Below are 72,089 nucleotides of genomic sequence, written 5' to 3'. Positions count from 1 at the left end.
AATAGAAACAAAGGCACAATGACATATCACCATCTATCTGTTAGGAACGCTGTTATCCAAAAGATAAAATATTTTGTTTGGGTGAGCAGTTAGGGTAAAGTAAACCCTTGTATTGTTGGTGGTAAGGTGAATTAGTATGTTTGTGGGGAAAAATTAGGAAGGCTTCTCAAACAAACAAACAACAACAACCCCTTAAAATAAAAGTACAATATGATCCAGCAATCCCACTTATGGGTATACATCCAAAGAAAATGAAATCACCACAATGAAGAGCCACTTGCACTTTCATGTTCACTGCAGTAGTCACAACAGAATAGCCAAGATACAGAACCAATCAAAATGTCCATGATCTCTAAAAAGCCCTTCACAAAAAGGATTATAGTCTTTGACAAGAATGAACCTGGAGAACATCATGGCAAATGAAAAAAGCCAAATACGAGGAGAAAAATACTGCATGCTCTCACTTATATATGGAATCTAAAAAGGCTAAAATCATAAAACAGAGTACAATGACAGTTCCATGGGGTGGATAGGGAATGGGAGATATTGATCAAAACATACAAAGTGTGTTATATAGATGGGCAAGTTCTGGTCACCTAAGGGACAGCAGAGGTATCACAGTAGCATATGGTGCTTTTGAAATTTGCTAAGAGAATAGTTCTTAAAGGTCCCCTCCACACATACACACACAAAGGTAAATACATGAATATGTATACTAGTTAGCTGGATCACAATCCACATAAATGGACTGAGACAGCTTGCAGTGTGTATGGGCATCAAGCTGTGGCCCCAGAATAGAGAGGGTGTCAATGAGCCTGGCTTCTTCATTTATATATTAAAGAAAACCAAGAAAAACTCATGTTATTCTTAAAAACCTGTCCTGAATACCGTTTTTCCTGTCACTATTCCTTTAACAATGCAGTGTAGCAGCTATGACATACCATTTGCATTGCGTTAGGTATCACAAATAATCTAACATTGTATAATGTATACAGGAAGATACATGACTTTATATGCAAATTCAATGTCATTTTATAAAATGGACTTGTATAATTAAAGATTTGAAAGGAATCTTGGTACCAACAACCCATGGGTACTGAGAGCTGAGTGGATAAAATTTCAGAGAAAAACAAAACAAAACACTAGGTAAATACAGTAACTCCAAAGAAGCTGGTATCACCAAGTCTCAGAAGTAAGAGGGCAAGAGGACATGAACATGTGAGGTAGAGCAATACTGAACAAATTTTGGCCCTTTTGGTAGCTACCATGGGATATCCCAGGAGTGTATCAAAAAAACAAATTCATAGGCCACTTCCACTACCAGATCAGAGCATCTGCGCCAGAAAATCATTTAAACAATCCATGTGGTCATTGATGACTGTTTAAGTTCAAAGTCACTGGAGGCAGAAACAGCCTCCACTGAGATAAGAAACACTTGTGTATGGGTGTGCATGGGTGTGTGTGTTTCTGTGTATATGTGGTGGGAACAGGTTCTGCAGAGTATTTCTTTCGAAACAAGCAGGATTCTTCTTGGGGAGTGGAAGAGGTGTAAAGAAGGAAAGGATTTGCTATTATTGGAGAAATATGGTCAAAGGCAGCCATGTCCAGCAAATGCAGCCATTCAGGCAGTTCTCTCAATTCTCCCATTGTCAAAGCCTGGCCATGAAAGAAGAAATGAACAGAAAGGAAAAGGCACAAAATGCATGGCATTTAGAAAGCCCTGCACTATTAAAGTCTCCCACTGTGTTCTTCATACTCCTGGGATTCCTTTGAATGAGGACCATTCTGTTCTTCCCTGTGTGCCTTCACTCAGTTCTTGTTGTAGCAAAACCCAGCCCCAGACATTGCTGGGACCTGGAGTGCAACTCCTTTCTGGAGTGTAACTCAACCTGCACACCAGAAAGGCTCACGGACCAGGACAGAACATGCAAGATGAATGAAGCAACATAAGTAACATCCATGTCCTCTGTGATGAAATGTTATCAGCCATCTATCAGTCAGTCACAGAGCTTCATTCTGTCCTGTCTATGAGGAAAGAAATAATGAAGACATAAAGCCCGGGAAATGCTTCTTCCCAGGAGAAAAGAGTCCAGAAAAAAGACTCTGAATGGCAAGAGATCCTGTTTTTGCCTAAACTACCTACCTTAGCTATGATCTAATTGGCTTCTCATAAACCTGGGAGAGAAACATAGAATCTCTAAGCATCTCAAGTACCTGGAGAACCGTGTGTTCCTCAGCTTAACCCAGTACAAAGAACGTGCTGGAACAGCTAGGTCTCTTGGCTCCACAGAATGAAGTTATTCCATTCCCAGTCCTCTCTGTTCTTCAGTAATTATAGCAGCACACAATTTCCATCTGGATAGAACATAACAAGCCACCAGCACTAAACCTAGGTCATGGGTCCCCCAGCCACTCCTGCTGCCATGTCTGTGTAGCACTCCAAGACATTTCCATCAGGCAAGATGAGAACCTCATGCAACCCTATTTTTTTTTTTTTTTTGCCTAATATAGGCCTAATTACAAATATGGCAGGCTCTGAACTAACACAACATGAAACAAGCTAAAATAAACTCTTAGTCATTAAGAGAGCATCCAATGTTAAGTGATAGCAATCTATACTATTTTCTTATAAAATCTGGTACTGTGCTTAGTGTTTTGCAGTCCCTAACTTACTGGTTCCCCTGACAATGCTAACAATGCTGTGTGGTGGTCATTAGGGCACACTAACATTCCAATTGTCCTTCCAGGCTGTAGGGCCATCACTGGATGGTAGTTTCCCAATTCCTGCACCTTACCTGGGTCAGTTATGAGTGACAAGATAGTGTGTTTCTTCTAAGTAATGGTGAAGCTACAATAGACCTGAGTGAGAAATACGCCCTGTTTGTTTGAAATCATGGAGACTGCTTGTTCTTGCACATAATATTCTGATTGATCAAGGCTGGTACCAGTATCATTCTAGTGTTGTACGGAAAGAAGTGAGAGATCACTTAAAATAACCTCCTAAAATACACAGAAGTGGTGCTCTGTTTTGAATATGTCCCCTCAAAATCTGTGTGCTGTAACTTAATCACCAGTGTGGCTGGCAAAGCCTTTGGGACAGAATTAGATCCTCAGGGATTCTCCCATGCTGACAGCACTCTTAACACAGAGGATCCCCTTGCCTTCTCTCGCCCTTCTAGCCTCCACAGTGGCAATACATAACAACATAGTGCCACCGTTAAAGCAGACACTCCCAGCACTTTGACCTTGGACCTCCTAGCCTCCACCACTATGAGAAACATGTTTCTGCTATTTGTAATTAAGCCAAATTCTGCTACTTGTTATAGCACTAAGAATGGACTGAGACAGCTAGCACCACAGCATTAGTGTATTTTCGTTTAATTCTTCAAGAGCCAAGGCAAACTAGCTCATTCTACAAAGATTCCCTCCCTAAAGACTTGGCCTTTCACCACACTAAAATGTTATGTCACACCTAAAAAATAACTGATCAGGACTGTCCTGATTAAGTATATTCCCCACTATGACTCAAGGAGACTAAAGATGGGACACAAACTCAGATCTTTGATTATAAAACCTGTAATTTTATCACAACATCACACCATTTCTAGTGCTCTAAAAGTTCTGATCCCAATTCCACACTTAACTCCTATAACTTTATGATAATAATTCAAGTGATAACTCCAGGTTTTTAAAGTGAGAATATTTACCCTCCTTTTCTCATAGGTTGCTGTGAGCTACGCTCAGTTGAAAGCATTTTGTAAATGACATGTCGATAAAATAATACCTAGCAAATGGTAAACTTTTTTAAAGGTTCATTTATTTTCATCGGAAAGGCAGATATACAGAGAGGAGGAGAGACAGAGAGGAAGATTTTCTGTCCGATGGTTCACTCCCCAAGTGACCGCAACAGCTGGAGCTGAGCCAATCAGAAGCCAGGAGCCAGGAGCTCTTCCAGATCTCCCACATGAGTGCAAAGTCCCATGGCTTTTGGCCATCCTCAACTGCTTTCCCAGGCCACAAGCAGGGAGCTGAATGGGAAGCGGGGCTGTGAAGATTAGAACTGGTGACCATATGGGATCCTGGCGCGAGCAAGGTGAGGACTTTAATCACTATGCTATTGCGCTGGCTTTAAATGGTGAACCTGGAACATTCATTCTGTGATTGATGAGTGGCTTTTGGGGAAAAAAAGCCATAATTTTGTTTTTTTTTTTAAAGTTTTCTTTTCACTTTCACTATTTGAAATGTAAATATTTCTAAACCAAAATACATCTTTACATGCACTTCAAATAACATTAAACATAATCTCATTTTCTCTGATGACTCAGAGAGTCGTTTTGTTTTGCTCTCTCTTTTGATTATAAATATGAACCGTAATGTGGTTCTGTTTGTTACTATGACATCTATACAAAAACCCAAGATCTTTCTCTAGGAGGCTTATGATCAAGAATGGAAAATTACTTTAAACACATAATCTTGGCAGCAGGTGAATGTGGCTAGTTTATACCAGAAAAGACCTCAGAAGTCTGGAAGAAGGAGAGACAACTCCACTAAGCAGGCACCATCATTGCACTAGTGGGCCACTGCACCTGCCGTAATTCTTCAAGGATCCTTATCCGCTATGGCTCCAGAAATGAGATAATCAAATAAACAGGTTTACTGATATTATGTGAAAGCTAAGCACAAGCAAAGTTGAAGACAAACTTTGGATATGCACATATACTGATGGGTTTTTTTTATTTAATTTTATTTCCTCTTTGCTTCTTGGTTTTGTTTCATGATTACTAAAACTGCAAGTTTCCACTGAATATAAAGTGATAATGCTGAATTAGCCTTTACAAGGCTGGAGAACTGTTTAGAAATGTTGTACCATGACCCCAGTTGCAGGCTACTGCCTAAATTGCCTTTGTACCCAGACAAGTGTTATACTGCTAGGAGAAAAGCAGCCAGTAGCTGGTGGTCATTCTGGGTCTGGTGAATGCCAAACTTGTGTTAACTATACCAGCATGCCAGCACAGTTGCTTAGTTATTTTTTTAAGATATGTGGGGAATGCAGGAACACTGAGCCAGGACATACCACCTTGGCCCTCAGGCAGGGAGACTGTAGATTGCCCAGGGAAGGGGTATCTGGGAATGTACTGAAGTAGGAGTGGCTGAGAGAATGTTTGACAAGAGGAGGAATGACTTTCGGGCTCTTCCACAGACCCATAGACTGTACGCCTAGGTAGATGACGGAGCTTAAAGGGAGTGACATAGAGGGAAGACACTGAGGGTATATCTGGGTCAGGTCAAAGTACCTGCCTGTATGAGATACCTGGGCTGGGCTAAATAGCATCACTTTCCACTTACTGGTACAAACAAAAGCTGAGACTGTGGGGTATGCCTGGGTGGGCTACACGGTAGTACCCAACTGCATATGTTGGAAGAGGCAATGGACCACATCAGGCTGTGTAAAGTATCCATCATACTGTGGGAAAACCAGGGCTGGTAATGGGCCTAGGAGAGGAGCCTCCAGAATTGTCCATCGAGGCCGCTTCTCCATAGGTAAGCATGAGCATGGGACTTGGGGCATGCCAACTTGTATTATGCTGCCACACCCACTGGCATGAGAGAGAATCAAAAAGGGTGTGGGCCAGTTGGGTTAGACTGTAGCATAGGTTGTAATGTGCCAAAACAGGATGCAAGTCATGTCAGGCTTGATTGCATTTTGCACTGTGGTACGCGCAAAATCCAGGGCTGATAACATGCCTGACTAGGGAACTGTGGGCACTTTCCTGCTAGGCTGCAGCTGCCACTGGTGAACACAAAAACCAGAGTGAAGGAAGGCCAGGCTAGACAAGGTGGCAGCACTTCTTGGCATGTGGAAAGGAAGGGTGTGGGGTGGGTCGGGCTGAGCTAGACCGCAGCCCCCATGGATGTACATAACAGCTTGGTGGGATGTGGGCTGGCCCAGGCTAGGCTGAAGCACAAAATACCAGGCTAAGCTAGTACGCACAAAAAAATGGGGCTTGGGTGGGCATGGTGGGGGTTGTTGGGGCTTCTCCTAAAAGCTGTGTCACCCACTGGTATGCACGAGGACTGGGTCTGTGGTGGATTGGCTGGTCTGGCCCATAGTTCCCACTGGTTGAGTGAGATATGGGACTGAGGCAGAAATGACCAGGCAGCTTGCATCCATGAGTATGTGCATTGGCTGGTGCAGGTTACCGACTGAACCTGACCCCGTACTGGATGATACATACAAGAGTCAAGTGTGAGGTCACCCCAGGCGAGGTCTCCTGGGGCTCTCCCCAACTAGAACACTGGACTAAGACCCTGGCCACAAAGAAAATCACAGTATGTATGGTCTGACCTTGGAGTGCATGCATCTGGACTATATCTCCCGAGAGACTGATGGCTGTGTGATGGACAGTATGCCCAGATGCACATAGGGGACATGACAGCCAGATCATTTACACCAGCAGATACAACTCACCTGGTCAAGCTCTGTAGCATATTCCCGGGTCTGTGGATGCACTAAAGTGGATTTTTTTCAAATAATACACCTTGAAAAGATTTTCTTAACCCTGGAGCAATGAAGCTGATGACATCTCAGAACTATCAGAACCACTCAAGTAACACCCCCAGAACAATCTTCCTCACGTTGGGGTCTCCAAGGCATCATCAAATAATCATTCCGAGCCCTGGGTGCTGATGTGATTTGACAGCAAGGCAGCAAGGAGCAGCCCCCTCCTCTTCCTCTCCTGTGGACACAGGAGAGAAACAAAAAGCTGAAGCATTTGTCCCACCCACCTTCCTCGGTGCCTGACAGTGCCCATCCTACTCAGATGCCCACATGGGCATACATCCCTCTCAACTGTGTAGGCAATAATGCAAAGAAAATTCAAAAATTTACAAAATGAAATGTTGTAGCACGAGTACAACTGATATTTTTAAACCTTTCCAGATTTTATGTAGTTTATACATTTTCATTAAAAAAACTGTACTGTGAAAAGCTAGCAAACATATTGAATTTCTTCATCTAAAAGACTTGTACTGCATGTGCAAACACACTGACAAATGGTTGATGATACTTTCAAACTAAGACAAAAGCACCAGTCATCTGTGCTCCAATTTTCAAATCTTTACTTTTCAAACTCAGATGCTCAGAATAATTCAACTGTAAAATTATTTTTTTCCTGAAATTCAAATTAGTATTTTCATTCACTTGCTTGTTTCATTTATTTATTTTGCTTCATCTAACATATGTTTACCAAGCACGCATTATATATCAAGCACTCTGCCAAAGTACCAACGATAAAATAGACTGGATTTGCACTTTGTATTTAACCCTTGCGTGTAAAAGGCAATGAACACATAATTATAAAGGTGTGGTAGTACAATGGTTTAAGCCACATGACACCAGCATCCCATACGGGTACCAGTTTGTGTCACAGCTGGTCTACTTCTGATCCAGTTCCCTGTTAATATTCTGAGAAAGCAGAGAAGAATGGCTCAAGTACTTAAGCCACTGCCACCTATATGAGATACCTGGGAGAAAATCCTGGCTCATGGCTCTGGGTATGGCCCAGCTCTGGCTGTTGGGACCATCTGGGGAATGAACCAGTAATTGAAAGATCTCTTTCTTTCTCTCTTCAGATCTATCTATCTCTCTGTGTGTCTCTCTGTCTCTGTCTCTTTCTCTCTGTGTCTCTGTTGTATAATTCTTCCAAATAAATAAATAAGCAAATCTTTAAAGAAAAAAAAGAAGAAGAAGGAAAAACACAATGGAATGGAAAAAAACACTGAGTTGACTGACCCTGTCTTCTAAACAAAGGGTACTAAGTCATTTACATTGAAGAAATTTAGTGTAACACAGCATAGTAGGGTGACTAAACTCAAATAAAAAAACCTAGTATTGATTTATAAATAAAGAGAAGAAAGACGCTTCAAGGCTCCTACTATAAAATAGTGACAAAGAAGGGGAAATTTTAATTATCCTGCATATATATATATATGCACACACACACACACACACATATATATATATATCTTCTTGACTACTTTAAAAATACATCATTTTATTAAAAAATCCCTCCAATAATCCACCAAGGTGATGGGAACTCAAACTGGGTAGTGGTCATGCTGGTGAAGAAAAGTGAATAGAACAGACAGTACTTAGAAGATGGAATAAAACATGTCCTGACATTAGATGATTGAGAAGGGAAATGAAGCTGCTAAGATGATGCTGGCTTCGAAAACTGGATTGATGGTGGCAACTTTCACTCAAAAAACAAACAAACAAACAAACAAACAAACAAAAAATCAGAAAGAAGCTGCTTAAGGAAACAATGTAGTTCTGAACGTGGATGTCACTTCCCTAGACTTACTCTTACCTGGATATCTCTATAGACACACAGAACAAATCCACAATCCACAGCTAAAAATTTAATCTGCTAATAATGTAAGCACAACGCCTAATGACTTTGAGTTATGATAATGTTTTCTTAATAATCTTTGAATCTTCAGACTGGACTTGAAACTAGTTAAGATATTTAAAATGTGAAAGGATATATTTTTCTCAGTGATGATTATAAACATCCATGTGATGACATATGTTTTTGTTACACATAGATAGCAGCCATCTAAGCATACTTTATACATGAGCACAACTCCACTGGGGCTTCAAGGGAAAGAGGTGTTTCATAATAATAGGGTATTGCATAATCAGAGGACAGATAGCAGATAATTTTGTACCTAGGAGAAATGAGGCTCAAGGAGGTCCCAATTACTTTCAAAATGTAATGGAGAGTTCAGCTTTTCCTCTGACAAAGGTCTCTTTTCAATGTAATGAACTGATTTCTACACCAGGGAAGAATTCAACCCATTGACTATGAGCATGGTTATTGGCAAGTCAAACACACAGGACAGAGGAGACAGTATTATAAGGAATAATCCTCCTGGTGTGAATGTTAACATTTAAAAAAAAAAACATTGACTTACTTGACAGGCAGAGTTAGAGAGAAATATAGAGGGAGAGAAACAGAGAGGGAGAGATCTTCCATCTGCTAATCTACTCCCAAACGGCCACAACTGGGCCAAACCAAAGTCAGAAGCATCTCCCAGGTCTTCCATGTGGGTGCTGGGGCCTAAGTACTTAGACCATCTTCCACTGCTTTCTCAGGCTATTAGCAGGCAGTTGAAGCAGAAGTAGAGCAGCCAGAACTTGAACTGGCTCCCAAATAGGATGCCATGACGCTGGCTTCTCAAATGTTAACATTGATCTCTACTGGGTACACAGGGAACACAGGGAAGTGATTCCCTCCTTTCTGCTCATTTTTTTTTTTAATCAAAAAACTCTGCAAGGAAAAAAAAAGGCAACAAAAAGCAAAACTCAACCATTCTCTTTGCATCATTGTTCCAGAATCCCTGGCTCTCTTCCTTCAAAGTCATATCTTTCCTCCCATTTCCCCTGAGGCTCAATTTTCTAGTCCTTCTATCACACTGAATTACATTCTGGATAGAATGTGAGGGAATGCCCGGTTCTCCATGTATACTATCAACAAAAACAATTCATTCTTTATAACAGCCCCTAAATGTATTCCTTATAAGTGAGTATGCTAGAATCTCTGATTCTTCTTTTCTTAACATTTCATACCCATAGATTGCTTTGGGAATTCAGTAAGTTCCCAACCCCAGAAAAAACTGTGTGCAGAGCAAGGAAAATAGTTATGAGACCAAAGATTATGTATTATCATCAGTCTCCTCCATTAGATCATAGACAAAGGGATCATCTATGTTTTAGCATAGCACTTAATACACAGTGCACTCTAAGTGGATGCAGCTACAGTCCACAGAACTGACTTGGCCAAGTGATAATACACAAGTCATTTAACTCCTCTGTGCTTTCAAGAGTGTGACTGTCAAGTGAGGCAATGTATGTACACATAATTTCTATTATGTACATATAAAGAGTGACTATATTTTATGTACTATTAAAAATTCATTATCATTACAGAAACAAGTCATTTAAAAATAAAAACTAGTAACAATTCAGTACCAATAACACATTGAGTTCCCTTTTCTTTTGGAGTTTTGAAATGCTTCATTTAGCCAATATTTTCTAGATAATGCAGCTCTTGTTCCCTTTTATATTTTCAATGTCATAATTACATTGGCTTTTATTAAGATTTTCATTTTGGAAATAATTGGAAACAAAGTATTCATGATGTTTTAATAGTAAATTAAGTGAAGCCATTATTGCATACTACTGTAATTCCCATGGAAACTCCCCTTCAAGAGTATAATAAATAATATTTAAACAGAAATTAGTCCCCAAATCATACTTATTGTTGAGGCTTTGAAGCTAGTGCAAATATTCAGAGATTGTTTACGGAAAAGGGATGACAATGTTCTTCTAAGATGATGCTCAAAAGCACTAAAGTAGCAGAAGTTTACATTTCATGAACAGAAAGGCCGAAGTGTCTGGGGATCGAGCCTAGGTTGAGCAGCACAAAGATGAGTTTGGAGAGATGATGTGACATGTGTTCAAGAAAGTAGTGACATGATGTGATAGGCAGGCATGACATGGACAGCTAAAAGGATAATAGCTCAGAAAACGATAAGGATGAAACCATAAGTAGACCAGATGACGGATATTGGTGTCTGAGACTGGAGTTACGATTGAAGATGCTTCAAGGCTCAGAACAGTACACAGAACGCACTAACAGATTCTAGGAGAGAGAAGTAGAGTAGAACAGAGGGTGTTTACAGCACTCTGTTTTAGGGGTTATACCACTGGTTGAAAAAGGAAGATTCTGCACATGGAAACAACCATTATGAAGCAGGAATTCAGGCATAAGCATATAAAGTTTGAGACGCCCAAGAGATCCAAATAGAGATGCCTTACAGGTGTTTGTAGCAGCATTAACTCAAGGGAGGCCTATTGATATCTCTGTTTTGATGCCTTATAGACATCACAATAACAATATTTTAAATGCAGTTGAGACAAAGGGGAAACTCAAAGTAGATTGCTTTGAAAGCAGTTCTACCTACAGCCACAACGGAACCATATTATAAATTATATGTTGATAGTACAGATTTTACATGTAGAATTGGAAGTGCCTTAGATCTTCGGTGTGATTTAAAAGACCACAGACACAATGGAGGGTAAATAGGCAACTGTAGGACTTGATTCTGAAACTTGTATCATGGGTTACTCTGAATGCAAAATCCTTAGAAGTTAACTTACCCACATGTAATTTAGGCACATGTATATTTTAGAGAAGATAAACCATAAATATGTATTTATCTCTAATTGAATGTAGAAGTAATCAAATATCAAATTCTACCTTATTAAAATACTATTGTCACAATAAAATGGAAAACTGCTATTTTTAATTTGCTAAATCATTACGTAGCTTCCAAATCAACAGTCAAAACCAGCATTGAGCCTCATTATCCTTCATGAACAATTCATTCCTAAAGGTACCAGGTAGGTCTGATCAAGGCAGGAATCTACTCTGGAACAGAGGGTCACTGAAGACCAGGAATGGAGTATCAGAATCCAAATAGCATGAGGAGGTTCACTTAAAGGAGAGGGAACCTCTACTGAGGTGATAAAATCTAGCTAAGGACTCCTCCCCATGGAGCGCATGCGCAGTGCCTGAGTAGTTTCCGAACACAAGCTGAGCCTGCAGCATTTCCACAGGGAGATGTGGCTTAGCACAAGGTGTTAGAACCAGAGGTGGTGAGACAGGGCTCCCTGTGGAAGCAGACAAGGTGGTCTAAGGAGAGTGTTCAGAAGTGAGCACCACATGGAAGGACCGGTATTTCAGAGTAGCACAGTTCAGCAAAACAGAATCCTAAGAAACAGAAAGGAGTACTGGTGGGTTGCTGTATGGCAAGGGTGGCAATGGTGATTGTTTACATGCTGGGAGAGCCTGGGGAGTAGCAGGAAGAACTGATCACACCAATCACCTGGATCTTAGTTTCTAAATGCTATTCTCCACAAACAGCTTCTGGGAAATGTGTTTAATTTCAGTGCTAGAGCAAGACAAGCACAAGATGAGTGGGGTGCAAAATAACTTGTGTTCACTCCCTGCAAAAAGACTCAAGTTGAATAAACTAAAAAAAAAAAATGGTAGTGCCAGATATAACTCACTAAACCACAGACTGAAGCAATATAAACTAGCACATGTATGAATTAAAAGTGTAAGAAGGAATGAGATAGTAACAAAAGCCCAAAGTATCCCCTGCAAACACATTTAGTAATTAACAGATAAGAGTCTGAAACTTTATGGTGGTAGACACATCTTTATTAAGTGAGAGAAGTTAACATTTATTGTAGGATGAATCCAAATCACACAGTAGCTTATGCAACAGGAATATAGCACCACTTCTGTGTTACTCCATCCTGCCTGAATTCAATAGTAAGGAGCCATCAGACAAAACTACCTTGAGAGACAGCCTAAATATTAGCCAATAGCTAACTCATTATACCTATGAAAAGATTGAGGAAACTATTTCAGATTGACAAAGAATACAGAGACACACACTGCTACACCCAGCACATGCTTCTTGACTGGATCCCTCTGCTCTCACAGACATTATTGGGAAACTGGTATAACTTGAAAAAACTAAGGATTAGGTAGTAGAAATAGACAATGTCAGTGTTGTGAATTTGACGCTTTATATGTATTATGGTTGTGAACAGAATGTCTTGTCCAAGAAATACACATTAAAGTAGCTGGAAGTGAGAGCAAGTTACTTTCAAGTGATTTGAGAAACATTCTTTGCATCCCAGTTGCAACGATTTTTAAAACTCACACTGTTAAAAATGGCAGTCCTTGCCTTAGAATCTCACTAACTCCAACACAGACAGTCACAGTTTGAACAAGTCTGGAATATCTCTCAATGTAAAGTACTACACTGATTTTCCAAAACTTGCTCTTGGAGCAGGCAGCCTCCCTTAACAACCTAGTTCACAATCTACCGTGGTTTCCCTTGAGCTAGGACAACATTAATAAACTGTTCTTAATTAAATTAGAAGGTCATGTCTCTGAAATTCAGTCTTATCAGAATCAAGACGTAAGAGCATTACCATTTCACTTGGGCTTCTGCAGAAATCCCCCTTGTCATGTGCATCACTTGGCTTCGTTTAAACAAATCTCATGCCACATTCAACAACAGCAATGTGTCCCCTGTGCTTGGGTTCGAACTTCTACAAAAGGACAATATTCTATGAAACACTTTCCCCAGACAGACTCACAGCAGTAAGAATATCAGCTCTCACACAGGCACCAGAGCTTTCTTTTCACAGTTCATTTCACATTAAAGTAACAGCCATGTATTCCCTGAGAGAACTTTCTAAAAATGTCCACAATTACAGTGGGACCAACTCAACTTAAAAGGTACTTTCTTAATGGAAATGATAAAGGTTCTTACATAACTCCATGGATTTCAAATCTATGTGAATTTTTGTCAGCCTTTTAGTTGTCGCTAACTGAAAAGTCTCTTCTGAGTTAGACGAGAGCACGCAGCAGAGCCAACATCATGAACTTGGCTCTCAACTCCTCCCTCCATCATTTGGACCACCCAGGGAATTCCGTGCAAAGCACACACAAAGGAACTTTGATCAAAGTATTCTCCAAAAGCCAGGAGATAAAAATAAAGCTCAAGTCTACAACTTAGCCCAAACATACTTTTTTTTCCTAGCTTCAAAACACCTGATAGGAAATCTAGCATTTTATCGTATTTCAAAATACATAATATGCCATTTAGCGTAACTGTAGCATGCAGTTTTGCTGTTTTAGGCATGTTATATAAACTGAAGTAAGTAGGACATACTTTTTAAAAACTGAAAATTGACTTTCATACTTCTCTGATATTTGAAAGTCACAATCAGCATCCAGAACATGACTTACTGTTTGTTAGTAGAGTACATTATTAAGAACTGAAGGGGAAAAAAATAAAGACATAGAAAGAGAGAGGAAAGAGGGTGAAAAGTATAACATTCCACAGAGAAAAACTACTCAAAATATCACACAGTAATTTGCTATGATTAATGCTGGCTTTTCAAATGCTAGGTCATCAGCTTTTAAGTGTCTGCATTATCCTCTCCTATTATCTAACCACCTGCTAGTCATGAGATATCAAACTACTTTGTATTACAAGAATGACAGGGAAAAAAATCTGTCTGAATCACTTCCTGCCAATCAACTCTTTGAACTTGAGCCAATTCTGCCACATATAGGATGTAGAAATACACTACTAAGTAGAATTAAGCAAGGCTGGCACCCACACACTGTCTTCCAGAAACCGGGGAGATCCCTAGTAAGCGCTAGTGAAAAACACTAACACCAGGAAGCCTTGTACAGTCCAGGGGATCAATCGATTTGGAGTTATTTCCAGTTTCATAAAAGAGTTCACCATAAAAAGAAAGGAATGCTAGTTGAAGTGGTAAAAATCTTAATAATCACTTAATGATAAATAAATTCCAAAACAGGCCTTGACAAGTCACATGTCAATTTATGTCATCTGGAAAGCAGTTGTCAGGAAGTACAAGATTATTAGGAGACATGTCTGTGAGCGAAGAATGCTGTCCAGTGCGAATGCTGTGTCCCCTGTACCGGCTGGCCAGCTAACTCCTGCAGCATGCTCTCCCCTGAAGAGCAGTGTGACCACTATCCCTCATTGGTTACACAGAGAGCCCATTCAACATAAAGACTTTTCTTTTCACTACTTTAAAGCCAATAGATTAACCTCCAAAACTATCAACACAGCTCGTGGAAATGCAGTCTTTCATGATGTGAACTCTGCCACCTTTTTTCCACCTGTATTTCTTGTGCTCAGTTCCTGTACATCTCCTCCCACTTTCTACCTGTTTTCGCTTTTTGCATGCTTTGTCTTCCTGATTCTCCAAACCAGTCTGGTAACACCTGTTCTCTTGTCTGGGGTCATCTGAGGCTACAGACACAAAGAACATAGGTAAGGCGAGGCCAGGACATAGGGTGAACAGGAGCAACGACTGAAACAGTCAACAAAAGTGAGTAAAGACTGATCATGGGGCTGGCAGCGTGGCCTAGCAGCTAAAGTCCTTGCCTTGAATGCGCCAGGATCCCATATGCGCACTAGTTCTAATCCCGGTAGCTCCACTTACCATCCAGCTCCCTGCTTGTGGCCTGGGAAAGCAGTCGAGGATGGCCCAAAGCCTTGGGACTCTGCACCCATGTGGGAGATCCTGAGGAGTTCCTGGATCCTGGCTCCAGATGGGCATAGCATTGGCCATTGCGCTCACTTCGGGAGTGAATCATCGGATGAAAATCTTCCTCTCTGTCTCTCCTCCTCTCTGTATATCTGACTTTGTAATAACAAAAAGTAAATCTTAAAAAAAAAAAAAGACTGATCATGGACTTTCTCCTTCCCTGGGTATGGTTGGAGAAAAACACCAGAGAAGTTGTCTCCAGGGGCAAAAAAACACTAGACTGTTCTCCTCCTTAGCTTTTCTGCTTAAACAGCCAACATCCTACCTCTCTCTTTTGAAATCCCATGTACTATGTACTGCTGGACACTTTTACTACTGCCTTAGGAGTACTGTTAATATGCCTACAGCTGACAGTTCGGAAATACTCCAAGTGTCACCAACTGTGGTAGGTCCCACAATTTGTGGGTGGACCACAGTAAGTACGTAACGCAGGTCTGATCACTACATTTATCACAAAATGAGGACACAGAGGATGTGTAAACAGCACACCAACAGCAATAAAATAATAAAAGATAGAAGACGGGACATGTGGTTGTCAAGTATGATGTCCAATTTCTTAAACCTGCATCAATACCAAATAAATTTCAAACTTTGCAGTAACAAGTTGCCCTTCATATTATGCTTTATCTACTTCAAAAATAATTTAATGGATTGGATATCATGGCAGATGGATGATGCCTCCTCTACAATGGCAGCAACCCGTCTGGACACTGGTTCAAGTCCGAGCTGTTCCAATTGTGATCCAGCACTCTGGTAACGCACCTGTGAAAGCAGCAGAAAACTGTCCAAAAGTGTTTTTGCCCTGAAACCGTGTGGAAGATTCAGAAGTTCTTGGCTCCTGATTTCAAATCAGTCTAGCTCCAGTTATTATAGCCATTTGGGGAAAGTGGAAATGTGCTCGCTCGCTCTCTCTCTCTCCCCTCCTGCCAACTCTGCCTTTCAAATATATAAATAAATTATTTTAATTTATTAAAAATAGAATTAAAAGAAGCCCATTTAAGTGAAAAACATTTTTGAACCCTTGTAAATTTTTAAGATTTATTTATTTTTATTTGGAAGGTAGATTTATAGAAAAACTAGAAACAGAGAATCACTTCTATCTGCTATTTACCTCCTCCCTCCCCTCAAGTAGCCACAATGGCCAGAGCTGAGCCAATATGAAGCCAGGAACCAGGAGCCAGGTATCCCACATAGGTGCAGGGTCCCATGGCTGTGGGCCATCCTCTACTACTTTCCCAGGCCAGAAGCAGGAGCTGGATGGGAAGTGGAGCAGTTGGGATATGAATAAGTACCCATACTCTCATATGAGAACATGTTGGTGCCACATGATGAAACAGTAGTCTGTTGAGCCACAGCACCGGCCCAACATGCATAATTTTTTATATTCATCACAACTTAGAAGACCCTTCCTATGCTCAAATTTCAACTTTTTTTGCATTCAGATACAATTACATTTAAGTTATATGTTCCATGAACTTCCTGAAATGTGCTTGTATACATTTTCAATTTCTTTAATTTCATCTATAGTCTGATTTTCCAAATAAATTACTTGCCCACTTACTGTTTTTGTTTTCTTCTAGGTTACAGGTAATTTGAACTCTTACTGTTTATGAATTTCTTGTATCAACCAGTGCAAGTGGCAGTATCAACAGACTGTATACAAATGGACAAATATAAATGATGTCAAATTATTGACATAATTATCTTAGAGACAAGAAAACAAAGGTTTGGGTTTTGAGCAACCTAGTTGATTCTTTAACCTCTCTTTGTTGAACTTTGTACAAGCCAACAAAATTTACCTCCTGTTAACAATCCTTCTACAGCAAGGTCCTTGTCTGAATGAGAAGCTACTAATTCTGCAGCCAAAAAACTACAGATCTTGATCCAAAACACCTTCCAATATGAACTGACTCTCGATATAACAATGAAACACTGGGTTACTTTTCTCCCATTTTTCCTCTGTCTTTCAGAATGTGCTTAAAATGCATTTAAGCTTTTTTCAGATACAAGGTCGAGTTTCTCTACCTTCCTCCACCCACTTATCCACATAGGCTTATAACAGCACCAGCAGACTTCCAGCATATTTATAATTTCAGGAGCCCTTTAAATTATGTAACAGTGTCTTTGCTCTATCCAACTGAAAACATGAACTCTGCATTAAAATCAGGCGTCATGTATTTGAATCCAAGAAAACTGGATTATCTATGTGTTATGGCTTATGTTTCACATTTACCAGAGGGGAAAATAGAGCCTGTTACAAGCTTTGTCCAGAAAACAAGAGAGAAAATTTAAAAACACAAAGCAGTCAACCATAGATTTCAAATGAGGACATGGGCAGGGGGCTGGTAGGCCCTGTGTATCGCTGGATTAAGCCATCGCTTGGGACATCCAGGTAAGAGTGCATGGTTACAGACCTGGCTATTTTGTACGTCCAATCCCACGTTCTTCTGACAGGCTAAAGAGACAACAGATGTTGGAACAATGAGTTGGGTTCCTGCCACACACACACAGCTGGAGACAGATGTTCTGATCCCTGACTTCAGGCTGGCCTAGCCCTGCATGTGATGGACATGTAGGAGTGAGCTAGCCATTTCCTGTCATCTTAATGTTAGGTTCAAAAAACAAAAGTCAAATGAAGCCTATGTGGTGAGCTAAGACAGACATAGTCAACAGGAATTACTCTAAGATTTTTTAATCTTGAAGGAAACAAGAATGAGAACTTAGAGATGGGTAAATAACGGAGGAAAGAAGATTTGTGTAACATGAAAGGATTTTGTTCCTGGCACACTGAAAGTGAAAAAAGAAAATCCCAGAGAGTAAACCTGAGAGATTAGCTTGCATGGAATTCAGAGCACTATGCATCAGAATTGGAGTCTAAACAACATGCCTGCAAACAGGAACTGCATGAAAGAAAACCACTGCCACACATGTGCATAAAGATCAATCACATACACAAGAAGCCAATAAGGAGCCAAGAAGCTAATTTCAAAGACTAAAGAAACAGTTTTGAATCGAGATTCCACTTAAATGCAAAACACAGGAGGCTGAACAAAGTATTTGGAAGGGTTATATAGATGTGATTAAACAATAAACAAAAGCAAGAGGAAATGCATAGAAATTTCTAGACACTGGTTGCACCAAAGAGGAAGGAGCGATCCGGGCACATAAAAGCTTCCAAAGTGTCTGGTTTCACACCGGGAAATGTTTGTTAAATATTCGTTAAACTTCATATGCATTTTAGAATTCCCCTTAGTTCGCGTGACACATTTTATGTATTTTTAAAAGTCATACATTAGCAAGACAGAAAAAGACTCGGCCATATTATATCATAATGTAAAACAACCAAGAAGAAAAGTTAGGTATTAAAGATGTACGGAGACAAGGATCTATCTGATGGAGACAAATACCAGGTGAGAAATGATTTTTGGAGATGAGCTAACATTGCAGGAAAGAGTCACGCATTCCCAGAAGTCAGTAATAACAGAGGACGCAGATTAGCTTGGGTTTGTTTCAAAGAGTTGATAATGTTGAATTTTTTAAAATAGAGATTTATTTTATTTGTATTTGCAAGGTGGAGTTACAGGGAGAGAGGGAGAGAAATAGAGAGAGAGAGAGAGAGAGAGATGCCTTTCATCTGCTTATTTGCTCTCAAAATAGCCGATGGCCAGAGCTGGGTAAATGTGAAGCCAAAAGCCTAGAGCTCCTTCCAGTTCTGCCACATGGGTGCAGGGGTCCATGGACTTGAGCAATTCTCCAATGTTTTCCCAGGCCAAAAGCAGGGAGCCAAGTTGGAAGTGGAGCAACCGGGACCCAACGGAGCTGCTGGCATCAGAGGTAGTAGGCTTTTAGCCTCCTATATCATGCATCAGCATCAAAAAGTGCTGATTTTTCTGGCCCCAGAGCACTCAGGCACTGGCAATTTCATGTTTTTATTCAATTTCATGAATTTTATTCAACATGTATGGAAGCAACTGCCTGAGCAACGTGTTCACCATGTACAATGTCTCTCACCTGGATTAGAAGCAGCCCTGTATCACTGGTCAGAAATGAATTAGAAGCCCCAAGGAGCCAGAAGACAGACAGCATGGGAAAGAGAGTATGCGATGAGTAGCACTAAAAGCACATCTAAGGCTGAAGCCCTGATCACTTAATGACACCAATACATAAAGTTGTGGTAATATCCCCAGCAGCTCTGAGTACATCTATAGCTTGTCAAAAGGGAGTATGTGTGTTTAATGAATGCACATAGTTCTCCTATGAGGACATAAAATGAACTCATGGAAAATCAACTGTAAGAAGAAATCAAATCAGGGTTGGTGTTGCAGCTTGGTGGACAAAGCTGCTGCTTGTGACACCAGCATCTCATTAAGACCTTGATGTACATCCTGGCTACTAAACTTCCAATCCAGATCCTTGCTGAAGATTTGGGAAGAGCAATACTCTCTCCCTCACTTTCTGTAACTCTTTTCAAATTCTTTCAAATCTTTAAAGAACAAGACCAAAACTGTCATAGTCACCAAAAAAAAAAGTGGTAAGAGCAACTTTGATGATTTTGAAAGAGTATTGACTCAGAAACCATACAGTGATCAATATTTTCTCATTGTAAACATACATAAATAAATGTTACCAATGGTTGTACGGTTTTTAATCAAAATTCTCTAATTTTAAGCATTTTATAATTTGCTTCTTTCAAGAACATTTTGTACATACAAATGATGATCAATGTAAAATATCAGGAAGATATTCCTCACAGTTTAGAAAAAAACTACTTCTGAATACCATTTGTCAAAATAATAATAATGGAATCATTACTTAGAATTTGGAATTTACTAATTATCCTCTGTGCTGACATATTCCATCCGAACATCTGGAAGAAAAAACCCTTGTGATCTACTGTCTTCAAAACCAATCAGAAAATAGCTCCTTATGAACATCTTTCTATGTTTATCTGCCAAGTTCAACTGTTACTAGTGGACACTAGTTGTAAGCGAGCTCACACTGCAGCACCATGCTAACATCTCTCCATATGCTGTTCCCAAGTGATTTCTTCTGGTGCTTCTGCACTTCCAGGGATAAAGTCAGAAGGACTGATGATAAAAAACAAAGAAAAAGAAAATATCAGATGAAGCCTCTACAGATGCAGACAGTGGAAGGCGAGGTTTAGCTATAGTAAAAGGAACATGAAAGCATAAACAAAAAGAGGAAGAAGGATTCCTTTGTATGTAAAGAGATATTAGATAGGCTATTGCCTCACTCAGAAAGACAGAAAATAAGATTACCTTAGAAAGGTATATTTCACATCGCCTAACATGTACTTTCAATAAACTCTTCATATCAACTCTCTGAAAAGTTACATAAATTGAAAACCTAGAATAGAAAGTCTTTCAGATTGCCCTAAAATGATTAAAATATATACAGGTTATGTTTGTATAGTATATTTCCATAGAAAAAATAACTAGATACGCTTTAAAAAAATAAAATGAAAATGAACAGTGGAGGAAAGGGAGGAAAGGAGGAAAGGCAGGAAGAAAACACAGACCGTATTATATAGTGAAAGATGGAAGTTAAAGGAAAAAGCTGAAGTATAAAGAGACACACACAGTTAACTGATAGAATAAGGCTCTGGAAGAGAAAGGCTCTGGGGAACCCTAAGGGAGAAAACCGAGTCTGAGCTCCTCTGGGTGGGAGGGATCAAGAAGATGCAGGAAGAACCTTAGACTGAGTTGGTGTGAGAGTGATCCAAACGAAATAGCTGCAGGTTTAGAGTAGTTAAATATAAGGAATTCAAAAGAACCAAACTAAGGGAGCTAGCATCCCACATGCATGTCAGTTCAAACACTGGGTGCTCCACTGGGAAGGCAGTGGAGGCTGACCCAACCTCTTGGGCCCCTGCACAAACATGGCAGACCCAAAAGAAGCTCTTGGCTCCTGACTTGTGCTTTCAGATTGGTTCAGTTTTGGCCATTGCTGCCATTTGGGGAGTGAACCAATGGATGGAAGATCTCTCTGTCTGTCTCTCTTTCTCTGTTACTCTGACTTTCCAAAATAATAATAATAATAATAATAATAATAAATCTCTTTTAAAAAAGAATCAAAGAAGCCAAAGTTAATAACCACAAATGTTTTTTTGCTATACAGAGCAGGCAATCTGTGTTTACTGAATCATAAACTAAAAAATATATAGCTTATTTAAAAGTGAACAAAAACAAAGATGAAAGTGAATAGACAGCCAAATAACTTTCAGATGCATAACAAAATGTTTTTTGCAGATCTTATTTGTTCATAATAAATCCCTAGCAATATGTACACAGATAAATTGTGGTTTTCAAACATTTCCATTTAAAGCTATTGAGTCTAAACTTTAATCTCTTTTTTACTCAACCAGTTTCCCACTTCTGTCTTTATTGGATGTACACTGTTTCAATTTTTGGTTCTTGAGAATTGATATATTTCCCCTTCAAGTTTTAATCATTTTAAGTGTAAATTTTCCTTATATTCTGGGAAATGATATTTTGCATAATGCATTTGCTTAGTATATGAAGTAACTTGATGGTAACTTAGAATATTTCCCATAAAAGCACTTCACAAATGCCCCTTAAATAGAATTTTATATTAATCATAATATAATCAAAAACCATTAACTTTTTTCTGAAAAGGTAGACATAAAGGTGTAAAACTTGCAAAAGATAAACTAATTTACTAGAATTTGGAACACAAAGAACAAAAGGAGGAAAGTCAAAATTTGTATGGAAGACAAAATAGAATTGTTCATACTACTGTAGAAGTTCTTAGAAACTAGTGGTCAAAAAAAACAATAACAAAATAATTGGACATATGCAAACATATGCAGAAGAAAAAAGCTGAAAAAAGCTCATAAGTATATACACCAAAATTTTATTATTAAGAAAATGTCAATTAAATTAGTGAGATATCATCTTTTACTGTGGTGCTGGATGTGTAATAGGAACAAGCTTGTAATATCAAACTAATCATTTTGTATGTGGACAACCTTACACCCAATGGTTCCTTTTCTAACCATTTAGTATGCAAAATTATGCAGTTACCTATAAATACATGTACAAGGGAAATATGAGATCAATAATATAAGGGTCCTGTGAAGGTGTTGTTTAATATACTGGGGAAAAATCAAAAGCAACCAAAATGATCTTCATTAGCAATTAGTTAAATAAATAATTACTCGCGGGCATGCTAAGCCTCTGCTTGCAGTGTCAGCATTCCATATGGCATGGGTTCATGTTCTAGCTGTCCCACTTCCAACCCGCCTACTACTTATGGCCGAGAGAGTAACAGAAGATGGCTCAAGTCTTTGGGTCCCTACACCCAACATGGAAACCCAGAGACAGCTCCAGGCTCCAGGCTGTGGATCAGCTCATCTCCAATCACTGCTGCCATTTGAGGAGTGAATCAGCACATAAGTCTCTCTGTCTCTCTTGCTTTCTCTGAAAATCTGGACCTCCCTGCTAGAAATGTACAGAAATGTGAAAAAAATGTAACAGCAGAAACGGAAAATACATAACTGAGCTCTGACCTCAGAAGGAAGTGGTCCCCATTCCTTATTCATTTCCCAAAATAAAAAAGTACCCAAAGCCAAAAGAATTTTACCTAGTGACAACACATCACAGAGGAAGTACAGCCCTAGACGTAGTCCAGTCACCCAATGGCTACGTTTTATTTGCTTGTTTACTTTGCTTCTATCGTATCTGGGTGGCATGAGGTGGTGTGGATTATAGGCTACAGAAGGAAGGGGCTGGACAAGATCCTGGGCCCTGCAAGATGAATTCCGCCAGGAGACAACAAGAAAACTTGAATCACCTACTCAGCAAAATGACAAGGAAGGTTTTCTTTGCCTGGGGCTGAAAGACTATACAGTGAGAGAGAATCCAAATTAACTCTTCCTGAGATTAAAAAAAAAAAAAAATTTGCCCCAAAATTACAAAAAGTAAATTATATCCAGAACTGATGAGTCAAAAGTAAACACAAGTTAGGGATGATTAGGATTTAGTTAGTGTAAAGCTCCATTATTTAGGAGAGAGTCAATATTATCAGATACTTTATTATTAGACTGTTTCATTAAGAATGCATATTCAAAACTTTCAGATAATCATTAAAATGAGGCAGAATCTTTTTTATGTTTTACTATAAAAATGTGTATTTTTCTAAACAACACAGGGAAAAGTGAAGCCTATGAAGAAGCCATCAATATAATAACAAAATTACTAAAATTCCTGGTGAAAAAGGAACACAAGATGGGAATGTATAAGTGAATGCCAATGTGTCGATAATAACAATAAAATCAATTTTAAAACTTAATAGTGAAAAGCCAGAGATGGTTAGACTGCATTAAATAAAAAAATGAAAATGTAAAAACAAAATAAAAAGAAAAGGACAAACACTAAATAAAGAATGGTGATATAGCACGCTAATATACAAATCAAACCCAAGGGAAAAAATATATTACTAAGGATGAAAAGGATTTTATGTGAAAAAAGGAACAATTCATCACAAAGCACAGGCAGTCAAAGCCATAATAAACAAATGGGACTACATCAAACTAAAATGTACAGAAGTACAGCAAAGGAGATGATCAACAAAGCGAAGAAGCAACTAACCGAATGGCAGAAAATCTTTCCATACTACACAACACACTGGAGACTAATATCCAGGATTTACAAAGAGCTTCAGAAACACAGTGACAGCTGAACAAACAACCTTATGAAGAAATGGGCAAAGGAAATTAAATGACATTTTTCAGACGAACGAATGCAAATAGACATAGGAAAAAAATTCGCAGGCTCCATAGCTCTCAGGGAGATACAAATGAAAACCACATTGAGGTTCCACCAAACAGAGCTCTACTAAAAACGCCTGCTGGCATGGATGTGGAGAGAAAGCTATCTTCCTCTGCTGCTGGTGGGAGTGTAGGCTAGTACAACCACGATGGAAGTCAGAATGGAAAGTGCTAACAGGACCAATAATTGATCTGCCCTATGACCCCGCTATCCCACTTCTGGGAATCTTTCCTGCATCTAAAAGAAATTAAATCTGCATATGAGAAAGGGATCTGTAATCCAATATTCACAGCAGCACAATCTACAATAGCGAAAACATGGAAGCAAGCTAGATGTCCATCCAAAGAGGATTGGATAAAGAAACTGTGGTGCAGCTACTGCATGGAATACTACTCAGCCATTAAATGAATGAAATTCTACCATTTCCAACAAAATGGTTGCAACTACAGACCAATTTGTTTTGTGAAATAAGTCAGTCCCAAAGGACTAACAGCATATGTTCCCTGTGATATAATGCAAAATACAAGACAATAATAATAGCCCTTTCAATATTGTTTTTGCTGCATCTCAGAGAGTTTAATATTTTTGTTTTTATTGTCATTCATTCAAAATTTCCTCACTGACTCACATATCACACAATAGCATCATTTACTTCAACAAGGTCCTTGATTTTCATTTTCATTTCTTCAGCAACACATTGGTCATTCTGTAGCATGTTAATTAACTTCATGTTGTGAATTTTCTATTTTTCTCTCTGCTGTTGATTTTATTTTATGGATTTTAATTTAAGGGGTTGTAAAGTAACTGTGTAGGAGAGACTATCACATACAGATGTAAAGATACGATGCAGTGTGCATCTCTACTTCCAAATCAAAATAGATTTCCAACAAAACTGTTGAATGTATCTTGCCGATAGGACGCCGGATTCTCTATCATTGCCCGATTCTCTGCCATTGTCCATGCCTATGTTGTCAGGAGAGGCTTAAATAGCAGAATGATGGACTTATGGCAGAATGTGAAGGACTGCAGTATTGTAATGATATGGGGGAAATTAGTGTGCTGGGGGAGAAGGTTGGGCGAGGGGCAGAGAAACACCAGAGACTATGGAACTATAATACGGAATAATAAAATAAATTAATTGAATGTATATGTATTATATATATACAAACCTAAAATTACCCAAACCATAATCACCCAACTTCCCAACAATAGGACTTCAACAGGAATTAAACTACAGAAAACAAAAATAAACTTGAAAAACAATCCTTGTTAATACGAGTCTAAACTGGTACATTTTACTGTAATTACTAGCCAACCTGAAGTTCCCTCTGACCTATAATTCTGCTTACAAACACAAATCATGTAGAAATCTGTGTGCACACAACACTAAATGTTGTTTACTACAGTATTGCTTGAAATATGGGAAACTGGAAATAAATGAACTGTCTGATAGGGAATGGGTGATGTGATTTTGCAATCAAACATGACACAGCACTTTAAATAATCAACTAGATATCCAGGAATCAACCTGGCTAATTCACAAACTTAGGATTTAACGACAAAATTTGTGAAGAACATAAAGAATAAGAAAACATGCAAGCTTTAAAATACATGAGACAGTGCTTTAAATAATTGGGGATGCAAACACAGGAAAGTAGAGATTCCAGTTCTGTAAGACAGGGTGAAGCCCAGCATGTGGGGGAGGACCACCCAGCAGTGTCAGCACGACCTCCATTTTACTTCCTAAACAACACTTTTCAAATATTTTTAAGAGCTAAATTTTAACTTGTCTGAGTGTTGGGTACAAAGGCACTGCCTATTATTTTTTCATACTGAAGTGTCTTGCTACTAAACAGAAACAGAAGCAGATGAAAAGTGACATTGTAATTCCACTTTGGTTTAATGCTTTGTGCATGTGTGCATATACAGTTTTTTTAAAAAAAAAATTTTAATCTAGGAAATCAAAATTCAAAATTTGAATAATCTATATATCTAAAAAGATTGAATATTGTTGAATTTTATCTCCCTCATTATATTCTTATAATAATCTGGTTTTGTTTTTGGAAGAAAACATTATTTTCACAAAACCCCTAAAAGCAACAACCAAACCCCCCCCCAAGTTCCCCCTCTCCTCTTGAGAAAATTTGCTTTTTATAACCTTTACATCATGAATGTGAAATGCTCTTAGTTTAACAGTAATAGTAAAAATAGTTTCAATCCAAGATGAATCTGAGAAATCTTTCAAAGCTCCAATGTGAATGTAAACAGAAATCCACAAATAGAAAATCTGTGGTAAATATTTTTCTCATTATTTTTAACTCCTGTTTCACAACTACCTCTAAAAAATTGCTAGCTACATAGCCATTAAATATTGGTAATGTTACTGCATGTATTAACAGTGCAAACGGAAAATAAAAATTACAATAAATTGACACGTATCTAAAACATGTCAAACACATTGGTTTGCAAATGACACTCATTTCCCCTCTCACTATTTTCATGTTTACTTCAGAGAAGGTGCCACAGCCATCGAAGCATGAAGCATCTGCCATGAAAAGCAACAACATAAGCTGGAGAACAATGCCAGCTTTCCAACATCTCAAAGCGATGGTCTTAAAACACCATGGTAGTACACGTTTGGTATTTTAAACTGCCATTAGGCACTGGACTTCCTTTGCATTTGACCAGACTTCATTTCAGCTTGAGTAACCTTTACGTACACCCAACACAACCCAGGCACTCAAGTATGCGATAGCCTGCTCTATCTTCAACACCAGCAAATCTTTCCCATTTGATAAGTGAATCTGGAAGCAACGGTTGTGAAAAAAACAGTTGTTCCACATTTTATTCTAATAATCACTTCCTAATATTAATAAGAATCTTCAAAAATGACTCAATTGAACATGAGAATCTCAATAATAACCTGAATGATTGTAGTGGCTATTTTCATTCAAAACTATTTCCCTCTAAAGCAATAATCCATGTGACCTGGTCCTCTTGAACACGCCTTCACAAATGTGCAATTAATGCTTCAGACAGTGTAATAGAACAGACTATCCAGGGCAGGCAATCGGAACCACTTTTCCACAGATTCTGAAATTACAGATTGATTTTGACACATTTCAGCTGGCTGGTATTTCAACTAAGGGTCCTATCCACCTAGCACAGGGGAAGACTAGTGGACTGACCCATTTTCCAAGCAGCTCGATCTAGCTGCAAAAATGACAACGAAACCAATCAGCATTGTTCCACAGCTTGTCAGAATCTTTTTGGAGGGGATAGGGAAAAGGAGTACTTTTTTTTTCCTTGCTACATGCAGAGAAGGGCTGAGAGGACAAATACTGAATGTACCCAATGCAAACTCCCAAATATCTAATAATTTGAAAACAATGCAACACAGCGAAAAATGATACAGGACCAAGATCAGCACTCAGGCTTGTCCTCAGCAGGGGCAGCTGAGCGACCTTGGGCAAGTCACTGATATATCCTTGGCTTCAATTTCCACAGATAGGAAATGAAGACAAAATACCAAACTTTCCCATTCTTAACCTCACACAATAGCATTCTGTGGTTCAATGGACTTTAAGATTTTTTTTTTCCAGAAGGCAGGTAAATCACGTTCACTATCCCTTATTTACCCCACACAGCACCCTCTTTCAGGGCGGGAGGGGGGGTGTCAAAATTCCATGTTTATTGGAAGCTCCGGGGTAGGCATTCTGCCTTCCCTTCAAGGCTTCATATTCACCCTTTGACATCTTAACAAATGTACAAGAAATGCCAAGAAATAAAATCGCAAGGGTGTTGTCAGCCAGACATGAAGAGAAGAGGACAGTCCTTGCCAACAAATGTCCTCCCACATATAAGGAAACTGTTGATTGGAAGTAAGAGGAATCCCCCACATCCAGGAGCAGACTGTGCAGAGGCGGGGACCCCTGCCAGCAGGCAAGCCCCTGCCAGAGCAGAAGCAGAGTGGGAGAGAGAAGAAAGCGCTTCCACCCCTACACTCCGGGTATTTACAGGGCTGAATTCCAGTCCTCCTGGCAGGAGCCTGCTGGCACAAGTCTCCTCTGCCGTGGGGAAGGAAGGGAATTTCAGTATAATCGTTGTGAATCGGTGAAATCCTATGAAGCCTTGATCAAGGTTCTTTCCAGCATAGCAGTTCAACAATTCCTTCTTATCAGTCCCACGCTTACAGACTCTACGCTTGGTTCTGGAGAATGAGGCCAGCGCCTTTGAGGCAGAATAGTTTAGAGAGGATCTTGGAGATTGGCATACGGTGTTTGAGAAATGGACAAACAGTGGCATCAAACCCAAACAACAAAAGCCTACGTGCCATTTACTGCACTGATAGGCACTGCCAGGGATGTGACTCCGTGCTATTTTTCCTCACCAGACAGGCAGTGTACAAATGGCAGGAAGTGAGACCCGTCTGATATTCTAAACAAGGGGCTGTGTGTGACACCCAATCTTTCAGGTCAACACAGGAGGAATATCCTTAATCAGAAGATGAGAGTCCAGCAGATAGATCATGGCAACAAGTATTTTCAGTGTACTTCCAAAAGGCACTCATTTGGACAGTAAGAACGTTTCCTGGACCAAAAAGGATGGTTTAACTTCTTGGATAAATCATGGTTTAACATGGCTAGCCAATGTGACTAAATAATATTTTGGACATCTCCTTAGTGCTGAAAATACTGCATACTGAATTCCTATTTTATGTGACAGGCTTGAAAAAATAAAAGCACCTTGAGACTACTGTTTTTAGCAGCAAACCAGCCTAAAAATCATGTTTATGTAGAAAGTGACAAAACACTGGCTCCTTCTGCTGCAGAGGCCATGTGATTCCGAGGCAGGGGGGTCGCCTGAACATGATCCTGGGTCAGTGATCTTCTGTGGGAGTACTGACCCGACAGACCTGGGTCTGGTGGTGCCTAACACCTGCCCACTGCCCTCCAGCCCTGAGGTTTGAGCTGCATAGAGGCAATTACATGATTGCACCGTTTCTTCTGTTGAGGTTCATACCTTTTAATGACACTCTATTGTTAGAACTGGTGGATTTTTTTCCCAGCTGGTGTTTTCTCCCTTGCAAAACCAAGTTCCATAAAGCCAGGGGTAGTAGCAGGGACTACTGTGGTTTAACATCCAGTTTCCAGGTGGACATTTGGCACGGTAGTTAAGATGCCTCTGGGGATACCGAGGGGCCTGGTTTGAGTCTTGCCGGACTCTGGCTTCTTCTCAATGTTCACACTAAGAGGCAGCAGGTGATGGCTCCAGGGGATTGACCCACAAGAGGGATGTGGATTGAATTCCGGATCCCTAGCTTCAGTATGACCCTGTCCCAGCTACTGGGGTGACAATTATCCAGGGAGTGAATCAGCACGTGATTTCTCTTGCTTTCTCCCCCACCCACTTTTCCTTCTGTCCCTCAATTAAAGACCAGTTGATATTCTGCTGTACTCATTACAGATTGCCTTATTCAGTTGTGAGCTCCAAGTGGATATCAGTATTCGGCTTCCATTTGTGGATCCACTGATATCTTGGCTCCATGAAACAGAGATACCCACACAGTCTCTCCACCCTGTAGTTTTCTGGTTAATTCTGTCAATTTCCCAGTCCAATTTTGCTCCCACTACTTTGTGAGTCTATACTACCTGAATCAATCTTTCAGAATTTTAACTTGGTTCAACTTCAGTTAGTTATCAGTCACCTATTATATGTCAATAAATATCCTACTAGCTGTAGGAACAAAACTGAATGGCAAGTCAAAATGAATGAGAGTGCCACAAACTCAATTATTGAGAGACACAATAAAAAATATAATTTACCACAGTGATATTAGTAAATGCATACGTATAAAGTGTTATTATGGTAAGAGCACAGGTATCAAGTGCAGCAATGACACTGGGGAAGGGGTTTAGGAACTGCTCCTAAGACCCCAGACATTAACTCAGAACAAGCAAGAAAGAAGAAAAGCACAGAAGAGAGAGTGACCAGTCTATATTCAGGGACACACTGGTGGGCCTGGCTTGTCGGGATGTGAACTGCCAAAACATGCCAGGATATTATGGCTGGCAAGAGTGAAAGTAAACAGGACTCAGATCACAAACAGCTATGTCAGGCTTGAGAAGCTGGTCTCCAGCAGAAAGGCAGACACTCTGGAATATCTGTGTTTAGGGAGCAAGCAGCTAGCTGCAGGTGACACTGGGGGGTGGAATGACCAAATAACGCCTACTGTAATCATCTGTGTAGGAAAGTATCAAGGCCAGCACTGAAACCATAGTTTTTATTCTTAAAATAGATAAGGATGGGCCACATGGCATTGAAATGAGAAATTGGATTAATATAATGTGGAGTTGTGGATGGGAACAGAAATTATGAATGCAGGAGAACAAAATTCTCAGGTGTCATGTTTCTAGACCATAACAGGTATATCAACAGCAGGCAGGCCAAGCAGGCTGTTTCATAACATACACCATCTCTTTTGAGTATTGTTGCATAGCACCTAATTTGATCCTCATAACAACCCTGGGAGAGGAGATCCACTTGACAGACAAGGAAGATGAAGCTAAAAGAGGACAATTAATCTACACAAGGCCACTGAGTTACTAAGTGGCAAAAGCTGTGCATCATTCTCTGAAATGAAGAATCTCGAAGGAAGGTGAAAAGGAACAAGGCGGTCAATGCCCAGTTCAGTTTTGTACAGTGTGTTTCTGGTTCTCCAGTTTGTGAAACAAAGAGATGAGAAAACCTGACTCTGAAATTCCAAGAGATCCTAAGCTACAGATATATATTTTGAATCTTCAGCATCTACCTGGTTGTTGGAAGGTGTTACGCAGTTGGAGATCTACCTTTAATATTCACCTGGACTTCAGGCACTTAATCACAGAGCACCTTCTGCCTTGCGTGGACACACTGCAAAGTTCTACCAATGTTGCAACACCGGGGAGAGAAAAGAAGATGACATTAATGGCATTAATGGTCTCAGGAAATAGATGCTATAGCTAATCTCTGCTCTTTGGTGGAGAAGAGCCAAAATGCACTGTACATAACAGACATGATTACATAACTGATTACACCTTTCAACTATTCCTCCTTATTCTCTTCTTGGGCTTACGGCAGGAGCATGGTGCCCCAGTACTATGGCTGCCTTGCCAAGAAAGACTCAGTGCTGCCCTCTAGAGGCTGCCAGCCTGTGGGGGGAGGGGCACAGACTAACTGATGACTGTATCCTAGAGCATTGGCTGCTGCGGGCAGTGATTCCCAAGCAGGTGCCAAACTTTGCGCCCCTGAAGTCATTAGGCAAAGTCGGGTGATATTTTTTGTTTCTGCAACTTGGGTTAAGGCATGACTGCCATTTGGAAGATAAAGGTTTCAGATGGAGCCGAACACCTCACAATGTCTGGAGAAGTTGCGACAATGAAGAATTATCTATCCCAAGTTAGTGTAGAGATTGAGAAAGTCTGCTGTAATGGAGAACATAAAAAGAACGGGGAAGAGGACAAAACACTCCAGGCTGGCTCATCCCCTCTATGCTCTGGAAGAGAATAAGACAGGAAAAATAGAAGGTTCACATCCATAATTATATGAAAAGTAACTCGAGTCATGCTTCATTATCTAAGACATATCAATCTTATGAGAGGCAAGCAGCACCAGTCTCACTCTGTAAATTCAGCAACAGCTCCTGGTATTAAATGACACATTTCAGACCACACGCAGCTGCCCTGTACCAAGTCACTCACAAACTCCTGCTCTCAGCATAACAACATCCTACATAATGTATGTCACTGTCGCATGATAGGGAAAAACTCAACGGTCACCTCATCAAAATGCCACACATACAAGTTCCTTCTGCAGTTACGGCTGCAGACCTTTAAAATGTCTCTTGGTTGAAACTTGCCTGGGAGTTAAAACCAAATCATCTGTCGAAGTCAATCATCCGAAATAATACTGTTTGATTACAATATCTTTCAGGTCCCTAAATCCAAGAAAGGTTAAATTATGATCAAAAAACTGCTTGATGGGTGAGGGAGGTGTTAATGTTACGGCACAGTGGATTAAGCTGTCACGGGCAAAGCCAGCATCCCATCTGGGTGCCAGCGCAAGTCCCAGATGCTCCAGTTCTGATCAAACACCCTGCTAACATGTTTGGGAAAGCAGCAGACCACGGCCCAAGTATTTGGACTCCTGCACCCATATGGAAGACCCAGATGAAGATCATACAGCCCCTGGCATCTACCTGTCCAAGTTTGTTCACTGCAGACATATGGGGATTAAGCCAGCAGATGGAACATTTTTCACTCTGTTGTCTTTCCTCCACTCTCTGTAAATTTGCCATTCAAATCTTTTTAAAAATTCTATGCAGACTGGTGGGTATTTTTTAGACCATTTTCTAAACACTGATAAAGCATTTAGAGTAATTATTAGTTAACCAGAACATCTAAGAAATGAAAACACATTTATAGCCATTCCACGTTTAATATACTTAGCAGCTAAATAACTTTTAAATCCATTATAAGCCATTTTTACATGGCTTTTTATTTTCAATGAATTTTAATGTATTATTCTTTTGTGAAGTTATGGACATACAAACAAGTTGTTCTTAAACATGTATTTGTTGTTTGAGAAGCAGAGTGACAAACAGGGCCTTCTTTAAGCAAAGCATAACAATAAAGAACTAGGTGAAGATTCTAGAACTTTAATGTAACACAGGCCCTTGTAACAAGATGAGCCCATGCAGTCTTAACCTAAGTCCCTTGCTTAGCACAACTGACCTGAAAATATTATGAGGAATTTTGAAACTTATGAGAAAATGTGAAATTCAATGAATGTTACTTATCAACTTCTACTCATAAAACCTGGTCTATGAAAAAAAAAAATCTGGTCTATGATCATCTCTATGAAAATTTAATTGTTTCTCAAAATTCTAAAATCTTATCACTGCTTCTCTTCCAGTCAAAATTTTGGTAGAGGTCCTTGAGACCCACATTAGCTTTGCATATCACTTTCAAATCTTTAATACATTTTATGTCTCCAATGCTGTTTTAGGCTAGAGCTAAAAGTTAAGGGATGAAGTGAGACAGTGTCAACACAGTAAGAGCTCTGATAATACACACCTAACCTGGTAAAACAACCAAGGGCAAGACCCTTCACTTTTCTAGAATATTCTTACATGGAATACTGCTGTCTCACACAGGGCCAGGAGAATCAGCAAAGAAAGAACCCAGCAAAGTACACTGAGTACACATTAATGTATAGTAGCCATTTTTTTTTTCTTTAGAGGAAGATGAAAATGAGGTTCTAAAGGAAAACTAACCTCACACAGCCACCTTCCATAGTTTTGGTCTGGTGCTGATCTGAACTACACATTTCTGTTCTAACTCGCCTCAATACTGCTGTGCAAGGTCATGATGGCCTTACAGTACCCAGCCTCGTTATTCTCAGAGTGTACTTCACCACCAGAGTCCACCCTGGCATTCTGATTTGCACATGGCAGTGCCATGGGCTGAGCTCTGAAAGTCAGGAGAGCCCCTACCTGCTTCTGCCTCTCTCCTGTCTGCTGAGTGCCTGGGTGCCAACTCTACATCTTCATTATTTTTAAAACCGGAGCTATAGCACAAGATCTAATCTATCCAAATTAAACAACCTATAGTTAACAGTCAAACTTGATGAGACAATAAAATCATTGACTCAGCTAAGTGAATTACTGACAGGTAGAAATAACAGAGTTGGAACAAACTACTCATTTTAGTATTTTTTTACATAAAATACATTTTATATTCAACTAATCCTTATTTAAAATACCACAAAGAAGTGTTTTTTTAAAATAAGATTGCCTGTGTTCTCCATAAAACCAATAGCTGGCTTTAAAACTGCTATGTTTCAATGAAGCGACAAATGTCTTGGGTTACAGGGCTTTGTAAACACACACACCTGCATTAGTTCTTGCAATTGCTTTAATCTTTTCCATTTTGGTGCTTACGACTGAGAGATGCCCCTGTTGCATGATTTTTAAGTAGTAGAATTGTTTTAAATATAAAATACATATTTTCTTTTTCGTTAAGGTTTTATTTATTTTTATTGGAAAGGTGGATATACAGAGAGTTGGAGAGACACAGAGGAAGACTTTCCATCTGATGGTTCAATCCCCAAGCAGCCTCAACGACTGGAGCTGAGCCAATCCGAAGCCAGGAGCCAGGAGCTCTTCCAGGTCTCCCACATGGGTGCAGAGTCCCAAGCATTTGAGCCATCCTCCACTGCTTTTCCAGGCCACAAGCAGGGAGCTGGATGGGAAACAGGGCCACTGGGATTAGAAATGGCACCCATATGGGATCCCGGTGCGTGCAAGGCAAGAACTTTAACCACTGTTCTATTGCACTGGGCCCAAAATATATACTTTTAAGTATAGACATAAACAGTCATTGCTTCTGGTGAGAAGATTGAGGAAAGCATAATAATTTAAATATGCCACTAGCCAGAAAGAGAAAAAATAAAAACATATAACTGTTGGGTTTGTAACATCATACATGAGTAAAAAGAAACGGAAGAAAGAATGCATGTAACATCAGCAGCAACCGAGTTTACTGAAGTTAATAACAATGTGAACTTAACACCCCTGACGATAGAGTTCACACTCTACAACTAAACACAGATATGAAACTTCTCCTCCTAATTTTTTCTGGAGGTTATCATCCTGGAAGCATCTCCACAGCTAATATTCTAATATTGTAGTTTATGCACATTGTCTTCTTAACTATTTTTTTCCTCAAGAAAGAGGGAAACGTCTAACTACACTTGGAAGCCATCAATGCAAGCCTTTTCTTCCCCTTGAAAATTCCTAGTTCTTTTTTTCATTTTCCAACTTCTTAAGTGTTACTGCTTTCCTTAAATTTCAACTACTTCCTTGCTTCAGGTGTGAGGTGAATGCCTCCCAAGGGTTCACAGTCCTTTAGATCTTTATTAATCAGGGTGCTAGAATTGAGAGGGTGTGTGGATCTCTAAAAGGGGGGGGGGGGGCGCCCATTGAAACGTCCTTGGGCCAATCAGGACAGTGTCCATTTCACTTGAAAGATACGGTGGGTTCCCACTTGGCTCTTCGCTCCTAATTCTAGATAGAACTCCTAACTCCCAAAGATCCATTCACCATGAGGTCCACAGCAGAACAAAATCAATGACAGCACCATGCCCTTGAACTTCCGAAATCTCAGCTAAATAGACTCCTTCTTGTTTAATACATCGTCTATTTTATGTTTTTCATGATAGTGACACAAAGTTGACAGACTCAGTTTGGAACTCTACAACAGATCTCCACTAGGACATAGTATCACGAAGCTGCTGAATCTAAAAAATTTCTCTCCTTTCTTGAGTGAAACTTGCCCATCTTCCTTTAACTCCACACTACAAAAATGTCCACTAGTGAAGGGAAAGCTATTTTGGAGGTCAGAAACTAAATGTAAATTTTCAATTCTCTTACACACATGAATGTCCTGATATCTGTGTGTTCCCTCACAAAGCCAAAGGTGATTTTAAAAGCTTCTCAAGAGAAAATTCCCTAGGCAGGAGACAAGGTTAAACCACAGTAGCCAAAAAGTTAAATATTCCCAATTCTAACTACCAGAGACTCCTGCATGACTGTTTAAAAAAAAAAAAAAAAAAAAAAAACACTCAGGGTATGGAAACTATCCTAACTTTGGTACAGAAGTCATTCCATGGACTTAGGTCCTGCTGGCTCAACAATTCACACACTTAGAAAGCACGCCCACCTGCTAGCTCTCAAACTCAAAAGAGTTTTCTAAACTTCTAAAAATTCTATTCAAACATACCTATCTGCTGCAAAGGAATGAAGGGAGTTTTTGCAAAGGCCTTTAATGGAGTTTTTACTTTACCATAAACATACAGGGCTGCCAGTAGCCCCTCATTGTCTCACTTTAAGCCTTGCGGAGTCTTATACTACCACCTTCATGTCACAAAATGGTAGGGTCAGAAAGGATCTTAAAGATGAAATCCTCTTAGGATCGATAATTACAGAAGAGGCTCTCTTCTATCCAGTCACTTCAATAGCATTAAAGGATTATCGATGAATGAGCTATGTGGCTGCTTCCACAACTGAAAGGGCTTGAGCTTAGGAACACATTTGTGAAGGAGAGGCAGCGATTACTGCAGGGAAACTTATGAAAGGACTTGATCTTCAAACACTGCCATTGAAGTCAAAGGAACAAGGCCTTTGAACAGAACTGTGAAACAACAGCCTTTTAATGCAGGGCAAGTGTGCTAGATTTGCAAATACTCCAAGTTCTTCTGTTGAGATGACATTTTTTATTTTTAATTATGTTTACATAGCTTATTAGGGTGGGAACAGTCAAGGTTTATAGGAAAGTGGGTTAGACCACTGCTTTCAAAATTTTCTTTTTCTTTCTCCTGTATCTGGGGGAAGGAGGTAGATAAAGTGAGAAGTTGCACTCAGTCTCCCAACTGCCATGGGAAATGGCCATAATGTCATCTCAGAGCCCCCAATGTAGAGCATGTTCCGAGGGTTTGGCTTAGGTGGTTTCAATAGTTCTGAAATGCTGTTCATTTTGCCTCTCAAAGAATGAGGAAATCCTACCAAGGTCCATTTACTGGCATAGTCCACCCAGACATTTGCTCATTTGCTGTCAATGCTTGGCTGGACTGGGGTGGTTGATCAATTTTTTTTTTTTTTTTTGCCCTCTTGTTGCTGTCCTGCAGCGATGGACTTGGTGCACTGAGCCAATAATAACACGCATGGACTACTATTAGTGGCATCAGACTTTATACACTGAGGGTCATATGGGATAAGGCTGGAGTTATTGAGCTCATCAACAAATCCATCAACTGTTTCTATGCTTTTGTTTGGAATTCCTTTTGTCTTGTATATTCCACCAAGTGTTCTCACACACATACTTTCCACTCAACTGTTCTTATACAAATGATATCCCATTAGGTATACAAAAGGTAGCCATTTGGTTGTTCTCATGCAAAGCATATCCAATCAGTCACACAAAAGGCACCCATTCAGTTGTTTATCATACAAATATTGTCCAATCAACTGTAATCCTGTGCTCACTGACCTTCCAGGGTCACAAGCTCCTACACCCTCTTTTCTCTGTTATAGTACCAGATGTTGTCGCCAGGCCCCAAAGGACTGCCATATCTTCCACAAGCATCTGGATATGCCATCCACTGCTCTGTCTTAGCAGTGAGGAGGCCCACTCTGACACATGCATTCCACAGTCAGTCCACAGTTCCTGTGATTTTCCCCATGGTTGGAATTCTGGATCCAGCGGTTCAGCTGGGGTATCCCCAAAGAAACCTCCTCCAAAATGATCCCAGACCTGACTCTTGCGCACTTGCCAGTACAGAATCTGGCTCTGTCCAGCACCCCTATCACCCTACGCACACACTAGTAGTAGCAGTTGCTTGGTCAGTTCTGCCTCCAGCCCTATCTCCTACACAAACTAATGGGTGCTGTATCCCAGCCCAACCCTTTCCACCACAAACTCAGCCATCACACACACGCCAGCAACAGCTGCAGCCTAGTCAGAGTGACCCTCAATAACTCCCACTAGACCCATCTCCAGCCCTGGTTCCTGTGCTTGTCAGTATATGCAGCAGACTGTTCCAACCTCTGAAGCCTAGCTCAACCCACTTTTCAGCCCACACTTGTGCTGGTGGGTGCCACTTCTTGCCTATCCAGGCCCACCTCCAGCCCTGGTTCTCATGCTCACCAGTGAGAGTTGCCACCCATCAGAGAGGTGCCCAGTTTCCCTGCTGGACCACTCTTAGCCCTAGATCTTGCATTCTCCAGATGATTCTGCAGCCTAATTTGAAAGGATTTGCTCCCGGTCCTAGCACTTGTCAGTTGAGACAAAGCTTAACCAGCCCACACCAACTCTGGCTTATGCATGTACCAGTGGGTACATTTGGTCAGGCCTGCCTGGCTCCCCCTCTAACCCAGCTCACATGCAGGCCAACAGGTTGTAGCCATCCACGCCTGGCCTGGTCTGAACCCTAATCCCAGCTCACAGGAGACATGGGGTGGGAGATGAGGGTGAAGAAGCAGGGGAACAAGTCAAGTAGAGGGATTGTGGGGAGGGAGGACTCCCCTGCTGGGCCACTGTTCCCATTGGTGTGCATGAGAGCTGAGATGACATTTTTACAAGATTTCCTTTCATTTTTGTTAAGGAAAACAATTCTTAATGTTAATCACCTAGGGGAGTTTCCTTCCTTTATGAGGGATAAGGACTGGGACCAATGTGCACTCAAGTGGTATTAGAAAAACACACCTCTGAGACGAAGAGGTTAGAATCACCTTGATTTTCTCTAAAAAGATCTTAATTGCCATAAGCCAGTGTTTATGTTGACATAACACAATTTCCTTTATTAACTCTAATCTAGCTTGTAAATAGTGCACCATTAGGGTAATCCTAGTTTGCAATGGGCAAAAGTTTGCTCTTTGCTCTTTAAACCCACTCAGTGACACCTATCAATGGAGAACACTCACTCAACCGTGTCCATGTGCAAATCACATCCCCGCTTCTTCTCCTGTGACCTCACTGAACAACGTGGGTCCCTGATCATTTACTTTCTGGGTATGGAACTAGAATCAACTCAAAGACCTGAAATAATAAATTAAAAAAAAAGAAACTTTTTAAAAGTATACATTTTTAATGTACCTGAAACGCAGAGTTACAGCAAAAGAAGGAGACACCAATCTAGAGACAGATATTCCATCTGCCAGTTCACTCCCCAAATGGCAGCACTGGCTATAGCCCACACAGCCTGAAGCCAGAAGCCTGGAGCTTCTTCTAGGTTCCCCACATGAATGGCAAAGGCTCAAATACTTTAACCCTTAACAGAAAACTGTTTTGGAAACAGCAGATAGGACACAAACAGGGGCCCACAAGAGATGCCTTTGCTATAGGCAGTTTAACTCACTATGCCACAATGTCAGGCCTGAAAAACTTTGACTAGTTAAGATTGTTTTACCAAAAAAAAAAAGAAGAAGAAGAATGTTAGTTGCTTTGTAATCCCGATCCCTACATAGGGATGTACACACTGAAGAAATAATGAATTGAGGACATTTCTGGATCATCCATGCTTAAGACCTCCCTGAAAAACATACATGTTTCTTCAGAATGTCAAAACGGTTTCAGAAACCTGGGGACTTTATCTGTCAATGGAAGGATATTTCACAAAAAAAAAAAAAAAAAACCTTGCCAAAAACACATCTGCCAATTCTTTCTTCTTTCTGCCATTTTTTTAATCATAAGGTGAAATTACAAAGCACTGGGTGGCGTTTGTTCATGCTTGGAGAAGAGTTTCAGAACGAGAACTCCATGAAAAGCCACAGTTCACAAGGTGATACAGCTGCCTTCATTCATCGCATGAAGGAACACAATGTGATTTTTAAATTACTGAAGAGCAAAGAAAATTAATTTCTTCCTTAGAAATAAGTTTCTTATTAAGGGTCTTTTCAGGGGATTTGTGTGGTGAAGAAAAAAACAGAAGGATTGGGGAGTACTCCTGCTAAAATAGTCTGCACTACAAAATGATCATTGAAATTATTTTACAGTAAGGATTTTACCAGGGTAGGTGACCTCTCATTATCTCAAAAGTACTTATTACATGAAAAAAAAAAGTACTTACTACAAAGAACTTTGAAGTGGCAAAATAAGAGCTCTCCTTTATTTAATGAGGTTGACAAAATAAATAGCATGACATATTTTTGACAACAAACTCTGTTTAGAATTCAAATGAATTCTGTTAGATCACTGGAAGAATAAACAGATTTAAAAATGATCAAAACAAGGCATCATCATCCGGGGGCAATCAGACCCCAGGGCTGTGATGTCATGCCAGCTGAAACACAGACTAAGGGCCAAGTGTCCCAGACGGGAGCCCCAACTGCTTTAGGCCCTTATAAAGGCTACCGATACAAAGAAATGAAGGGTTTTTACTATGTGATCTCCCTAATTGCTAACTTCCCAAATGGCACATGGAACATAGTGTTAACAAAGTAAATCCTCCTCCTGCAGGAGTTTTTCTCTGATGGCTTCCATCCACGCTAATACCCAAAAGACTGCACTAAAAACGACTGAATGATCTTCATGCATTTCTCATGACAACTGGATGAGCTGTTATAAAAATAAATCCTTCCACAAAGAGATAATAATCAAATGTAGTGCCACTGTAAACTTCTCTAATATTAGTAAAGAAGTGCATAAAAAGTATCCTCAAAGGAATACTTTCAAGCTTCTAAAATCAAAAAGAAAAGAAAACCCATCAGAAAATTTGACAGTGTTATCTTTCCACTGGCAAAATTGCCGCAGTGTGATTTGATCATCAAAGACTAAGCTTGATAAAAAAAAAAATGACTATATTTGGGAAACACTCCATTCCTTCCTGTATCAAGGCCATTACCCTCGCCACAAAAAAAAAAAAAAAAAATGCTGCAGATATCATAATAACATAATAATTAATATTTCCTTTGTTTTCAGTAAAAGCCATACTTTTAAAACATGCGCAACATCATAACTCTTTAGAGAAGGTTGCTTACAAAAATTTCATTAGCTAGGCAAATGCATCAAATAAATTTGAGCTCCCTGATTATGGTCTGGGAAAGCATCGGAGCATGTCTCAAATCTTTGGGCTCTTCCATCTACATGGGAAACCAGAGCAACCTGAAAGAAGTTCCTGGCTCCTGGCTTCAGATCAGCCCAGCTCCCACTACTACAACCATTTGGAGAGTGAAACAGTAGATGGAAGATTTCTCCTGAATGAAAGACTTCTCTCTCCCTCTGTTTCTCCCTCCTTCTCTCTCTCCTCCTCTCTGGTAATTCTGACTTTCAAATACAATAAGTCTTTAGATGAATTTTTTTAAAGTATTCATAAAAGCTAAATTGTCTTATGTAAAATACTAATTAAAAACAACTTACCATGTCAAGAAAATACTTAAAAAGTGATTTATCCTTTTCAGATATTATTTAAATAAATTATTCCTACAATGCTCTTTGGGCCCCTTGGCTCTCAAAGTTTTAATACTTGTCAGAATTATTCAAAACACAAGAAAAAAGAATCCTTTGTTCTCCGGGTAAAAACAGTGTTCACCACTTACTGATACTCATTTTTATCTCTCTGCCAACTAGATGTGATACACTAAAGTACTAAAAATCAAAAGAAAGCTCAAAGTACACATTAGATTTTAAGCAAGGCAGATCATCCCTTGTTGATGAGTACCCTCAGAGCTCGAGAAAAATAATTTCTCCAAGCGTGGCCAACTTATGATGGCTACAGGGACCCGATTACTTGTCACTGCCAGGCATTTAAGAGTTTAGCCTTTTATTTTATTAAAATGGCCTTCATGGATGCCTCAAAACATGGAAATGTGGTTAAGAAGCAAACAGGATTAGCCGTAATTTAACACTCCCCAGGTAGTTGTGTTTTGAAACAACAGAATGCCCAGCCTTACTGCTTCAAATTGTCATCCTTTTCTGGTTGGCATCGCTGAGTGTTAGCCAACAAAATTGCTAAGCCTAGGGAGGCTCTTCCTCTGAACCTGTTAACACCCCTAGTTTGACATGACTTGCACCCGGATGGAAGTGACACTTGTTTCGTCACTCTGCAGACACCCAATACGTGCCCTGTGGCTGCTGTCCTAATTCAGTGCCACCACAAATGCAATAAGCCCAGAGCAAGTGTCAAGGCACAGGTTCTCAGAGACACTAAACAGCATCACACAGGGCCTTCAGGAGCTCATTCTTCAGGTGATTCACCTAGTCCAGAATCACTAACAAGCAAAAGCCACCTGACCACAATGGCTTACCAATGGCCAACATGTTTCTGCTTCATACAGTAACCTTGCCCCTGTCCCAAGAAGATGGAAGGAAGAGGACTTGGAGGCAAGGGAAGATAGGTACTTCTTTGCAGGGCCACAGTCTATCTTCTGAACTAATGTGTTTGTCTTCAAAAAGCCAGCACTTAATCCAGATTTGTATGTGGGCAACATTTCTAGCTATAACATCACAAAAGGAAATAAACATTTCCTCTCCACTCTATTCACTCTGTGTTGTCCTGAGACAGATGTGAAGTCCACTTTTGTTAGTTACTCTGCTGGGTCTTACAGGGACAGATAATGCTGGCTAGTCTTCATCCCCAAATACAGGTTTGATTGTACAGGCAGAGCTCCTTGAAAGTTCTGCAAGTGTCATTCTCCCAGGAAAGGCGGAAGACTCCTCAGAGAACCTTGAATTTAAGGTGGAAGTGGGAACGCCAAGTGCCTCTACTCTCAATGATTTCCCACCGCGGCATAACTAACAGCTACTGCATACAAAGCATGTGGACAGAAGAAGCACATCCCCATGGCAGCAAGTGAAGAGAAGTGAGCACAACCAGCAGAGGAGACAGTCCATGCTGGACAGCTTCCACGAGCCATGCACTGTGTTGGGTCATTTACACAGTACAAGGCAGCTTTGGAAATTCCTTCAGTAAATTACAGAAAGATAGCAATATTTTCTGAGAACGGTGCTTGAAGTCAATCAAATCTTCTGCACAGTAACCCAAGACCAACAACTGTTCTTCAATCAACATGTGCAGGAGACACACGTATCCAGGATAGTTAACTTCCACAAAGATCCATGGGAGCCATCTCTCAACAGGAAACAGCTCCATTCCCTCCTGACAGATGGCTCATGCAACAGCAGGGATAAGAGGGAACAATTTATTTTCTTTTTATTTTTGGGGGGGTAGGGCACAGAAGAAAAGAAGCAGGCAAAAAGATGGATCAAAACCAAGAAGTGTTGACAATAAAACCTATCAAGGGTTAACATGGGGAAAATAATGGGGAGAGGGAGGAGGTAACAGGTGGAGCAGAAATTCCTGAGCCTATAGACCTGCATCATGAACAACTTTTTAAAAATTAAGTCTATCAAGGAAGCAATGGAAAAAGAAAATGTAGTGCATGTTTACAATAAAATATTATTTTGCCACACACACACACACAATTATCCTGGGCCCGGCATGGTAGCCTAGTGTCTAAAGTCCTCACCTTGCATGCACTGGGATCCCATATGGGTGCCAGTTCTGATCCCAGTGGCTCTACTCCCCTTCCAGCTTCCTGTTTGTAGCCTGGGAAGGCAGTCAAGGATGGCCCAAAGCCTTGGGACCTTGAACCTGCACCCATGTGGGAGACCCTTAAGAAGCTCCTGGCTCCTGGTTTCAGCTCTGGCCTTTGGAACCACTTGGGGAATGAATCAGCAGATGGAAGATCTTCCTCTCTGTCTCTCCTGCTCTCTGTATATCTGACTTTCCAAGAAAAATAAACAAATCTTTTTTTTAAAAAATGATACTCTATCACTCACAGCACAATGAGACCATCATATTAAGTGAAATAAATGGAGAGATAGACATGTACTGCCCATCCCTTCCATATGGGGAAACTGAAATAAAGTTAATTTGAGTGTAAAGTATGGTTTCCTAGAGGTTGGAATGTCAGGAGAGGAAACAGAGACCAAATTCCAGTTTCAAAGCAGGAATGTGTTCTAGTGTTCCATACACAGTAGGGTGACTAGTATGTACAATAATCTATTGCGTATCTTATGAATCAATAGAAGAGAGGAATTAGGACTCTGAACATTAAGTAATAATGAGAGCAAAACATTAACTTCCCTAATTTAATTGGCACACATGTACTGAATTGCCACTCTACCCCATAAAGGTGTACAATTACCGTAATAAATTAATTAAATACAGTAAGCAGTATCTAGTACTGACTCTTAGGACACTGCTGATGAGGATTTAGCAAGTGTGGTGGACACTTAGGCAGGATGGTTAAGACCCCTGATATACTGTCCTAAATATTCAAATAAGAAGAGAAAAGGTGCAAATGGATTGACTGGAGATTTCTCATCAAACTGGAAATCATAACTGAAGAGAGTACTGTGACCATAGTAGCATATTAAATGCCACTGTAAGTCCAGCTTATACATTAAGATATTGCTGAATCCTTATATTTCAATATTATGAAAAAGTATTATGAAAGTTGAGAGATTATCTTGAAAGGCTGGAAAAAATGTAAAGTAAATGTATTTAATTATCTACAACTGGACAATGTCCAACACAACCGATTTTCATTTCTGCATTTCACTTTCATTTACCACTGCAAGTATACAATGTCTTTTGCTGCAGGAAAATAAGAACAAGAACTTTGCCTCAGGTCCATGTGGACCCGGTTAAGCCAAGCTTTCAGATAGACAGATTAAATGTAACCTCCAATATCAGGTCTCTTTCCTCTTCCAGTTTAATGTGTTAAGATTAATTAATAAAAAATCCAAGACAATGCTCTGAGGCTTCTGCTAGCTGTTTGAACAATTCTAAATTATGTACTTTTCCTATAATGTCTGAGTAAATAAATGTTCTACTTAAAAGAGCTTAGATTTCTACTTGTGGTTTTAAAAACATGAATCATGAAAACATAACATAGGAATCAATAATAAACTTTCAAGTGCTTTGAAAAGCACAAAAACCAACTAAACTGCAAGGTAACAGAGGAGTTGATGGTAGGACTGGACTAGTAACCAGCAAGACCTGAACTTGACCTTCACATGTGCTGTGCTGCCATTTTTTCATTATGAAGGTACAATTCACGTGTCTATTTTAAAACTATCAGCAACTATGACTTGAAGTTGCAAAACAGATTTTCAATAATTTCTAATTCTAGCTATTTTCAATAATTTCTAACCCTAGAAAATGGAGGCTAAAATAATATCACAGTTGCCCTGACAGGCTGAATTGAAGAAAGAAATCAAACCCAAATCTACAGGAAGGGCTTAAGAAGAACGATATGCAAAGAGAGCTTTAACGCCAACGTCATCACACAGCTTCCAGGAGAAGAACAAACGGTCACTGACAGGTGCTTAGTTGGGACTTGAGTATATTAACTTCAAGACTGAGCATGCATTCCTGAAGGTGTGATGCTTTTCTGAACCTAACTGCAGATCATAAACTCTTTGCCTACCCTGTTCACAGCCTTTCCCTATCACTACATAGTCAGGGTCTGATATACCACTGGTTGCATGAATGTCTGTCAGCCAGAAAATGAATGCTAATTACAAGGAAGCATTCTGAGCTGCAGCATTTTCCAGCTCTTCACTGACCTTGAGCACAGCACCCTGCATCTTACAAGGGGACCAATCTCAATCCAACTTTCACATTGTCATGTGTACACGTACACCACACACATTACCCAAGGACCGTGACTGGGAGGAGACAGTCTTCATTTTTAATCCTCTATCTCCATGTAACTTAGTAAGTCAACTTTTAAAAAATGAGTTGCCTCTCTGGACTTCAGACTCCTCACTGTAGTATGACAAATTCTCTTTACAGCTTTCATATTCCTATTCTGTGAAGGCACATAATTTTCAAACCACAACATTTTACTCACATTTCAAGCAAAACATTCCTGAATTGGCTTTGGAATTCTTTGGGCTATTCTTATTTCAAGATATCACTTTCTCTTGATTTTAAGATCTGTAAGAACCTTGCATTAGAGTCCAGGTCCATTAGGCAGGGTCTACAGCTAATGGATGCTGACTCCTGGGCTTCTGTTCCCTGTGTTCTCCCTTCCGAGGCTGGGAATAACCATCACGATGGCCCCAGTAGAGCCCCACTGTAAGTTAGGATTCTTCCAGGTGCTGCTCTACATTTTACTCAAAGTTCAGGGCCTCAACACTTCATGAGCCTCCACTTGGAAACAACAATACTGGCTGGAAGAAACCCGGCCTCCAAGCGGATTTTCACCTTCCTCACTTATGAGGCTTTTGTACCTGTTTCCTGCGCCCACTCCTCCCTGAGGCCTTTTAATGACTTCATCATCTTCCCTCTTCTTTCAGGTCTCTGCAAGATGTCAGATATGATCACGGAAGTCTTCGTTAATTATGTTACACTACCCCATTCCCCTGGCCCTGTTCACTTTTTCTTATTATTTGCATGCAAAGTTTATATGTCCTGTCAGTCTCATCCATCTGGTTCATAAAGGTCATAAAGAAAGGAGCTTCATTTTGTTTCCTGTTACCACTTATACTGCCTAGAGTAGAATACAGTAAGTATTCAGAAAATGACTATTGAATGAATGAATGAAAGGCAAATCAGTGGTACTCTAAGGAAACCCTGTGGAACCAAAATTATGGGACTGGGTAAAGGTCAGGGAAGCAGTACCAAGGAAGAACTGGAGCAGCAGCTTAGACCACCACACTGGATGGCAGGAGAGTCAAGATGCAGCCCTAAGGGCTGGCACTGCGGCGAATGGACAAAGCCGCTGCCTGCGATGCCAGCATCCCATCTGAGCATCGGATGGATTCCCAGCTTCCCCCAGCTTTGATCCAGCTCCTTGCAATTGTGCTAGGAAAACCAACTGAAGATAGCCCAATGACTGGGTTCCTGCAACCCATGTGGTGGAAGTCCTGGATGGAGTTCAGGCATCTGGTTTCAGACAAGTCCATTTCTGATAGTTGTGGACATGCGGGGAGTGAGCCAGCATATGGAAGATATCTCTCTCTCGCATCTCTAACGTTCCAATAAATAAATTAATTAATAACTAGTTTAATATAATAATCCCATTAAGTTTCACTATTTTATTAGTAATTTTCTTAACAGGAACTTAATAATCCAAATTTCCACATGATGCAGCCGTCTCAGGAGGCTGAAAGGGAAGGACGGGATCCCACAGACCACAGATGGGGATGATCCCAGGAGCCTGCGAGTCAGCAGCATCTCCTACCTAACAAGCACATGAGTCTCTGGTCACTGGAGAAAACAGGGAATCCCCAGGGCAGGATCTGTGCACACGAGAATCAGGACACAGGTGGCCTTGTTACCTGGAGAAGGGCGGCATGCACTGCCAGTTCCCCGTCTCGTGTGTATAATCTGCTATTGAAAAATCACTTAACCAACTTCCAAATTTAGAACATCTATGAATTAATTCCATTTCACTTAACTACCACCTTCCCCTCCTCTAAACTCAGACACACAGAGGCTCACAACTCATCCTACAAAAATCTTGCTCTGAGTACCTGCATCTACCTTATGGCCCTACAGACTGTGAACTCCACAACAAAGCCTGTCACGCCCTCAGTGTCAAACACAGCAGCTGGCACTTACTATGCTCTCAATAAATGCCAGATGACTCAGTAAGTGTATTTTGAAATAGATATTCTAGATGACACAGAGCTGAATATTTATGAACAAGCACCAATAATTATATGCTATTATTACCTTATACTCAGTGATGCAGCTGCTGGCAGAAAAGTTTTAAATATAGGTAAGTTCAAGGATTGAGAGACTCAATAAAATAAGAAAAGGATATCCAGGAGTCAAGTATGGTATAATAAAACAAAGTGATATTAATGAAACTTTTATCTAAATTGTGGGTTTTCCAGAGATTTCTATCTATACTAACAGGAATAAAAGATATGTGGAGATGATGAGTACCCCTGTGTATTTTATCTTTTTGGCATTTCAATTCGTTAATATTTTGAATATTTAAATTTAAATTTAAAATTATGATATTTAATACTATATCCTAAGACATAGTTAATATATTATCCAGTTTTTTCAAAGAAATGATTTGGTCTTTTCCTAAAAACACCATGACTTAAATATTATTTTGTATATCCCATGGCAACATTTTTTCTTGCAACATAGTAAATAATCACTGAACTGATACAATATACAAGCTACTATGATAGGTACAGGTTACAAATATAACCTTTTCATAATCAGCGAATGTACACAGTGTAGCATACTCTACACTGGCATTTATGTGACCTTAGATTTATTTATATAGCAACCTGTTAATAGGAACAGGTGTTTAGCATAGTGAGTGTTTCTTGGAATGCTTGTAGGCCATATTGGTAAGTAGGGTTGAGTCCTCTCTGCTCTGTTTTCAAATCAGCAGCTTGCTATTCTGCATCCTAAGCAGCAGCAAATGATAGCTGAAAAACTTGGGTCCCTGTGACTCTGTATAGATGACCTTTGTGAAGTTCTAGGAATGAAAAAGAAGATGGGAGATCGCTCACTCTCTGCCTTTCCAAAAAACTGACAAAATAAACAATTCCTAGTTCGTAAAAAATGTGTATTATAATAAATTTTATTCATACATTTCTAATTTTTGCATCCAAATAAACTTATCTTTTAATTCCAAGTTTCCATGATTTTTTATTTTCCTTTTTTCCATGAATTTTTAAAGTACCCTATATTTATGCATGTTTATAGATTTTATTTCCTATTTTCAATATTAATACACTAAAACCTCCTTGAAGGAGGGCACACTGAGGATGGGCTGTGTTTGCCCGGGCAGTGCTGTGTGGCACATTTGGGCCTCACTATCAAGGAAATCTAGAACATGGTGTTTCTGCTCACATCTCAGTATCCACTGTCACAGTAAGGATGATTCATGTTTTCACCTCAACCCCAGTTCCAAACAAGTGATCTCAAACAAGCACTGGAAGAACAACCCTCTGGTGGCTTCCTGACGCACAGCACACCAAGCCCGAATGCTCCCTCGCCCACCCCTCCCCCAAGCATCAGAGGTGGGCTGCTTGTGGTCTTGTGTGTCTTGGCTCGAATACCTCAAAAGTCTTCCCAGGTCACCCCAGCTGACCCTTTCTGTGACCCCAGTCCCTTTCCGTGACATCAGATTCCTGGATTTCCTTCCAGCACATTCTCCCACCTGAAAATGCCTCATTTGTTTGTTTACTGTTTGCTTACTGTTTCTAGAACATTAGCGCCACCATAACCTTTGCTCCAATCCCCACCGGGTCCCCAGGTGCCGGCACACAGTACTTACTAAATCACCTACTAAATAATGAACTTTCTAGTGGACTCAAATTTACTAATTCATTCAATTGTGTGAACCTTCACATATCTAAGTACATAAGAAATGTACAAGTCATATTTTCCCAGTTCCCTGCCTTACCATTTTATAAGAAAATGTGCCTCATTTTTGATATAATGAGTCATAAATATGATGTAACAGTATGAATATAATTTAATTGAATGAACCTCCTTAAATATGTATTTTTTGAACAGACGGAAGAAAATGATTTTTCTCAAAATTACTAAGATGCATAACAGAAAATGGAGGATTATAACATTCTCCAGTTTTTAAAAGAAAACTCAAATAACTTTTTCAACTATTTCTGTAGAAAATAATAGTCATAAAAAAACTGAAATGGGCACTCAAAACCACCACAAAGTGACTGCTACAATACATTAAATAGTTTACTTGCAGTCTTTCAAGCAGTAGTTTTGAATGATTAAAAAGCCCATATTGGAGTTTGTGATCTACATTCCTCCCTTCTTATGGTCTAAAACAATATTCACTGCTATGAAAACTACATACTGCAATGCAATTAGATTTTCTTTGGAATATTGAGTAAAATCAGAAGGGTCAACATTCAGATTTGGTTTTGGTGGATCAGTGACAAACAGCGCCAAGGTTCTGTAGGAAAAAAACATCAAACAATGTCACTTCCCACTTCCTGGCAAGACTGGGTTCAATGTCTCCCAGCAGGGGTGGGTCATGAACAAAACACAAACAGGCCTCCCCGCCCTTGGGGTAAGGCCTTACCAAACAGTGTGAGGCCGCTAGCATGTGTGCAGGCTGCAGTCACATCCCCCCACTCCAAGGCCCTGACTACTAAGCCTCCTGAGGCAGAGCAGAAGGCCAGCTCTGTACAGCGGGGCTCTCCTGTACACACTAGCGCTTGGAACAGCGGTTCAGTTGCCACGTGAGATGCTGGCATCCCATCTTAGAGTGCATGAGTATGAGTTACCGATATACCCTCCGTTCTAGCTTTCTGCTAATGGACACACTGGAAGGCAGCATATGATGGCTCATGTAACCCATCTGGGAGAACGTAACTGAGTTTCTGGCTTCTAGCAACGGCTTGGCCCAGTACCAACTATTTCTGTCTCTGCCTCTCAGGTGAATTAAGTAAATAAATGTATAAAAAATTCACAAGCTAATTTTCTCCCTATAATGGGACCTCATCTGCAAGTTCAGGTACAATTGCAAATAATTTTGTAATGGAGTGGCACAATACAGTAATTCATATATTCTAGAAGAGCTTCTAGTGACAAAGGAACAAACTCAGCCGTTAATTCAAACTACTATTCATTTTGAAAGGATCACTTTTCTTTTTTAAAAACAGAGAAATCAATCTGGTGGGGGCCTAGTAAGGGTTATGTGCAAGCATGATCAGTTACAAGTTCTCTTTGTGCCAAGTATCAAATTCATACCCTGACCCAGGAATAAGCTTTCTATGGATCCAACTTAAAGGAGTAATCTGATGTAAAAATGCAAAAGGGAATGTGAATAAACTTAACTTTCATCTGAAATTCGAACAAAGATTTCACCAAAGTGCTGTTTAAAATACTGAATATATGGAAACAGTTTCTAAAGTTCCGACTGTAAGGGAATAATTAGTCAGAATATCATACCATAAAATGTAGTATTATGCAGAGGTTAAAGCTTGCCTAGAAGTTGGAAAATATTTAGGACTTCGAATTGAGCAGAGAAGGTTGCATTCTGCTACTAACTATGGAAAAATTCATTAAAAATAAGGAGAAGAAAATGCCAAAATGTTATGGGTGCCTTCGGGTTACACAATTACAGGCAAATTTTCTCCCTGGCTTTTTAATAGTTAATGTATTTTCCAAAGTTTTTACTGGGAGCATGCATTGCTTTTATGATTAGAAGCAATCACATCTCTTCAGGAATGCCAAGTTCCTCCATCCTATTACAAATACTTGTACATATATGCTAAAGAGCCAAACTGACTCATTTTGCCGATAGAGCCAAAATGTGTTTTCTTCCTGTGCCAACATCGGCTTAGAGAGATTACTGAGATTCCTTGGATTCACTCTGTATTTCAGTCCAGAGATGCAGATTCTCCAAAGGAAAATATTTTCTCTGCAGAAGCTGTTAATCAGTCTACACCTCCACGATTAGCTCACTATTTGCCAAAGAGTCCACTCCTTCTCAATATTACTTTTGCTTCATGGGCCTTTAATGTTCTTTTTTAGATCTCTATCAGCTTTATTTCAATGTACTGCAAGACATTTGTTTGCATCTGCTGACTTATTAGATCCTAAGGTCTGATCCCTTTCCTGAAGGATCTCATAATCTAAAGGAAATGAGAACAAGAACGTTGCCTGACCCCCAAAAGGCCAAGCACTCTCTGCATCTGGATCTGGGTGACTGCTGCTTTTTCAATGACAGTATTAGCTTCCTTAGTCTTGCTTTCTTCTAGAAAGGTAATTGAGATTCAAACTCATTGGATTACCCCTACTTCAACACAGAACAAAGCCCCCTCTAAGATCAAGGAACATAAGTACAAATCCTGTAAGAACTTGCCAGCACTCTCACAGCCCATTTTTCCCTGCTATACACATTCCCCCTCACTGCCAGGCGAAGCAAACACCAAGAACTACAGCTGCTGGGGGTGTCTGGCTAGGGGGCACTGGCAGGTTCTCAGTCTTTCCAGAAATGCCCTCTCCTCTTCTCCCTACTTACATCATTCATCAGAACACATCTCTTCATGGAAACCTCCCCTAACTGGCCTTCTGCACTTGACATGGTTGTTTCTTTTGGTCTCCATATGTTGATGTTCAACTGTCTACTATTAAGTTTGCAGCTATTGTGTGATCCGGATTATTCACCAAAAGATTCTTCCAATTGTAAAATCAGATTATTCTATCGTGTTGCTTCAAAATGTATAGTGTAGGGATGATTAACACAGGTTAACAATACGGTTACGATGCCTGTATTCTAGGGCTAGTATTCCAGTGCAGAAGGTTAAATTGCAATTTGTGATGCTGGCATCCTACATGGGAGTGCTGGTTCGAGTGCCACTTACTCTGCTTCTAGTTCAGCTTACTGCTAATGTTCCTGGGGAGGCAACAGAACGTCACCCAAGTAGACTTGAATGGAGTTTCTTGGTCTAGGCTTCTGCTTGGACCATCTCTGGCTATTCTGAGCATTTGGAAAGTAAGACAGAAGATGGAAGACTTCTCTTTCCCTCAAAATCTGCTTTTCAAGTAAATAAATCCTTAAATAAAAATAAGCAAATAAACACACCAGTGCCTTACATCGGCGTGCCCACATCTGATATCAGGATCCAACTCCTACTCCTACCTTCAGCTTCCTATCAATGCACATTCTGGAATTCAGCAGTGATGGTTCAAATACTTGGGTTCCTGCCACCCATGTGGGAGACCTGGACTGAGTTCCCAGCTTAGCTTCAGCTTGGCCCAACCCTGGCTACTGCCAGTATTTGGAATGACCAAGAGATGAGAGTTCTCACTCTCCTTAGTTTAAGAAAAAAAGACTGAGATCTTCACAAATATGTCTATTTTCATAAATTTTCTCATTTCCCTTTCTCTTCCTATACACACAGACTAATGCACACATTCAGTCATACACCTAAGCAGACAGAATTTGCCCATACATCTGCTAGAGAATTACAAGACATTGTTCATATTGCCTTAGTGAATCATTCCATTTAGAACATCTTCAAGGATAGGCCTTTGTAGCTGTAATGTGCTCTCCATACTTACAACATTCAGCATCTCTGGTGCATATTCTCAATGCCATGTATATCTACTTCTTACTTTTCATATTTAAGGACAAGACTTCTGTATGTTTAAAGGTGAATCCAACCCACAGCAGTTGCAGAGATCCATTCTTTTTAAATGAATTCAGGGACTAAAAGTAAGCTTTCTAAACATGTGACCTGCCAATGTATTTACTCTGCATAACAACTGAAAGCCTGCACTAGGGGGAAAAACAGCTACTGGGTTATTCAGTGATGTGCCAAATCAGGGCAAGCCCTATGGGACAATTCTATTCACATGGTCTCTTCTAATCAGATATCTCAAAGTCAGCTCTCTCTTCTCCCATGGTCATATGCCCTGCTGACTTCTTCCTTTTTTGTTACATAGCCTTGAAAGCTATCTTGCCTTGCAAGGACCAGGATGACTCCCTGGGAATCCACGATGAGGTCTGGATTCACACAGATCTGGGATTCTGTGCCAGCCCCTTCACTTCCCACTCTGGCTCTAACAGCTTGGGCAAGTACAATAACCTCTCCAAGCTTCTACTTCCTGGCTCAGCATTCTACTGAAGATGTAGTGAGACTGTGTACACAAGACACATGGCACCTGCTCTGCAAATGTTAGCTCGTCTTTCCCTAACAGTACCTGACAACTAACAGAATCCTGTCTCCCTCTGAGCAAAGAGATACCCACTCCCTATTCTTATTGACTTACACCAGAAAGGATATTTAAAGCCATGGCAGATGGCAGAGTTCCTATTCTCATATCAACAATCAACTCCTAGTTCTATTGATCTGCCCACCTGTTCAACTTCCTTATAGGCTCACAACCTGATCCTACACCCACTGCCTTTTCCTGCTCTACCCCAAATCACAAACCAAGAGTCTATGCACATGTGATTTTTGGCTGGGGTCTTACCTTGGCATTCTTGCACAGATGCTCTGCACTCCAACCATTATAAGATCCTTCTTTGCCATCTTGATGACTTGAGTTTCTGGCACTCTAGTTGCCTCCCGGAAGCCCTAGCCTTGACCCTGGCCCTCAGTTTGGACTAAACAGTGGATTCTAGCATTTGACTTGAGAGTTAGTGGTTCAGCTCTGTCTGTGGAATGAGACTGTCAGGGTTTGAATTTCAGCTCTACCACTTAATGATCACATCATCTCAGATAAATTACTCAACTACCCTAATTATGGGCTTTCTGATTTAGGAGGACTGTAATAAGGTTGAAATCATCCACTGAATTAAAGGTACATAGGCCCTATCTGCACTTTATATAGTTTCTCACTAATTTCCAATTTTACACAACCCATGGGACTAGTTCTCACCATAAGCTTCCTTTCCATACAGTCCTGTTGCTGTTAACATACTCACAAGAGTCATTTTACCTGCTGACCCAGCCAGTCTTCCTGGTCTTGTCATCTGCTGTTTCATTTCATTCCACATAAGCTTCTCCAACACAGATGCTCCTTCATCGTGACACACAACCTCACTGTCATAGTGTGTCATATTGTGGCTCACACACCCTAGCTGCCAATACTCTAATGTAGGACCTATCACGTTGCATCACCTAATTGATAACTCAAACCTAGATCTGTTGCTCCCTTTTTGCCCAACCCCCAAACCAATGAATTCCCAAGGACAAAAGCTGTATTTATTGCAGTTCCCCTGGCTCTAATAATGCCAAAACAGGGTTATCTGGGTTCCAGCTATGACTAAGGCAATGACTGCCCGTGGACGCCCATTCACATCATCAATAACTTTTTTTTTCTAATTTACTCAATATGGTTAAATATAGGTTCTTTGTGTGTACTACTCTATTATGGGAACACAGGTGGGGGAGTGGAAAGCCTTGTCCCTTACTGCACATTTAATACTCAGGGCCTACTATGATGAGGATACAGCAAGAGAGGAGGTACAGAATTTCTATTCCTTATGTGTACTACTCCTTCTACTAATTAGTTTTCCAAAACACAACTTGCTAGTAAAGAGATTCCATTAACAGAACAATGACCCAAGAAGTCTCACCTATATATGAGATGTAGACACTTCCTTTTTCTGGTTGCACTCAAGGTTCTTGGAAGTCTTACTAATGATTTTGTTACAGTCCAATTCCCAGAATTCCTGCTGGAAAAAGGGAAGGAGAACCATCAGGGATCAAAACTTGAGACACTGCCTGAATTCTTGCTCTCACAACTGGAGACTCTTGCTTTGCAGAATATAAGCAAACTGTAATCCAGAAATAATTCAACCTCCATTAAAATCTGACACCAATGTCTGTCTGTTTGTCTCTCTCTCTCTCTCTCTCACACACACACACACACACACACACACACACACACACCCTCTCCCTCTATCTCTCCATCTCATTTGACTCAGGGTTTTCAAATGGAGCTTTGGCTTCTCCTGTCTCTACAAAGCTTGCAAGAAAGCAGTGGAACATACTGGTGCAAGCATACTTTGTAAAACTAGTCTGGTGTCATCACCTTTTTGCTCTAAATACTACTGAAGATAATCAGGAAAAATAAATTGTCATTATGTGTGAAAATTCATGCAAAATCATTCGGTATTCACTGCATATTGATCATTATTGTGCCAGCTATTGTTGACTCAGGAAATCACGGATGGGTCAGTCACCCTGGGCCGATTCTCTGATCTCCCATAACACAATCTTGCATCTAGCAGAGCCTCCACCTTGTGTTTCTCCCACCTAAACCCTATAAACTTCCTGCACAATACACACACACACACACACACACACACACACACACTGATTTCTCTCCCTTAGTTCAACCAGACTCATCATGCAGGATTTCAAGAAGAGAACATTAAAGCCACTAGTCCACAGCCCTCACTCTGCAGATGACAGCGCTTCTTGAAGGATTGAGGAACTTATTCAAAGCAATGTCATCATGGGCTAGGTCAAGATGACAACTCATCCATTCTGTGACCTTTGCAACCCCAAACCGCACCACAGTCTACAACAGTCCCCTGGAACTTGAGGACCACCCACATGCAGGGTGACTGAGAAATACAGAATCCCTTCAGCATGAGTCTATAAATTCCTATGTACATGCAAGAGGCTAGATAGAAGTCCAGTGACTAGAATGAGACCACAAGGGCTTGTCAACACTCGGTGCTTAGACACATACCAGACTTTCACAGGAAAATGTACACTAAGTCCAGAAATCAGCCTGTACAGTTGACAAAACCACAAATCATACATTCCTTAATACAACAAAGCCTCCACGTCCTTATAGGTTTGTTTTTCTGTCCTGACACAAGTTCCTTTTCAAATATATTTGGCTGGATAAAGACTCCCCATGCTATCTCCTATTTAGGGAGAGTAACATTAGATGAAATTTACTTTTAAAATGCCTCCTCCTTTAAACTCTACATTCCACTTAGTAACTGCAATGTGCACTATTGTGACTACTTATTTTTTATCTTCTAATCTTACTTAAGAGATATAAAAGCTGACATTTGCTTTGGTATTTGTTCTAATCTGTCTTCCTAAACTGAATATGAATTTCGTGTCCTTTACGCTAAGTGTCATCATGAGAGCAAGAAAAGTTTGCTCATCAGTTCACGTTGATGCCCTCTATATGTCAGTGGTTATCTCATCTTGTCCAGTGAGCTGCTGTCAAAACTCTGAAACTACACAAGTCCTAATATAGCAATCTAACACTTGCAGCATTTACAAGTGTCACTGAAAATTTCTCTAAGTGAGAATAGCAAGTGTAGCCTTCCCCTTTACAATGATCTGAGGAATCCATCGCATCACGGGGTCTCTGGGATTCCACATGTTTACATGGTTCCCCAACCCCACCCCAGGCAACAGGTAAAGACTGTACTTCCCCAAACAGACTTCCTTGGGAACAACTCTCTTTCAATGAAGACTCCCCGCCCAATTACAAAGGTAATATTATTGCCAAGTCAAAACTGTAGGCTCTCCAGTAGACTTCATTAGAGGAAAGTCATGGATATATATTTTTAAGGCTAAGAAAACAAACTTAGGCATTGAATTATTAAAACACTTGATTACAATTTCCACATAATGGAAGAATTATTTCATGTTAGGAAGTACTTGGATTTGTCATCGACACCACTTGGAAAGTACTAAACTCACAATGAGATGCTTCCGTGTGGGTAAACAATAGTGGGAAAATAAGTAAGGTTTTTGAAAGTTTTAAAATTTGGCCTACTTTTCACAAAATGGTAAAATGATTTAGTGACAGTAGCCAATAACAAACTGAAAGTCACTGTGAAATTGTTTCCATATGGCGGCAAAGAAGTGACAGTTCACACCCACTGCTAATATGACGCCTCTGAACTTGGTATGACTGCAAAAACCATCAGGTCTATGTTCTTGTCGACAAAAACTATTTATTGAGTTTTGATATTTTCTATGTAATTGTCCACTTTTAAAGATCTTGAGACACTTAAGCCCAACATATTTGCTACTGAACTACACATTCGGTTTACAGAGCCTGACTCCAATTAGTCCAAGAATAGATGGCTATGTGAAATATCTGCCTTGCTCGGTGACACTACCAATGCCTAGCACTGAATAATTATAAACACACACACACACACACCAAAGACCAGTAAACACAACTGAGCTTGAGCCTACACAATGTGAAGAGCTGGCTTGCACAACTGATGATAGCAAAGAACGATGATTAATGAAGCAAATCTTGTGAGCTCTCCAGGACAGCCTATGTAGGAAGAACAATAGTGCTGAATTATGCTAACAACGATCCTGCCTCTCCATTTTGCCCATGTAGGTACAACCAGGTCCTCTGCTGGGCCATCTATTAGCTCTGTGGACATCTTGACAGAGAACGTTGACTCCCTGGAACCGAGACAAAGGAGGGTGTAGCTGGCAGAATCCTAGCCAGGCGCTCCGGTGCTGGGTGCTCCCGGAGCTGCCCCTCGCGGTTTTTCTCACGCCCTGGGGACCAAGGAGTGCCGACCTGAAGGCGGACTTGGTCTGTCTCCCAAACTTCGGGACGCAGCGCTCCCGGTAACTCTGGAGGTTGGAGAGGAGGCGAGCACAAGGGGCTGACGGCGCGCCCCGATTCTGCTGCTGGGACTCCAACCCACCTCCCCTCGCCCAGCAGACCCCGACCTTGCCCTCACCTGATCTGGGCGCGGAACTTGGGGATCTGGTGGCCTCTCGCGGTTAGCACTCGGGGAGCTGTCGGGACCTCCTCAGGCGCCTCCGGAGACAGAAGGCAGCGGCGGACCCGGGGGCGTCAGCGAGAATCCCGGCAACCAGCGGCGGCCGCGCTCTCCTTCCCCATCCCAGCGGGGCTCGGGCAGCGGACGCTCGCGGTCACCGCGGGCGGATGAGTCAGGCGAGGGGGCGGGCGGCGGGCGGAGGCGGAGGGGACGCCCCTACCTCTGCGCGGGGGGCACGCGGGCGGGCTGCGGGCCGGGGGCGCGCCGCTGACTGCGCCCGCCGCGGGCTGCGGGGTCGCCGGGCGCCGCCATGGGGCGCGCAGCGTCTGGGCGCGCCGGAGGGGTCGGGCGCTCGCAGCTCAGGCGCCGCCGCCGCCGCCGGCCAGGAAGACAAAAGGGTGCGGATGCTAGGAGGGGAAAAGTTTTCTGCGCGGTTCCAGCCGGATTCCAGCCCCAAGCCTGGGAGAGGCGGATTGGGGGCGGGAGACGGGGCGGGGGACAGGGCGGGCTCCCGGGAGCGTCGCCACCCGCACAGGACCCGGGGCTGAGCCAATCTCGCTGCCGCCCGCGATTCGTGGGAACCCCGGCACTACCTCCCTTTCTTCCAGGAAGATGCGGACAGGATCTCCTCCTCCTCCTCCGCTCCAGGACACCCAGAGCGACAGACCGCAAAGTTGAGCTTCCCGAGCAGAGGTCGCCCTCAGAGCAAAGCCTGCCCGAGGAACAAAGTGCTGGCTCCCACGCTCTGGGGGGGCGGGCTGCAAAGCCGAAGGGCGCAAACAGGCACACCCACCCTGAGACGCGCCCTTCGCCACGGCGCAATCCGGGCCTCCACGGCCGCGAGTCCGGACCTCGTCAGTGACGGGGAGCAGAGGGGCTGTCGCGGCCCATCAGGGCATGCTTGGAGCAGGCGCTGAGGAACCCTGGGTTCCACGCCCCCCACACGCTTTCTCACCAGAAGCCACCTGGGTGGGTCGGGGTCCCCCTGGTGGCTGCGCTGACGCTGCGCGAAGAGGATCACACCTGAGTGGAGTGGAGGAGGAAACTCCTTCCCTGTCTACACTGCTCTAGGCTGCAAGCGCTGTTAGGCGGCCCAAGGGTAGGAACGGACTACAGGGCGTCCAGGGTCTCTAAGGACTTCGTTGAGTAGTGAAGTTGAATGGCGAACACCAAAACTAAAGAGAGGTTCAGGTTAACCCTTTGCTGCCAAATATTATTGTGGGTAAAAGGTGCCCCCAGGAAATGGTTTCTGTCCGTTAGACAGACCAAAATGACGACAATGTACATTAAGATGAAATCACCCACCTCCCCCACACACCTGCGCAGGGTCTGGGAATGTGGTGTCCCTGAATGTGTCCCAGGCATGTTATTTGCACTGGACTAGAAGGCATCCTGGTGCGGTCCATTTGTGAATTTAAGCGTAGGGTCAGCACAATGTCAAAAAAAAAAAAAAAAAGTTTGTGTCTGAGAGCAAAAAAGGTACGTGTCAGAGAATGGAGGAAGTATTGGATATGGTGAGGGGGAGAAGTGAGCGTCCTGGGGCAGTGAACGTCTTATCGTGGCCTGAAGACTTTGAGTGTGGGTGCTTTTCATAGAAATTTCACGAGAGGAAGGCGGAGGAGGAGGGGAGAGTAAAGGAGGGCGAGAAGGAAGGCAGGCAAAGGAAACGAGTCAGTTCAGTAAGCCATCTGCAGCTGTGTTTTACCCCACCTTTATCTAATAATCCTGAGCCCAGTTGCATGTGCTCAGCTTGTCCAGGCTCTCTTACATATTTGTCAAAGGACAACTTGAAGCAGTGTGATTCCCCTAGGCCAGCTTCCCAGTTCTTGCCTCTATGTGTTATGAATACCCTGAGGCCATAATCCTCCTATAAAACCCCTTTAGAGTGAGCACCCTGCTTGCTTGGGAATAAGTAACAGAGTCCTACCGTCAATAGGGGTCATTTAACATGACACACTATCGAGGACAAGCTGTGAAAGGTTTAAGACAGCCGTGGAGCCGTCTCAGGCATTAGGTGAGTGTTTCTCTGAAGGGGACTGATGTGAATCATGAAAGAATAAGTCAGCACATTCTTATGGCCAAGGAGAATGGTCCTTTCTCAAATGGAACTCGGATTTTATTGAATGGTCTGGGAACAGGAGGAGAAGGGGAAGGAAGGGCAGAGGTGAAGGCAGGAGAGCAGGAAGAAGGAAGGGCAGAGGTGAGGGAAGGAGAGCAGGAAGAAGGAAGGTGAACTGAGTAAGAGCACTTAAGTTTCCTTTTTGAAATAATTACTATTAGCGTCAGTAAGGATTGGGATTGCACATTGTACATAGAGAATTACCTGTAATTCACTAGTGTGAGAACCTACCAAGATACTAGTTACAAATTCTTCCCACAGAATTGAGCGCTCAAGGCAAGCCCAGGTAAATTATTTAATCTTTGCTAATGGCCACTACACGTTTGCATCTGACAGGATTCAGTGAATATGCAATAGCGTTAATGGATTTCAAATTTAGCTCCATATCTGCTTTTCAAGTAATGGATGGCAATCGAACTGCTTTGTTCCTCTCTCCATCAAGAGCCTCACCGTGGTTCGTACACTGTGTTTTTTGATGCCCTGCCGAGATGTGTGAATTTCCAGCAGAACAAGCCCGTTCCAAAAAGAGCCCATGAGACAAAAAAACACTCTTTACTGTAACTCAGGCACAAGCACCTAGGAAGGGAGTTTGAACTATGCTTCTCCCATCCCTCAAGCAGAAACAAAACACCTATTTCAAAATGTTGTTGTGAAATTTAATGAGATAACATGTAAGTTTCTCTTACCTATCACATTGATTTTTGACACACATTTAGTAACACACACACACACACACACACACACACACACACACACACACCAGACTTGATTTAAGCATCTTGAAAAAATAGTCATTAAAGAAGATTCTGTCTCTGGAATCAAGAATTAACCTCAGGAGATGACTGAAACATGAAGATAAACATCTTCACCTTTGGTACAGAATAAATATTAGTTTAATCTACGGCAGTGAATCTTAGTGAATTCATTTAGGAAACATACATTGTAATGAAAAATAATGAGTATCCTTAAACAGATCACACACAAAGGTTAAGAGAAGGCATGTGGGATTATACTCACCTTTCCCTACAAATGTAGCTGCTAGCTTCCCCAAAACTGAAAGAGGTTCCTCAACTAGGAACTAAAAGTGTCTACAGTGGAAAACAAGTGAAATTTCAGGATTTTTGCCTGAATTACTTTCTTCCAGCAGTGAACCCGATTAATAGTTTAAAAGCCCCCGGGGATATTCTGGCAACCACGGTTGCTGTTTCAAAGTAGGGTCAGAAAAGAAAACGATCTTCTTGATTTTGTCCTTAGTGTAAGGAACAGAGAAGAAAGCAAGCGGTGGCAAAACACGTGTTTAAATCAGCAAAGGCAATTTTTACTACGCTGAGATTCTAACTGGTACTTCACCATATTCATTATGTTCAAGGGACTTTTAGTTCAGTGGATTTACTGACAGAATGGTTCAGAATGCTGCTGATTCCCTTTTTGTGTATGAGTGCTAACTCTTCTCAAATATATGTTTTATTGGTTAACTTGAAGTCGATACTAGTCTTAACCTCCAGATGGGAGACTCTCTTAGATTCTGTGTACCTCAGTGACATTGACAGTTCAAGAGAATGAGAAAGCACACCTTCTCCTTTCTAAGGCACCATTTCTTTCCCTGGACTGATTTGCACTAATGTGACAGACAGGACAATAGAGAAGCACTTTTAAAAATGTGATTTATACATTTGAAAATCGAAGCTACAGGAGAGCAATCATCCATCAGCTGGCTCACTCCTCAGACAGTTCCAAAACCCAAGGCTTCTCAAGTTGAAGCCAGGAACCAGCAACATCTTGTAGATCTCACGTTGGACAGCTGAGATCCAAGCACTTGGACCGTATTCTACTGCTTTCCCAGGCACATCCACAGGTAACTGACTTGGAAATGGAGGTGCCAGAACTCAAACCAGTGCCCATACAGAATGCTGATGTCACAGGTGCTGGCTTTATTCTATATGCCAGAATGCCATTCCTAACAATTACTTTTTAAAGATTTGTTTATTTTTAATGGAAAGCTAGATTTATAGAGAGAAGAAGAGATATAGAGAAAGATTTTTCTGCCCACTGGTTCACTCCCCAGGTGGCTGCGATGGCCAGAGCTGAGCCTATCTGAAGCCAAGAACCAGGAGTTCCTTCTGTATATCACATGTGGGTGCAGGGTCCCAAGGTTTTGGGCCATCCTCTACTACTTCCCAGGCCACAAACAGGGAGCTGGATGGAAAATGGAGCAGCTGAGACATGAACCAACGTCCATGTGGGATCCCTGGCATACAAGATGAGGTTTTAGCCACTGGGTCCAAGAAGTACTGAAAAAAAGGGGAGGGGGTGGAATTCTGACTATGTATTTTGTTACAAGAATGTACCCAAGGAAGATGACATTAGATGAGCAGTTAAAAAAAAGTGATTAGCATATCTGTTCCACTGTCCAGGGTGCTGAATCAGTCATTTGTCATTAGAATCTGGCTACTCAAACCTGGTGACTCATACTCCACAATTCAATAACACCCTCAAGTGACTTGAAGATATCTTTAAATTCTAGGACAAACATTTGGATGGTACATAATGAAGACCTAGTTCACATTGTCCTACTCATTTGACTCCTTCCTTTAATCTTTTGCAGAATTGCAGCCCAAATGTTGCATTTGTAGCCATGTTTTGTTTGGTGGTGGTAGTGTGACTTTATGTACAGAATGTGACCCTTGACTCAAACAACTAGGTTAAGACCTTCACTTTTATGAGTATGTAGTGATGCCTAGTACATAGCAGAAATTCAACAAATAAAACTGGAAAGAAGGGAGATTAGATACCTTACACAAGTCAGTGGAACAATAGAGTTTATGAGCCCAGTGTGTGAGCTCAGTGCTAAATTCTGTACCCTCAGCAGGTGTGATGGCTGACTCACAGGGAAAATTGGGAACTACTTGCGTGCCAATCCGTAGGAGACTAGTTAAAGTATGTGTTTGAACAATGCAATATCACCCCATTGTTAAGCAGAAAAAAATCTACATGAGCAGATATCAAACTCTTAAGACAAGATGTAGAGCAATTGGTGTAACATCTTTGTCCGAAAGTGTGTGTGTGTGTGTGTGTGTCTGTGTGTGTGTGTGTCTAGAGCATGGTAGAATACCAACACTTTAACAGAAGATGCTAGTGAGCAATGAAACTATGGATTGGAAGGATCCTTCTAATTTTCATCTTAGAAAATTTTGTTCCAATTTTTATATTGATATTGTATTAATTTTATAATGGATATTTTATAGACAACAACAACCACTGTGTATTTTCTCATGAGTGTAGTATGGACATAGCAATATGATGGGCCTCACAGATAAATGAAGAATCTTAGAAGCTCATCTTAATATTTTCAAAACTTTTCTTCCAAGTGTGACACTTACACAATCATAAATTTAAAAATTGGAGTTCACTTTATAGTTCATACGCTAAAATGAAATACAAAAATTATACTTACCGAGATCTTCACACTTGATTGAAACCTTTCTGAATTTTCCTTCTATCTAAAAGTTCTGAGGAATCTTCTGGTGAATTCCATCAATGTGCAGCTTCATTGTAGTTCCTTCTTTTCGATGCATGAAAAATCAATTTACCTCGAAATGTGGAAAAAAACAGGGTTATGGCTAGTTTTTTAATAATCCATTGTGAAGAATAATTTCTTGTTAGACTTTTATACTTTTATGACAATTTTTCTACAGTGCATTTTATTAGAAATTTACAGCTTATGTAAGAACATACAGAAAATGACAAATTGTGGCTATTAGAGACATTAACCCTACTAAGTAGTCTTGTAACTAATTTAGCATTTCTTTTTCCACTGACAAGATAATCCCCATTTCATAAATGCTTGTCAAAGCAGCTCTTGTCTTCCTGTCAGCTTTCTGGTAAATTACTTAAACAAAATTTTGACATGGAACAACAGGAAAATCTAGGAACTATTCTTTCACAAAATTTACCCAAATATACTGATGGATACTGCTCTTTTACAGTGGTTAAAAATAATTGTAGAGTACTAGGAGGTTTTATGTCACAGCCTGATCAGTTAACTCTCAGAGGATTTAAAATTACTTTTAACATTAAGAAAAAAATACATACCGTAATGTTCCAGCTCAAAGAATTTAACATGTCTGGGATATCGCACCTGGTCATTGCAAAGGCTAGGACAGGAATACAAGTCTTCTGTTTTCTTGCTCAATACCCTCCTATGCAAGAATATGTCTTCAGGAAGATAGTTATGATAAAAGGATAAATGATTTAGCAGGCACTATGGCAAGTCAAAAATTAATATGCAACAGTCATCTGGGTTGGCAGTTTTGCTGGGGGAGATAAAAAGAGATAAAAGATGTCTTCCTAGAGAATTTTTAAAATACATGCATCTTCAAAGCTAAAAATAACAATAACAATATTGTTATAACAATGAAAAGTAAGATAACAATGAAATTCTATATTCACATTTTATGATTTAACCTTTGTCCCCAGTTTATGACACAGACATTACAGGGATAAAAGTCTAACTTGACAACAGAGTGCTGGACTGTCTGTCATTGTTTGCACCTGCTAAGTCAGGACACACATAAATAGAACGATGGAATTTTGACTTCTTATGAAGGTCTATAATATTGTCATAATACGGGTGAGACTCCCTTGTGGATGGCAAGAAGCTGAGTTCTTGGACCACCACCAACTGCATCCCAGGAGCATTAGCAGGAAATTGGATCTGAAATGTGAAGTAGGGACATGAATGAAACACTTCAAGAAGGCAAGCTGGCATCTCACCCCGTAGAACAGTTCACTACTCCGCAATGACTGCTCCCAGCCTCTTTTCTTGCCATGCAATTGCTCCCTCTCACACAGTCTTCCACCACTGTGATTCCATTTGATCTGAGGTCCTCCCCAGAACCAAGCTGATGCCAGTGCCATGCCCTTGAACCTCCAAAATTCTGAACTAAATGAACCTCTTTTGCAGTCCAAGCTTCAAGTATTTTCTGTTATTGTTGCATCAAGGGCACAAAGCCCTAAGGTCCAGTTTCTGTGGAAAACCTCCACCTAACTACAGAAAAGCTTACAAGGATGCTTCAGGGTCCTAGTAATCAGTGTCACTCCATAGAGAAACGTGCTTCTACAATATCAAGCAGCTAAGGAGGACTGATGTATGAGAGACAGCTTACATCCTGAGGACACTGATATACTGTTGATTTCACAAGACTCTGTGAGTCCCAGGTTTCCAGGTTTCTGATTTCTTCTCCTGGTCTCATTTGCCTTCAATTATTCTTCCTGTTATCCTCTTGCTCCCTGAAGTAGTGTATTTGGCATGGCTGATATAGACAAGTATTTGAAGGACACTTTTGGTAACTGATTTTGCTTTTGTAGTAAATTTGAGGGCTAAGAATCTGGAATAAAGAGAGAGCAGGAAGATCTAGCTGACATGTTATTTGCTTGCAGGATGACTGTAAATCACGCCATTTGTTGACTACTGTAATTAACGCAATGATAGAAATTGGGATTTTATTTATGGAAACCCATTCAAAACCATAAAAAGATCAACAGCAATATTGTGAGACTATCAAATCTAGTAGCATGTTGTTTAACTCATGACATTTGTAAATTTCTTTGCTTTCTTTCTGTTGTTGATTTTGTTTTTTGGCTTTTCACTTGGGGAATGTACAGGACTGTGTAGTGGAGACTGTCATGTCCAGATCTGAGGATATGGTGCAATGTGCAGCTCTACTCTGAATGGAGGATGGACTCCTAGTCAAACTGTTAGATGTGTCATGACATTGGGATGCTGGACTCTCTACCATTGCCTGTGTCCACAATGATGGACTTATGACTGTGTATGTGGAACTATACTATGATAATGATATGGGGGAACTCAGTTGTTGGAGAGTGGGGTTGAGCAGGGGGAACTCCAGGGATGATGGAGTTGTATCATACAATGATAATAATAATTTTAAATGAAGGTTGGAAGGAAGGCCAAGGAAAAAATATTCTAAATAAATAAAAGAATAATGCATCCCTTAGGTGTTGTGTTGCTTTCCCACTGCACTTCAAGTTTTACCAGTACACATACACAGAAAGAACAGATAGCCAAGTAGGGGCCAGCATATCAACTTTATTGATGGTTGTGGAAATTACTAATTAACTCTCAAATTGCAGTGCTTTCAAATAAAAGCTATGTTGGAAGCACTACTATAATCCAAATCACTCCTCTCTGCATCACTGGCTGCTCCATCCCAGGCAGGGCTACAGGGGCAGACAGCCTGGAAGCAGATCAGAGCACTGGGCTTTGTGACTGATGGTGAATCAGACATCTTCAAGGTAAAGGGATTTGGATGAGAGGAACTTTTAAGACTCCAAAGAGAATGGAGCAATAGGCAAGAAGTATTTATTCCAATCAAGAATGAACTCTTAGAGATTTTTTTTTCCCATAGAAAATTGAAGATGTGGAAAATAAATGCTGCAATTTCTCCTAAAACTATGGTATCACAGTTGTTAATTAAGTCCAAAATATGTATACACTCTATCAACTGAGGCTCATTTATCTAAAAGCTCTGAGAATGAAGACCCATTTATTATCCAAGGTGGTATATGCTCTCTGCTTAACACTAACTGTGAATCCCAAGTAAATAAGGGTCTCGGGCAGGAACTGGTGTAATGGCTCAATTGGCTAACCCTCACTGTGCAAGCACGAGGGTCCCCTATGGGCCTCTGTTCATGTCCACTGCTCCACTTCCCATCCAGGCTCCTGCTGTGTCCTGGAAAAGCAACACAGCAACCTGGGGAACCTGCACCTATGTGGGAGACCCAGAAGAAGCTCCTGGCTCATGGCTTCAGATCAGCTCTGGTCATTGAGGCCATTTGGAGAGTGAATCATTGGACAGAAATCTTTCTCTCTGTATCTCCTTCTCTCTTTAAATCTGCTTTTCTAATCAAAATAAATAAATCTGTACAACAGAATAAATGCCTATTCTTCAAAATGCTAAACTCTACTCTAGGTGTATGAAGACCGTAGACACACTGGAAGTGAGTTCAGGGGAAGAGAAGTTTTCCTGTTTGACAGTTATTTTCATTCTAAGTGCAGTTGTCCTGTACTTGCTCTGGCATTAGCACCGTGTGAACGAGGAGAACATTTGGAGTCCATTTGACTGGAGGTAACTTGTAATCATAAATATGAGGATTGGTGGCTAATAGTGGTGGTAAATTTCACTTATACTAAAATGTATGTTGTAAATTACATAAAACAGTCTGTTTTTGTTGCTATACCAGCACACCTGAGACTGGAAACATTAAAATCAATAAAAATGTATATATTTCTTGTGCGTCTGGAGTCTGGGATCTTGAAAATGAAGACTCTATCATCTGCTACCTCATGACAGAAAGTGGAAGGATGGAGACGGTGCTGATCCCATCCATCAAGCCCTTTGTAAGGGCATGAGTTCACGAATGAGGCCAGAGACCTCAGGACCACCACCCAGTAGACCCCGCTTCAAACTATCATTGCATTACAAATCAAGAGTCAACATGAACTTTGGAGGAGACAAAAACATGCAAACCAAAGAATGAGTCATACTCAAGTTTTAAAATATTGTAAGGAAAATTGCTGAAATGATTTTGATGGGATTTTACATATAAAACCTTTATATCTTTATTCACAAATGTAACTCTCTGACTCTGACTCTGATTCTTACATGAATCAATCACGTTATTTTTTAATCAAGTTATTTTCTACCCTAAAACTTCTGGGGCTGCTTAAATGCAACAGGATAAAATGCAACATATTCATCTTCTTTCAAATTGTGTTTTTCACCTTCCAGTCTTATCTATACTCACTTGCATGGCACCAATTTTGCCTCCCCAGAGTTCTGAATTAACTTGGGAAGAGGGTACCACTCATGGATCATGGATAGAAGCAATGTTCTAGAAAGTCTCATTTGTGGTTAGCTGCTTTTTTCCTTGCATGCTTCCTTTTTTTCTTTGAAAAGCCAGGCATCCAGACATTGTTGGTACTACTTGAGGACACCAATGAATTCTAACTTCACTGCTGTAAGAAGCAGCTTAGAAAAGTGCTATGGTATTTTTTTCACCCCATAAACAGGTGCCAAAAGCCTGCCGTATGCCAGGTGCTAAGATTCTAGAAGCATCTCAAGTCCTGCTGATTCTCTGGGATGTTTCACATAAGTTGGGTGCTCTGACCTCCTCAAGCTAATCATGTCCATAACTTTGCTTAAGGCTTGTAACTTCTTGGGAAGTTCTTACTGCCCTGTAAAAATACTGTATACAGTTATAGAGTAACACACAGTAATTAGAGTAACACAATTCCTTCTGGAGTTCTTTTGCCTAGCACCTTCACAGGCAGGAGAAGCTAAGGGACTCTATTATCACTGCTGGACAGGAAGTACATCCATGGATGACATCTAATATCAAGTTGACCCAAAGAAAGCGACCCTGAGCTTCTGAAATTGATCTCTCCATTACCATGCTCCTTTTGCTCATTTCTCTCCCATGAGTGGAGCCCCCTGACTTCTACCTCCACCACCATGCAAGTGCCTTGTGACCTTCAGTGCAGTCAGCCTTTTTCCATCTGAGTAGATCCAACCCAATTGGGAGCTCATGGACCTAAAGCTTGACAACAATGAGTTTACTGACCTACCTTAAGAAATCTGGAGTAAGCCTAAGGAATTTGACAGAAATCTATTAGTTCAGCTTTAAACCAGTCAAGCATTGGTTTCTATCCATTTCTATACTACTCTTTTTTCAAGTATATCTCTCTTTTGTGTTTGAAAAGCACAGCAGGGCCCGGCGCGGTGGCGCAAGTGGTTAAGGTCCTCGCCTTGCACGCCCAGGATCCCATATGGGCGCCGGTTCTATCCCGGCAGCCCTGCTTCCCTTCCAGCTCCCTGCCTGTGGCCCAGGAAAGCAGTCGAGGACAGCCCAAAGCTTTGGGAACCTGCACCCGCGTGGCTCCTGGCTTCGGATCGGCATAGCATCAGCCGTTGCGCTCACTTGGGGAGTGAATCATCGGACGGAAGATCTTCCTCTCTCTCTCTCCTCTGTGTATATCCGCCTTTCCAATTAAAAAATAATAAAAATAAATCTTTAAAAAAAAAAAAAGAAAAGCACAGTAGTGGAGAGACAGAGATTATTCTATCATTGGATTACTTTCTCAAATGCCTAATAATGGCCTGGGCTACCAGTCACAGCCAGGATCCAGGAGTTCCATCCAGATCTCCCTTATAGGTGGCAGACACCGAAGTACTCAAGTTACCATCACTGTGTCCCAGGATCTGCATTAGCAGAATGCTGGGTAGGAAGCAAACCCAGGAATCAAATCAGACACTTGATTTGGAATGCAGGTATTCCAAATGGCAGCTTCAACAGTTTTGCCGCAGTGCGTGCCCCCATCTGTGAACTAATGTGTGTGTTTCAGATATAAACAAACTGAGACGTTTTGATAAAAGACAGCTTAGGGTGAGTTAAGCACAGTGGGGGGCAAATTTCCCAAAATGTTAAAAGGAAAACTCCTTAGACCCAAGTCAAACAAGAGCTTTCTCTCCTTCCCCTCCCTATCTCTTTCCATCCCCAGCCTTTCGCTCCTTTCCCATTTTCTCATCTCCCTCTCTTTTTCCTCCTTCCCCAAACCCCTACCTCCCTCTTCTTTTTTTCTCCCTCTTCATTATTTTCCTTCCTGCAAAATATTAATATTTTGGATGAGAAGTGGTATCTACAGGAAGGACTTGTTAGGAATCAAGATCAGAATCTAATGTTTCTGGAGAAATGTATGTGCATAATTCATTAAGAAACGTAATTTAATTTAAAAAACTGGATTCCAAGATCTTGTCAGAGTGTAAATAATAGAGAAATAGAAGCATGCATATAGGAGAAACAGTGGAAGGAAGTGTGTCAGTAGCTGTCATTACTGGTTAGGATGTGCTGTGGTTTGAATGTTGGAGGCTGCACAGAATTTGTGCTGCAATTTAATCCTCAAATTCAGTGGTTTAGGAAGTGGAGCCTCTGGAAAGTGCTCCTGAATAGGATTAGTGTCTTTTAAGGGAGTGGAAAGGGGCTGCTAAGACCTCTTTTGCCCTCTTGCAGACATGCAATCCTCCAGAGGATGCAACAATGAGCATCCTATGACTTGGAAGCCAACAATGGGTTATCATCGGATGCCAAACTTGCCAGCACCTTGATCTTGGACTTGCTGACCTCTAGAACAGTAAAAATTAATGCCTGTTCTTTATATTTACCCAGTCTTTGTTTTTGACATAAGAGCACAAAGAAACATGGACTGTTTCTGGGAGAATTTTCCTTTTGTGTAATAACAAATTTTCTACAATGAATGCTTGTCACTCTATAAGAAGAAAAATAGTCAATAAGGCAAAGGAAATGAAAACCAGAAAAAGCTTTCATCCCTGAGGGTTGGCTGTTACCTTGAGTGATTCAACAAAGCTCTTGGAGCTGTATACAGCCACGAAGCCTGGCTGGTAAATTCTTCTAGAAATGGCACAGTCTCTGCTGCCCATTTCCTCCACTGGATGGCCACTCTTGATACTTACAGTCCCCCACTTGTCCAGCCCATCCTGTGCTGTGTGTTCTTTGTCCTTGGGACCAAACTGCCTCCATAGTGAAGCACTAATGATCTGATTCCTAGAAGAGGAGCATGTGGACAATGTTTGAAAACAAAACTGCAAAGTTGGTGTACAGTGCAGACATGTCTTTCAATATTTAAAAAGCTTCTCAGCCATACATAGATATGTTATTGTACAGGTAGTGGAGTTTCTTACAAGGTCCTCTTCTGCTTTCTTGGCCATTTCCTGTGAAATGGGAAGCTCACTAACATTCCAAGAGTGGAGACTTGGGATTGACTCAGGGCTCCTCAAGGAGACCTCTTGGTCTTTGAACAGAATTAAATATTTTCTAAGCAAAAAAGGTTATCTGAGAAAGTTTCTAAGTGCTATTGATAATGCATTCTAGAAATTGCCTTTTATACCAGATTTAATATAAAATCACATGAATAGTATACATAAACCAATAGCAAATAATCCTAGAGGTTATTAAATTCTATATCCATTTTCTAAAGCCATCTTCTTTCTGAAGTTTCTGAAGTAACTTCTATTTGACTCTAGAAAAGTCATTTTCATTTCTAGTATGTTTTAACCAAAGCCTCTCAGTATGGTCAGAGTTTTTCATGTTCACTGTCAGTGGTGTTCACTGAATCATATTTCCTTTTCTTTCATGCTCTATAAATGATGCTTAATCATTTTATGAAACTCAAATAATATTTCTTATTGTTAATTATCATGAAAATTACTAATGTATTATAAATCAATGGCAGTTCAGATGAATTAAGATGCTGAATTATATCTGAAAATATAGTAGCTAATATTCAGTTAAGTAGGTTTCTTCATTTTTATTTTTATTTTAATAATAATTTCACCTTTTAAGTTAACATTAAAGAAAAAGAGGTGTTCATTTCTATCTATGTGAAACCAATAAAATCTCATTATGGAACTTCATCTAATATTGTGGAAGCCTGTCTAGATTATTATTGAAAAAAACAGAGATGCATCATGCTTTGCAGAGCATATAAGGTGAATTTTAAAGTAATTGATTGAATACAAATGTAATTATGAAATATTAAAATTAATAATGAAATGCTTAGCTAAAATTAATTGAAACTGATGCTTAATGCACAGGTTGCTTAGCAATTATATTTTTACATTTTCACATTAATTTTCCAAAAAGCTGTTACTCAGATTATGCATGAAAAAACAAGAACAGCTCGTTATGATTCTAAAGCAATTTTCCTGAGGTTTATAAGCACCATCTTGTTAAGACGTTACATTAAAATTTAAGAAGTTCTGAATTTCTTTTCCTCAACCATTCATTTGATCTGTTAATTAAATATCAAACAGAGCATCCACTGAAAATGTGGGGAAAATTAGGGCTTATCTTCATCCAAGGAAAAGCAGATGCAATCATATCATATCTTTCTCCTGCACTTGCAAAGGGTTCTCTGATGACCTTCATCCTTCTGTGATGCTTCCAAATTGCGTAAACACAAAGTTCAAAATCCTTTTGCAAATGTCATGTCAAGAACGGATGTTATGAAAAAGAGAG

The sequence above is a fragment of the Ochotona curzoniae genome, unplaced genomic scaffold (genome assembly GCF_017591425.1).
Source record: "Ochotona curzoniae isolate NIBS_2020 unplaced genomic scaffold, NIBS_Ocur_1.0 scaffold_3890, whole genome shotgun sequence".
Classification (NCBI taxonomy): Eukaryota; Metazoa; Chordata; class Mammalia; order Lagomorpha; family Ochotonidae; genus Ochotona; species Ochotona curzoniae.
The sequence above is the reverse complement of the archived record's forward strand: the minus strand, read 5'-3'. Positions refer to the sequence as shown.